This window comes from Octopus bimaculoides, chromosome 4 (genome assembly GCF_046866305.1).
Source record: "Octopus bimaculoides isolate indiv1 chromosome 4, ASM4686630v1, whole genome shotgun sequence".
In the NCBI taxonomy this organism is placed as follows: Eukaryota; Metazoa; Mollusca; class Cephalopoda; order Octopoda; family Octopodidae; genus Octopus; species Octopus bimaculoides.
The window spans coordinates 39994672-40066760 of record NC_142931.1 but is presented as its reverse complement, the minus strand read 5'-3'; the positions used below and the strand labels follow the sequence as shown (position 1 = coordinate 40066760).

Genomic DNA, 72089 nt, shown 5'->3' with positions numbered 1-72089 from the left:
AGCCTACGCTCTTCCACAGAAAGGAACACAGAAAGAAACAAGGAGAGAAAATAAAGAATGTGTAGTGGCTAGCGATCTACATCTAAAAACATACATACATGAATACACACATGAATACAGACAATAAACTACACCCTCACATACATATGAATAATAATTATATCCACCACAATAATTTAGATATATATGTAAATAATGCTAAACTGTACTTACATAATTAAAACCACTGCATTACTATGCTAATACATGTATATCACTAATAACAAAACTACACTCATCCATGTCACAACAAACAGGGATATGCATATATATCTATGTATCAATGCACTCAATAACCTCAGCAATTAACCATACCAGATGGATAGTAGTTCACTCACTACAGCTGTTTCAGAAACGATTTTTTAAAATTGGTGAAGAGAGTTATTACATCATGTAAAAAAAACTGTTTTATGCACGGATTAAACATTTAAAAAAGCAAAACATATCAACGAATCTTGAGTATGTGCCATTTCATGATTTCCTGAGGAACTTCCACCAGAGAATAATTTAATTTCACTAGTTTATAGTTCATAAAGGCGAATAATTTAGATGACTGGAACATCACTTTTCTTACAAGCAGTATCAAACATCCATAAACATCTTACATACTTAGAAACACACACACACACACACACACACACTATATATATATATATATATATATATATATATATATATATATATATATATATATATATAACAGCACTACCCTTTCAATATCCTTAAAGTCAGGAACTTTGAACACCCCCTCATTTATATATATATATATATGTATATATATATATATATATATATATATATATATATATATATATATATATATATATATATATATATATGTATATATATATATGTATATATATATATATATATATATATATATATATATATATGTATATATATATATATATGTATATATATATATATATATGTATATATATATATATATATATGTATATATATATATATATGTATATATATATATATATATATATGTATATATATATATATATATATGTATATATATATATATATATATATGTATATATATATATATATATATATGTATATATATATATATATATATATGTATATATATATATATATATATATATGTATATATATATATATATATATGTATATATATATATATATATATATATATGTATACATATATATATATATGTATATATATATATATATATATATATATATATATATGTATATATATATATGTATATATATATATATATATATATATATATATATATATATATATATATATATATATGACGCTAACGTTAACTTCAACTTACGATGGAAGTAAACAAAGTTTGTTTAGAAGCGTTGAGATGTATTGAAAGATTGAGAAATATTTTTGGGTCCGGCAACGTATTTTTCTGCAATGTATGAATAATTTATCCCGATCACGCTATTTATTGGCATTATCACGCGTTTGAGAATTAAAAAAAAGAATATTTCTGAATATATATATTAGATTAAAAATTAAGGAGAACAGAGGTTGATTTGATTAACTGCAGAATCAAACTGAATATATAAATATCTGTTTTTCTTAATTATTAATTTATTATTTCTTCTCTACGGACAACATGCAGTCTCTTTAGAGGCATATTGCTTTACTGATGGGAAGATCTTCTGAGGATAGTAAAATAAACTAACTGAAGATTTTCTATACTGACTGAGGTTAACCAGCATTATTGTCTGGTAAAAGCGAATACGTACCCGCTAGGATTGTATATCCCTATCAACCAAATTTGGAAATTTACCTTCTATAGCACTGATATTTATAATAGCCCTGACTGGCTATGTATAGTGGCATGCAAAAAGCACTATCCAAACATGGTCGATGCTAGTGCTCCCCGACTGACTCCTGTGCTGGTGGCATGTAAAAAGTACTCACTACACTCTCGGAGTGGTTGGCATTAGGAAGGGCATTCATCTGTAGAAACATTGCCACGCAGCTGCTGGCTTTCCAGACCTCAGTCAAACTGTCCAATCCATGCAAGCATGGAAAAACAGATGTTAAACGATGATCATCATGATGATGACAATGATGATGATGATATATTTCAAATTTACAGAAAACAAAAGATGAAAACATGTGTAGGAACAACAAGCAGGTGAATTAGTTTAATGCTCGAGAAGAATGGAAATGTCTTTTACATTTTGAGCCTACACTCATCGACAGAAAGAATTAAAAGGAAAATAACAGAGAGAGAATGAAAAAAAATGTGAGAGAAAAAATATGTAGAGATTAATAGTTCAACATATACACACACATGGTGGTTAATGTGGAAGATAGGGAGATAGGAATAGATGAGTGGTTGGTGAGAGCTGTACAAGCCATGTACAGGGACACAATCAGTAAGGTGAAGGTTAACAATGAATATAGTGATGAATTCAAGCTACAACTAGTTCACTGAGAATCAATCCTTTTTTCCCTCTTGTTCATCATAGTCCTCCAGGCAATAACAGAGAAATTTAAGATAGACTGTCCCTGTCCATATACATCACATGACAAGGGCAGCTGTGTGAAGAAGTGCCAATCTCTAACAGTGAAGACCTGAGGAAGAGATTGACCGAGAAAGATATAGGATGTGGTGGTGAAACATGATCTTTGAACGTAAGGCCTCACAGAGGCAATGACAAATGACTGAGACCTTTAGCGATATGCTATGCTTGAGAAAATCTGTCAAGCCATGTCAAATCATAGTCGTGGCCAATGCCAGTGTTACATAACTGGCACCCATGCTGGTTGCATGTAAAAAACACCCTCTACACTCCTGGAGTGATTGGCATTAGAAAGGGCATCCAGCTGTAGAAATCATGCCAAATCAGATTGAAACCTGATGCAGCTCCCCAGCTTAACAGTTTTCAGTCAAACAGTTTAACCGATGCCAGCATGGAAAACGGATGTTAAATGATAATGATGATGAAGTTTGCTTTCCAACCACATGGTTTTGGGTCCAGTGCCACTGCGAGGCACCTTGGACAAGTGTCTTCTACTATAGCCTCGGGCTGACCAAAGCTTTCTGAGTGGATTTGGTAGACGGAAACTGAAAAAAGCCTGTCGTATCTATCTATCTATCTATCTATCTATCTATCTATCTATCTATCTATCTATCTATCTATCTATATAAGAGTGATTCTGTCCATTTGTTTGTTTGTTCATTTGTTTGTCCTCCAAAATGAAAGTAAATGGTTCAAGGGAAACTATTATGCTTTTTCTTCTTATCTTGTATATATAATTTATATATATATATATAAGAGAGATTCCGTCCATTTGTGTGTTTGTTCATTTGTTTGTCCACCAAAATGAAAGTGTAAACGACCGTGCGAAAGGAGAAGTGACGAGAATGGCTCCTTTAGTATATCGCACTGTCGATACAAATAAAATAAGAAAAAGGATAAATGAGTATAAGTGCCAGAAGAAGAGAAAAAGAGAGACACAACCGGGGTAGAAGGTTTAAGAGAAGATTTTATTGATAGGTTAACATGTGTGTCTGTGTGTGCGTCATGTAAACATAATAATAGATAGGCCGTCATGTATACATAATGTGTATGTATGTGCAAACATGGATGTATGCATGTGCGATAATTAAAAAGCATAGAAAGAGTCTATAATATGACGTTAGAATAATGTTCAGCCACAAGGATGATAAATACCAGTTCGTAGTCAAGGTACACGATAGTTGAAATGCTGTATCAAGAAGTTGTGGGTGCAATGCAGAGCCGGTTGAGGTACTGTCGTATAAGAAGTTGTGATTACGATGCAGAGCCAGTCTCTTGTTACAGAAAGTTGTCGCAGGTTGCATTTGCTGTTAACCATGGTGAAGTTAATTCATAAACAGTGTGGAGATAGAACCTGTACGAGCGTTGCTGGTTGCTGTGTACGTAGCAAGAAGTTGTTGACGACGTTAAGAAGATGAAGGCGACGAAGATGGAGATTGCCGTATGCTGTTGGTTGAGTGTTGAGTCTCCATGTGCATGTTGTGTGTGTGTGTGTGTGTGTGTGTGTGTGTGTGTGTGTGTGTGTGTGTGTGTGTGTGTGTGTGTGTGTGTGTGTGTGTGTGTATGTGTGTGTGTGTGTGTTTATGTGTCTGTGTTTGTCAGCCCACCATCGCTTGACAACCGATATTGGTATGTTTACGTCCCCGTAACTAGCGGTTCGGCAAAATAGGTTGAAAGAATAAGTCCTGAGGTCGATTTGTTCGACTAAATGACTGAAGCAAGCAAAAGAATATCATATATATATATATATATATATATATATATATATATATATATATATAGTTCGACTTTATTATTACAACTTATATATAAGTGTGTAAGTATATTTAATCTTTAACTTGATTCAGACACAAAACTGCGGCCATTTTGGAGCTCGGCCTTGAAAACTTTTAGTCGAAAGAATCGATCCTAGTACTTATTTTTTAAATCCTGGTACTTATTCTATCAGTCCCTTGCAAAGTTGTGAAGACGAAGTTATGAAGACATAAATACGCTAACACCAGTTGTTAAGCGGCAATGGAGGATAAATACAGACTCAAAAACACACATATATAGACATATATGTATATATACAATAGGAGTCTTTCAGTTTCCAACGCCCACATCTCAGAAGGCTTTTGTCAATCTGAGTCCATAATAAGAGACACGTACCGAAGGCGTCATGCAGTGGGACTGAACTCAGAAGTATGTGGTTGGGAAGCAAACTTCTTACCACACAGCCACGCCAATGCCTAGGCACATTGTCCTGGTCGGCGAGACACTTAAAGAATACGAAGCGGTAACGGGAGCGAAAATTAACCCGGAAAAGTCAATGGGTTTGAGGCTCGGCACCTGGAGAAACAAGCCCATGCCGTCCAACAGTATCTCCATCATGGGACACTGGACCGACGGACCGCTCAAATTGCTCGGGGTCTGGTTCGGACCAGACCTCCAAATGGAGAAGATTTGGGATAAGATAATGAGTAGGGTGGCCACTCCCACCCAGCAATGGGCCGAGAGGAAGCTATCCCTAAAAGGTCGGGCTGAGGTGGCGAACGCGCACATCGTTTCCGTCATCTATTACCATCTGACCGTCGTGCCTTGTCCCGACCCTACCTTCACCAAGCTGGAACGCATACTCTTCCGGTTTTTTGTTGAAGGGAAGCGTTCTGATGGTTAGGCGATCTATTTGCTGTTAACACCAGCTAAATGGAGAGTTGGGTATGCCTTGGTTGATGATGCGCAGACATGTGCTGAGACTGCGACATCTCCAGCGCTTCATAGACGACGGTGAACAGGTGTGGTCGCCATTTGTGAGAAGCGCTTTCCCGTAACTCGTCTCTTTGGCCGAACTGCAGTCATGGATCAAACAAAATCAGAGACTAAGCGAATGGCACCGCGATTGTCGATATGCTCTCGAGCAACTCTGCCGTCTGGGACCAAACTTGTGTAACTCTACTTCCACAAAAACGTTCTATAGAAGATTAGTGGGGGTGGGGGATGACGACGTTCTTGGAGAGAATCTGGGCGTCGACGAGGAACACCTGACCCACCTCTTCAGGACCACTTTCGGGCCGGGACCTATGGACAATCACCAGAGATCCCTGGCAGTGCTATCGGGAAGCATTGCCCGTTCGAGATAAGCTCTACAGACACGGTTCAAGAAACACCGGACCGACCTGCCCGAGGTGTGGTCAGAGCGACGAAACCGTTCTGCACGCACTCGTGCAGTGTTCAACCATTTCAGACCTGTGGGCTTATGTCAAACAGCTGTTGTCACGTGTAGGGCGAATTCGGTTATCGGCCGAGTCTATCGTGAATATTGCCCCGCCACATTCCTTTAACCGAGAAGGCAAGGCAGTTTTCATTGTACTGGTGGCCATGGTGAAAGAATGTGCGAGGTGGACACGTGCGAAAGGTTTAGAGACAGACAGTTTCCTCTCTGGCCAACCTCTCATCAACTTCTTCAAGTATCACTTGAAGAAGAAGTTGAGAATAGAGAGGGAAGCTTTGTCTCATAAAAGTTTCAATAAAAGGTGGGTGAATGTAGCAAAGATGGTACACGTGAATGACGAAACCACTTTGAGCATAATCCTGTAAATCTAAAAGAGAGAGGGAGCACTTTGCTCTCATGTGCTTCTTTCCCTGCCTGAGGTTACTGTGGTCTTTTTCGTAGGCTTTTCTTTCCACGGATAAACCTAATCTGTATTACAGTTTTACTCCCCCTTTTGGGAACTCTATTATAAACGGAACGTTGTTATTTCGCTGTTTACACGTCCCAAATGCTTTCGATCCCTTTTGATCGTATTTTCTTTTCTCTTTCGAAAAGAAAAGTTCTACGTTGTATTATCCCCTCTATGTTCGACCCTGCGTGGCTAATACATAAATCAATCAATCAGTCAATCAATCAATCAATCAATCAATCTATCTATCTATCTATCTATCTATCTATCTATCTATCTCTCACTCTCTCTCTTTCTCTCTCTCTCTCTCTCTCTCTCTCTTTTTCTCTCTCTTTCTCTCTCTCTCTCTATGTATATATATATATATATATATATATATATATATATATATATATATATATATATATATATATATACATAGAGAGAGGGAGAAAGAGAGAGTCAACCTGTGAGACCCGGAGATGCTCAATATAGAACATATGTAGTTGAGCTCAAATGATTTGAACTTGCACCCCAAAGTCTTTATTGAGGACTTGACGAAGGAAGCTGGTTCTACGGTAATGTTTATACGCATCTTCCAATGGTAACATATACTTGGATAATATTACAAGTATTGTAAGAAACAGAAATAAATTTATTTCTGTTTCTTACAATACACCTCAACGCTTCTAAAAACAAACTTTGTTTACTTTCATTGTAAAGTTGAATTACAAGTATTATTTAATTCCGTGCCTCCAGAAAATACTGTCGGACTTTAAACACCATACTTCGTTTTCTGCATTTTTTGTACTCCATGTAAATTTATTTATTCTGTAAATATATAAATATCTCTATGCTTATACACGAGTGTTCTGAATATTTTCAGGTTTTGTTTATCTTTCTCCCCTCTCTCTTTTCCTCATAAATATGAATCACAAAAATAGACCTAAACATAGATCTAGGAAAATAATTTGATTCACTCCTCCTTTCCACCTTAATGTTAAGACTAACTTAGGCAAGAAATTCCTGTCTCTTTTAGATAAGCATTTTCCAATAAATCATAAATACAGGAAATTTTTAACAGACGCTCAGTAAAGATATATACATTCAATGAGATCTTGTGCAACTGAAAGTAGAGTGTCCTTTTGGTCAGCTGAAAGCAGTTTTGGCCCAAACTTGACCCACAAGCGTCTCCACACCCAAATCTTTAGTGATAATGGACAAAACTGAACCGTACCTAATCTGCACATCCTCTGATAACTCATGGATGGTGATTCGACAATCACACGTTACACACCTTCATTCCAAGCACTGCTATAAACAGTGGAAGTGAGCTAAAACATTAAAACCTTGTGCACATGCACAGCAAAGTTTAAGATCAATCTTTGCCAAGCAACTTTACTCTGCGTGCTTTAGCTTCGTTACTATGGCAAGAGAGAAGATGGAGATAAGATTAATAAAAGTTTATTAATACATTGACAAGATCAGACCTACAACTGTTTCAATCCATCACTTGCAGCATAAAATCAATCAAATTTAATTTTATTTAACTAAATCAATTTAGTTAATTATTGCAAGTGAGAATATCTTCAGGGAAGGATTACAAAGAAATTTAACATATTTAAAACATAATGAAAATATTCTGGAAACCGTCAAACTTTCCCTTGCTGGCTTAAAAATCTTCGAGCACCGGTGCTGTCAATGGGACTGGTTGCGGTTCTTTGGTACCTTCTGCTCCGTCTCCTCTGTCGAACTGCTGGTATAATTTCCGCGCTTTCTCGCGGATAATGCTATCGCCCAAAGGGATATCTATCTTTTTGCAGTCACTGATTCACAATGCCAAAGCAGATTCCATCCTGACGAAGTGCTTATTTCTTACTATTGTTATCTTTTCGGTACTTTCACAGAAACTTACTGCGACGGTAGTCCTGATCGCCACCTTGTTCTTTTTTATGTAGCATATGCTGCTTTCGTTGACAAGATAATAGCGACATAACTTTTATCTTCCCGGAATATATCCAGCATTTGTACCTTCTCATAGGGTGTCATAACCTTTTTCTGGCGCTTAGTTCACTTCCAGAAGCCTTAGAAGGTGTAGGGCGTTTGGGCGGCATCTTAGGGCTTTAACAACACGCTGCGAAAATCGCAGCACTCAACAAAATACTCGAGATAACTACTGGAAGTAGTTTTTCACAAAGAAACCTACACAATCTTCTTTCGCCTAATATGCGCATACCACTAATGGGAGATTGAGCAGAGATTAAAAATGATCATGGTTGCGAAAAATTTAGTTTGTATTACCACTAGATGCAGTAACCTATACTATGATAATAGTGTGACAGAGAGAGAGAGAGAGAGAGAGAGAGAGAGAGAGAGAGAAAGAGAGAGAGAGAAAAGGAGAGAGAGAAAGAGAGGAGAGAGAGAGAGAGCGGGGACCAGCAAGTAACCTTGTCTCTTTCTCTCTTTTTCTCTCTCTTCCTCTCTCTTCCTCTCTCTTCTCTCTCTCTCTCTCTCTCTCTCTCTCTCTCTCTCTCTCTCTCTCTCTCTCTCTCTCTCTCTCTCTCTCTCACACACACACACACATGTCCATTTCATATACACGTACATACATCTTTCACTTTCTCCTTTCTTTCACTTTAAGACAAAAGTAAATAAATAAAATTTTTTACGGAAATTAACGACTTGAAAATAATTTTTTAAAACCCATTAAATTTATTGTCTCTGTAAAGAAAGCTAAAATATAAATATTTACTGTACAAACAACTTACATTTTTGAAATCATGTTCAGTTAAAAATATTTCTAAAAGATTAAAATATTGTGTACGTCAAAAAGTCAACGTTTTTTTTTTCTTAGAGAGGGCGAAGACTATGCGTGTGTATATGTCACAGATAACAGACGTGTGTTTTTCTTGATTGACACTCCATAACATTCATTATATGCGTGTGTATTCTGTATGTGTGTTGACGTCAGGGAAGCAATGCTTTTCTTTTCGTCAAGAAATAAACAAAAATTGTGTTTACTCGTTTTCATTAATAAATAGAAGTCCAAATGTCACGAGAGTTTGTACTGCACTGTGTAAAAATAGGTGTGCAACAAAAAAAAAATAATAAGATAAAATATACTATTTCTGAGCTATTTCGGGTACAAACAAACATCCCTAGAGTTTTAGTATTACTGAGATAAATACACACACATACACACACACACTGGAAAGAAACTTCCAAAAAGGTTAGTAACGTTCTGATAAAAATGATTTTAAAAATATTTATACTTAATAAAACTGTATCAAGAAATTTTTACAAAGACATATATATATATATATATATATATATATATATATATATAAAGTTATATAGGTTGTTAGCTGTGTAGGTTGCTCATATTAAGTGGCAGAATGAGTTTTGTGTATGAATAGTTATTTGTGTATGTACTCTGTTAAAGTTAGTTAAGTCTTAGTTTGTACTTTTGTATGAAAGTACTTTGTTTATCTGTGCTTCATCTGTAGTATTCACTTAACATAAGTAGAGTGGGAAGACCTGGAATTTGGGGGACTTATTTTTTGCACATATGTCTGTATACTCAGTAGTATCTGTCTAGTACTGGGTTCTCGTATTTGTTGTCGGTGAATGGTCAGATTATTTCTTAGAGTAAGCTTTGCTTGACCTATATAATCTTCATTACAATCTTGACATTTGATAGCCTATATTAAATTCTTTGAAGAACATGTAAAATGATTTTTTATGGTAAAAATCTGTCCTGATTTGAATTTGTATGTTGTGTCTTCAATAGGGTTGATACAAGTCCCACAGTTAGGGCGGACACACTTTTTGACTGTTAGTGTGGGAATTGTGGAAAGTAATTTAGCATTGATGAGGAATTTTTTGATGGACTTTGTCTTTTATTTTTGATTATTTGATTATTTTTGATTATTTTGTGTATTTCGAATGCTTCTTTCAATCTTGGGTCTGTCTGGTGGATAATATTGTAAACCTCTATGTTTCTTGGGTTGTGTTTTGTAGAGTATTGGATGTATCTAGAACGTTTTTCGCTTGTCGTAGTTTATGGATATTTATTGCTTTGGCGCGTTCTATTCCATTTAAGACTTTCCCCGTGTTTTCAAAAACTTGGTGAAGGGTGTCTGCAAGAGGATTTCGAATCTGTATTCTAGCCAAGAAATTTCTGACGCAGCAGCCTCCTACTATAACGAGGCCCTAGATGCTTGCGGGTTTAGAGACTGCATCTCTTAGATGCCGGGCCCTAACACCCGCAGAAGGAAGCGCCACAGAAATATCGTTTTGTTTGCCCCCACCCCAACCTACTCCCTTAGCGTAAAAACATGTCTAGGTAGGATATTAATTAGGCTAATAGATAAGCACATAGGTATGGACGTCTATACAACAAATACAACCTAAGAGTCTCTTTTAGCTGCGCCCCTAATAGTAAGAGTATTTTTGTTAACACCCCTAGGCCGCGAACAGGACGGGATGCTCATGCAGGGACTACAGCAGATGCTCAGTGGGAGGCTAATGTGAAACCACGGGAGTCGTTTACGAGGCTGAAGTGGTATCTGACCCTAAAAGCAGCAGCAGCGTTTCCAGCAGCTACAGCGGTCGCAGGAATAGCTGTAATAATAGCAACGGCAGCAGCTTTAGTAGAAATAGCAGCAGCACCATCACGAATGATAATGTTGATGATGATAACAATAATAACAATGACAGCAACCACCACCACTATAACGCCATAACAGCTCCAACAACGACGATGTTTGTAGCAGCACCAACGGAGACACCGACAACGACAAAAGCAACAAGGCCAACAAAATATATGTCAAGATTTCATGCCAATAGAGGAAGAGCCTATTTCTAACCTAGATCCAAGGCTCCTTCATTGAAATTTCAACATCAACAACAGGTATTTTTGTTTGTATGTATGTATGTATGTATGTATGTGCAGATTTGTATGTTTTATGTACGTATTCTCATGCATATAGTTGCATATCTAGACATGCTCACATATATTTAAATGATAAGCTTCTGGAGAGTTTTACAGATTTTTACAGTTTCAGTGATGGATTAGATCTGTAGTCTTCGAATTAGCTTTCTCCTTTCTGGTTTTAGGAAGTCTAATTTCTCAAGATTGGCATTTAGGTAGTGTGTTACATCTCAGGGCCCCAATACTTACAGGTATCAACCTGAACTTGTAATCTTGAAAGAGTAACTACAGATTTCTCAATAGTTCAGCATAAGTGTTCTCTTTTTCACTGTATGTTAACATCCGCTGGGCAGCTAATTTCCACAACTGTGCACAGTTTCTTTTCTCTATCCCAAATCATTATATCAGGTCAGTTGTATGTATGTATGTATGTATGTATGTAGGTAGGTAGGTAGGTAGGTAGGTGTGTGTGTGTGTGTGTCTCTCTCTCTATATATATGTGTATATAGATCTATGTATATGTCTTTTTACCTCTATATCTATACGTATGACTAGGTGTGTACCTGTGTCTGCGTGGGTATATGTCTATGTGTACAATTGATAGAGTGAACCACAAAGTCCAAGCAATTAAAGTTTCATTCGTGATGAAGAATAAAGTTATTAGGTTTAATGATATTTATTGTCAAGGAAGATAGGACAGAAACTTTGGAAATTGAAATTGATTTACTTGAATGTGAGGCTTAAGCAATAAGGAGCCAATCTGATCTTTGAAATGTATAGAGACGACTTTGGTTATGCTTAAGCCATATGAGACCTTCACAGTTAAGTGTTATGTTATTCATAATTACAGACTGAAGGTGTAAAGATTTTCATAAAAAATAAATATTCATTAAATAACCAAATCAATAAATCAATATACATACATACATGCATGCATACATACATACATACATACATACATACATACATACATACATATATGTATATAGGGTGGGTAAAAAGTAATCAGGCATTAGAAATTGCTTATAGAATTTTTAGTATCACTGAAGCCATGACAAAAACACTTTTTAAACAGACAACGCTAATGGGGATTTCTTATTTTCTTATTGTCATATTTCTTATTTCTTATTTTCCAGATGGCCGGTCGCTTGACTGTTCAGGAGTCAGCTAAGATAGCAAGCACGCTATGAAGTGTGGAATTCCATTGTTTTGGGTCTGAGATGGTGGCGTGCATGGAAAGGTAAGCATGCAATACTACACCCGGAGACAATAAAAAGTTGTCAAGCAAAGCTGATGACCACAGACTCTGTGAACGATGCAACAAGTAGCCGTTCAACCACATCCCGATTAGCGGAGAACGTGGTATCTATGCAGGAAATGCCCGCAAAAATCAACACGTCAAGCAGCTTGTGAAAGTGGACTAACAAGACACACAATACGTGCGGTGTTGCTTAAAGAATTGAATTTTTGTCCGTGGAAACCCCATTGCATGCAGGAGCTAACACCTGAAGACTGTGACCACAGAAGTTCAGAAGTCCAGAAGTCCAGAACTCCAAGAAATCCAGATCTCACTCTATGTGATTGTGGGGTTACACAAAAGAGGTGTACAAGACAAAACCACGCACACTGGAGGACTTGGAGACACGGATTCAGGAGGTTCTCAATGATATCCCAGACGACGTCCTTCAGAAGGTTGTTCATTCCAGCCTTGGCTATTTGAGGAAATCGGTTGGTGCCATCGGTTCTTACGTTAAAATATGAAGATTTATTTTCATTTTCCCATGTAATAAAGAATATGTATAATTTGTTTCAATAAATTTGTAAAAGGAATATGGATTTTATTACCAATTTTTAATGCCTCTTTCGTTTTTCAACTTTACAAATATGCGTTCTGCGCTAATGCATATAGTGGAAGCTTTTTTTGTAAAGGTGTTGAATATTTCCGGTTTAATTTAGAATTTAGAAATTCAAAGAAAAGATCGTCACTGGAGACTATTCGGTGAGAAGTCGTGATTAGTCAAATTGTGTCGATCACGCGGCCAATATTTTAACGAATCAGGGCGGCGAGCTGGCAGAATCGTTAGCACGCCGGGCGAAATGCTTAGCGGTATTTTGTCTGTCGTTACGTTCTGAGTTCAAACTCCGCCGACATCGACTTTATCTTTCATTCTTTCGGGGTCAATTAAATAAGTACCAGTTACGCACTGGGGACGATGTCATCGACTTAAACCCTTTGTCTTCCCTCGTTTGTCCCCTCGATGTTTAACCCCCTTGTGGGCAATAAAGAAATAAATATTCTAACGAATCAGGACATCGGGCGATTGCTGAACATTCCGCTACACACCTCTTAAAAGTCGTTAGACACCACTTAAAAATGGTTTAAATCCCGCTGCACACCACTTAAAATTAATTTAAATATATGTACCCAGTACATATATTTTATCGATGTCTTTAAACTCTATGTGTGAGTGTGTGTGTGTGTGTGTGTGTGTGTGTGTGTGTGTGTGTGTGTGTGTGTGTGTGTGTGTGTCTATGCAAATTATATATTTTCCACATTTATGCACAAATCTGAAGAAATCTGAGATTCAATATTGTAAGTATTGATCATTATGGATGTTTAGCTGAAATAAACCGCCCTTGTCCATATGTTTATATTAAAGTAGGTTCCGATAAAGCTATGCAAGTATAAAGTGCTGTTGTTTTATTGAATATGTGTTTCCTCTGTCAGTATTTAAGAAATATTGAAATCTTTATAAGTCAAAATGTTGGCGAGTAACGCTCTAATAGTTGCATTACTGTGTGTCCTTTCTGCAACCAGCTGTTCAAACTATGCTATTGACCACCAAAAACAACCATTTATTTAGAATTCTGACAAAGGCAATCATTGTGTGTAGAACTCACAATACTTTAGACTCCTCTTTTTCTCCAGAAACTAGGTATGTATTGCACGTTTTATTGCTTAGTTTTGATTAATATAAAACTTAGAAAAGAATAATATTTGAAAAAAAAGTGGCTCAAAGAGTAAAGTGAAATTGTCCTGATGTTAGATTGTTTTACACGCAAATTAAATTCTACCAACTACACCTTATTCAGTATTATGTATGCAACACTAACGTATCTTCCTTACATACATCGTATGTATGTATGTATGTATGTATGTATGTATGCATGTATGTATGTATGCATGTATGTATGCATGCATGTATGCATCATGCATGTATGTGTATATGTGTGTATGTATGTATATTCTATTCTATTATTAATTATTTCAAGTCTTCCAGTAAGGAAAGAACTAGTTTGTTACAAAAAATACATATCTCCATCGTTGAAATTAGATAATTAAAATAAATTCACATTTTTAACTTGAGAATGGTCTTGCATATAAAAGTATGCAAGACCATTTTCAAGTTCAAAATGTTCTATTTATAGAATGTATTTGTAATATACGTATTAGCTGATAGATTTCATTTTCTGAAAACCCTTGCTTATCGAGATTGTCACTTAAGCATTTACTCAAAAAATCAGGTGCAGCAATTATTATTGATACAAATGTGAATTTATAGTATGGGCATAGAAGCTGCAGTTTTCGAAGCAGTTGTCCGTAATCATTCACTTTCTCTTTGATTCTCGAAGAGACATTCATATCATCAGAGCAGCTGACTTTAATGATGGTACATATTTTTTCTTGACTTTTTCAAACAGCAATATCCAGCCTGTTCTGTTTGTACTTAGTAGAAGTTTTGATGGGAATGTTTCGCCAGTATTCTTTGAGTGAATGTGTATGTATGTATTCAATAACGGGTGGGTTTTCTATATGCATGCTTTTCTGTATGTATGTATGTATGTATGTATGTATGTATGTATGTATGTATGCATGCATGTATGTATGTATGTATGTATGTATGTATGTATGTATGTATGTATTATGTATATTTTGTGTGCTGTGCGTGTGTGTGTGTGTGTTTGTGTGTGTATGTGTGTGCGTGCGTGCGTATGCATGCATAATCATACACATTCATTTCCAAGATCTTTTTTAAGATCTTTTTATTCGAACAGTCATTTTTCATGACAGTCCTTTGCAAGATATGCTCCATGATATATATATATATATATATATATATATATATATATATATATATATATATATATATATAGCTTTTGTAATTTCTTATTTGTATCAAATCTTTCGACCTTTTGTTCAATCTTGCATATTCGCTGCATCATTTCTCAAATTATACAGACAAGAAGAATCCAAAAATGAAAAACTTACCAAATTACTCGTAGCTTGGATTATTTCGAGATCACAGACGGAGAATTCCAAATCATGTTACAATTTCATTTTGATGTCTTTGGTTAGGTCAAACCTTGAATAAAGTCATTAAAAACCCTACTGGCTTCATATGAATTTCGAGTTCAGGGACATATTTTCTACTGCTTCCAAGTTTCATTTAAGTTGTGTGTAGATAGGTTTTTTGGAAATATATGTAAGAATGGTGATATCGTAAAACTTTTTTGCGATTCTAATCTTCATTGTATTTGAGTGTGCATCCGTGTATGTATGTCTGCGAATGTATTTGTGATTATTTAAAAGCAGTTTTGAGAATGGCAACGGAACGTTTACTGATTGGCTGACTCAAAGAGTAAAGTGAGATTGTCATGGTTTTCGATTGTTTCACGCGCAAGTTAAATTCTACCAACTATACCTTATTCGGTTTTATGTATACAACACTCACGTATCTCCCTTACGGGGTAAAACATGCATTTATGTATGTATGTATGTATGTATGTATGTATGTATGTATGTATGTATGTATGTATGTATGCATGTTTGTATGTATGTATATATGCATGTATGTATGTGCAAATTTGTATGTTTTATGTATGTATTCTCATGCATATAGCTGCATATATATCTAGACATGCTCATATATATTTAAATGATAAACTTCTGGAAAGTTTTACAGATTTTTATAGTTCCAGTGATGGATTGGATCTGTAGACTTCGAATTAGCTTTCTCCTTTCTGGTTCTGAGAAGCCTAATTTCCCAAAATTGCTATTTAGGCAGTGTGTTACATATCCCAGGGCCCCAATAATTACAGATATAAACCTGAACTTGTAATCTGGATAGAGTAACTACAAATTTCTCAATACTTCAGCGTAGATGTTCTCATTTTCACAGATCCTCAGCTTTATGTTAACATCCAGTGGGCAGCTAATTTCCACAACTGTGCCCAGTTTCTTTTCTCTATCCCAAATCATTATATCAGGTCTGTTGTGCTTACATTTTATTGAGATCTTCACTGGTACATTACATCAGCATTCCTTTTTATTATGAGTGGCTATGGCTTCTACCGTATTATGGGTTTATATTTCTTTGTCCTCGGGATTATCCTTCCGACGGATATCATTATAGAGTATCCTAGCTACAACGTCATGTCTCCTCGGTAGATAACTGCTTATGATGTGTGTGATATCTTCAGTGTGAACTCTTCAAAGTCTGGATCTGTTGTCACATTTTACGGCTTTTTCTGCATCTCCATCCCTTTTGTGCATCAGGTACTTGGTTGATATTTCCTGTTCCTGGATTGCAAACTCGTACCATTTAAAGTGGGATGTAGTAATGCGTCTATTCGTCCATGATAAACTGCTTTGATGATCGATGTTATTATTATCACATAGCTTTCTACTAACATATCCATGCATAGTCTTCTGGTGATATAGGCTCATCCTTCCATCTGATGATATGTTGCGGTAGAGTCGTGCGACTTCTATGTATGTATGTATGTATGTATGTATGTATGTATGTATGTATGTATGTATGTATGTATGAATGTATGTATGTATGTATGTATGTATGTATGTATGTGTGTGTATGCATGTGAGTATGTATGTATATATGTATATATGTATGTATGTGTGTATGTGTGTATGTATGTATGTATATTCTGTTCTATTTTTAATTATTTCAACTCTTCCAGTAAGGAAGGAACTAGGTTCTAACAAAAATACATATCCTCATTGTTGAAATTAGATATAGAATGTATTTGTAATGTACGTGTTAGCTGATTGATTTCGTTTTCTGAAAACCCTTGCTTATCGAGATTGTCACTGAGGCACTTACTCAAAAAATCAAGTGTATCAATTATTATTAAATGGGAAAATGCGAGTAAGAGAAATAATATTCTTAAGATTATAAACCTGGAGAATTACAGGACAAGTTATTACACTTGAAAAAGTTCTGGACAGCTTATTACATCTGGTAAAGTACAGAAGAAAAAGATCTTGTCACCGGGGCATGTTATGTCGATAATCATACAATGTTCGGTTTCCTATGTTTGGTGGGGTGATCGCACTGGATCATTACATTACACAGGTCATAGAGCGGCTAGGATCCCATATCAACGTGAGCGGACGCTGCAAGCAATGTTTAGCTGAGCGAGCAAAGATCCTCAAACATTCCCTGAAACCAGGATTATTAAATTCCCGACGTGAGATTTATGGTTACTGCCTCCATTTATGGTTCCTGCCTCCATTTCAAACACTACTTGCTATTTCCTCTATTTCTGAAGAAGAGCTTGGCTCGAAACGTTAAATCCTCTTTCCTTCCTTTCCTGAGCGTCTGATAATTCAGTACTTGTACCACGTCCACGCGTTATTCTCACTTCTTGTTTGTTCTTCTTTGTTTGGATTCACTGTATATATATATATATATATATATATATATATATATATATATATAATTATATAGATATAATTATAATTAAGGGTACTGAGAAACAGTACCTACATGCTAGAGATAGATGCTAAATGACTCTAAAACCACTTCAATTTACACTCCATTAGCACAGGCTGAAAGCGAGGAAAATGAATAAAAAGATTTAAAGGTTTTAGAGTCATATGTATGCATGTGCAATGTATTTATTCACTCCGATCATTATATTTACTGCAGTATTAGTTTGATCAAATACGCACGTGGTTGAGATTAATAATCGGACTTGCCTCGTATATACGTGTAAACATATGTATTATTCGTATATATACGCATGTATTTGTATGAGTATGTATATACATTTGCATTTATGTACTTTTGGTATTTTTTACTGGTGACGGTAAAGTAATTGTATTACTAAACCAGAAATCGGACGATCTAGAATTAACGTCAAATATAGAGTCATTTGACGTCTATCTCTGGCATAGAAGTGCTGTTTCTCAGTAGCCTTAATTATATTTATATCTACATATATATATAATTATATCTACACACACACACACACACACACACACACACACACACACACACACACACACACACACACACACACACATAGTAGCTGCTTTCTCGTATGCAAGCAAACCCATTGCTAGAAAGGATCACCGAAATGAGTCATTAATGATACAATGTGGGACCTTGTATGACTCTTGAGACCAGTGAAAGATTTGCACATTCTATTACATAACCCACAGCTGCGCTTGCTGGCAGAAGGAACAGGTGCCACAGTATGAACTTTTTTGACATGCCTTTTCAATACTCCTACTGAAAGGCACACCCTTCCACTGGTTGCACATGTTCTGCTGTGAACAATAGCCATATCACAATTTACAATGGATCTAATCCCGAGAGTTCTCTGATAGCTGACCAGGTTTGCACGACTCAAGCATTTCCTCCCACAAATCATACACATAAAAAATAGTGGCTAGCTAAGGGGACAGATATATAAGAGAGAGCGAGGGGGGGAGACAGACAGAAAGAGAGAGAGAAAGAGAGAAAGAAAGAGAGAAAGAGAAAGAAGTGTGGGTGTGTAAGGGTGTGGGGAGGGTGCGCGCGGGGGTGAGAGAGAGCGAGTGAGAGAGAGAGAGAGAGAGAGAGAGAAAGAAAGAGAGCGAGAGAGAGAGAAAGAAAGAGAGCGAGAGAGAGAGAAAGAAAGAGAGCGAGAGAGAGAGAGCGAGTGAGAGAGAGAAATTGATTATCAATAAGTGCGCGTGTGTAGCACGATCCTCTAAATCCCATTCCTTTGCCCATCACTTCAGCTTTGTCTTTTCTATATTTCAGCTCAAACATTTGTCGGATCATTTAAAATGCTGGTAGTAGTGTCATTGTGACAAATAAATGATATTGATTGCCCAAAGCCAATACCAGAAATAAAAAAAAACTGTATATACAACTTTTTAAAGAAAAAAAATGCTAGCCGTTGAAGAGGAGGACTGAATTATCATAACTTTCTCATTTTCTGTCATGTAAACACTAATCGTTAAACAAAAATGAATAATGAACCATTTCTCTCATAGAAAGAAAAATAAGGACTACTGTAATGCAAGCTCTCTGTATTATAACATAAACTGAAGCCACTTCGGAAAAGAAAACTTTCCATCAGATGAAATTGAATATTTATACCTTTCCCACTGTTTACTTTGTTTTACTCTTATTACCTTACAAAATACCAGACAATATCTTGGACAAAGTTAAACGAACAACTTCATGCTGAGATTCAATAACTTTCGCCGTGAGTAATTTTATTTCAACGAAATTTAATTTGTCTTATTTTAACCTCTAAAAAAATACAGTAGATATTTTCATATTTTGCAGAACAAAATATACATGAATTAATTATTCTATTTTACAAAAAAAAAAAAAGAGAAAAAAAAACATAATAATAACCCTTTCTACTATAGGCACAAGGTCTGAAATTTGGTGGGAGGGGGGGCCAGTCGATTACATCGACCCCAGTACACAAGTGATACTTAATTTATCGACCCCAAAGGATGAAAGCAAAGTCGACCTCGGCGGAATTTGAACTCAGAACGTAGCGACGGGAGAAATACCGTTAAGTATTTCGCTCAGCGCGTAAACAATTCTGCTAGCTCACCGTCTTCATAATAATAATATTAATTGTTGTATCCTTTTACTTGTTTCAGTCATTTGACTGCGGCCATGCTGGAGCATCACCTTTAGTCGAGCAAATCGACCCCAGTACTTATTCTTTGTAAGCCTAGAACTTATTCTATCGTTCTCTTTTGCCGAATCGCTAACTTACGGAGACGTAAACACATCAGCATCGGTTTTCAAGCAATGTTGGGGGAACAAACACACACACACACACACACACACACACACACACACACACACACATATATATATACGACGGGCTTCTTTCAGTTTCCATCTATTAAATCCACTCACAAAGCTTTGGTCGGCCCGAGGCTACAGTAGAAGACACTTGCCCAAGGTGCCACACAGTGTGACTGAACCCGGAACCATGTGGTTGGTAAGCTACTAACCACACAGCTACTCCTGCGCCTAAATAATAATAATAATAATAATAATAATAATAATAATCTTTTCTACTTTAGGCACCAGGTCCGAAATTTTTTTTTTTTTTTGTGGGGCAGTCGATTAGATCGATCCCAGTACGCAACTGGTTCTTAATTTATCGACCCCGAAAGAATGAAAGGCAAAGTCGACCTCGGCGGAATTTGAACCTCAGAACGTAACGACGGACGAAATACCGCTGGCGTGCAAACAATTCTGCCAGTTCACCGCCTTAATAATAATAATAATAATAATAATAATAATAATAATAATAATAATAATAACATACAGAAAATTGCACTACTGGGCACAGCACACATCCTACGCAAAACACTTTCAATACAGTAACCATAAGAGCACCACAGCAAACCACAGCACATACCCAAGGCGCACAGAGCTGCGCTCGGTAGTGAAGTGAAAGCACGTTATAAAAATAAAACTACTGAACAATAATAATAACGATAATAAGGAATGCGAAGCCCCATAGTTGATTTCCTTCTCACCATCTGCCGAACCTATTGACAGACCTGTGTAATTTGGTCTATTCACCAAGCTGCTTCTCCTTCTCATTCTTTCTCCTCCAGCCCTGACATATTTATGATTATCTCAAGTACAAAACAAAAGTGGAAACTAAGACAACATTTAATTATACCACATAGTAGTAGTCTCGAGACGGTTACAATACCAATGATTGTAGGAGCACTTGGAATGATAAAAAAGGAACTGAAAAATTATTTAAGAATGATCCCTGGATTACCATCCATGTAGGGAGTGCAAAAGAATGTATTAATTGGTACGTCACACGTATTGCAAAGAGCATTGTCGCTATGAATTTTCTTTCCTTTCTTACCCTTTATTTTCTTTGTTTACTTTTATATTTTATATTTTTTCCTATTTCTCTTCCGCCTTTTCCTGTCACATAACTTTGTAAATGAACAATCTGGTGTGATTATTTTAATGGCCTACAAATGTATGCAGTGCGTTTCTCTGTCCTAGGTGTTAGGGAGGTAATCGGCAACAAAAAGGAAAAGGAACTGAAAGAAGACGATAATAATAATAATAATAATAATAATAATAATAATAATAATAATAATAATAATAATAATGATAATAATAATAATAATAATGATAATAATTAACGGAACCCTTAACAAAACCAAGTAAAAGAACGACAGATGGATAATCATAAATACTACAAAATAGTTAATTTAGGAGTTACACACACACACACACACACACTACTATGCAGCACCTCTCCAAAAACATACAAGAATAAACTCATACTGTAAATACCCAACAAAATGAACAAAACCCATGTGCCATAGAAGGCCGATATCCGACAGAAAAACACAACCTGCACTACAAAAACAACACCCATTATAAAATCTTAAACAACAGAAAACTTAAACAAAACCTCATAACAAAACGTACTGATACAATACAATATCCCCGTCCCACATAAAATGCAGCACACACCACTCCACCAGCACAAAGGTGTAATAAATGGTGCAATAGAAAGTTGCTTGAAACTTTCAGATGTCGAGAAATGATAGCGCTGATGACGATGGTGACGAACGTTACCTTACCCCAGTTTATGGGGGATTGGAGTTTCCGAAGAATTCTGATTGTAACTGCGAAAATGAAGCTGGACCTTTAAGGGGTGGCCTCTCGCTCGGCAGTGGTTCAGTAAAGATGCAGACTGACCACAGCTGTCATCCCAATACACCAGTAGCAGTTAATAGAGCAAGAAGGAGGAGGAAGTGAACCGGCGAAGAAAACAAGATAGTGATACAGTTCTACTTAGAAAATGAACCTAAAAGAAAGGGCTATGGAAAACGGATGTTAACACTTTGGATAGAGAAGGGTATGTTTAAAGTGACTGAGCAGAGATTAGTTGATTAAGCAAATGCTATTAGGAGAAGAAAGTGGATGACAGAATTGGAGGCAGAAGAGATCATAAGAGAACAAAAAGGAAACACCAGGTAGCGAGAAAGAAAAACAACCACATAGGAGCTACAGCTCAAACCAAAGAAGAACCTAAAGGAAAAGATAATAATAGCGCTACCAGTAAGGAAGGGGAAACTGGCACCAGCGACTCTAGTGATTTAAGATACATACATACATACATACATACATACATACATACATACATACATACATACATCATTTATCACTCATTTATTAATTGTTTTACATACATACATACATATATGTATGTGAACAGACACAGAAGTAAACTTCTTACACACGCAAGATAAAGATCAGTCAATACTTCTGTCGTTGAGTGAGTGTCTCTCATGTTTGGTAGCTATAGTGACAGCTATAATTTCTAAGAGAAATTAGTTTTAGAATGAAGAAAATTCACTCATTCGGAAATTCAAAATAATGATTTAGAATATATTCTAAGTGTGCTTTCCTGGTGAATAATTTTATAATTATTATAAATAGTTTTGAATTAATTAAAATTACAACCTTAATCAAAAAGATATTTATTAACAACAATGAAAATTGATTCTCAAAAGGGGTAAGTGAGAGAATTCATAGTTTCAATCGACCAAAACCAAAATTTAATTACACACTGACTAATAAATGCTATTTTGTGATTACATTCCTAATTAAAATGAGTAAAATATAACTACTTAATCATCAGTGGAATAGCTAAAGCTTATGTTGCCTGGAGAAGCTCTTCAGTTTTCCCTTACACCTAGCCCGGAGCAATACAGCCTATGCAGGTTTATACAGCAGGCCAAACAGTACCGCCTACATAAAAGCGTCACCGAGGCGGATCACAGCCCCCGCACCTTACCCCTAGCTATGTTACTGACAATCATAACAAATGTTATTAGAAAGAATCCAGAACGTTTAACAGCCATAAGAAGGAAAAGAGAAACTACCTTTGCGAACAGACTCAACATTATAAGTAAGTTCCACCCGTGGTAAAACATCAAAATGGGTTGTTCAAATAATTTTACAGATGATATTTCATCATCAAATAATATCAACAGCAAGCTTAATCTCCCTCTTTTAAACACTCATAGGCGACCCATCCTCTATGTGGTTGTTTAGTATTCTAGAAATAGCAGGGATCACGTGGGCCTAAAAAGTATGTTTTGAACATAATTGTAATTAAATCATCAAAGTGTATGAGGAAACAAAGCTAACATATATGAAATATTCCCCACCCATATTTTTCACATTGAATTTCAATATAACTGTAATCTACACCATCTGAAAAGTATTTATAGAAAATTTAAAATGTAGGAAAATACTAATTTTTCTGAAAGTTATGAGAAAACAAAATCACGGCGCGTGAATTATCCGAAACTCCTCTCCTCTCCCTTCCCCCAAATTATTCACAACAAATTTCGATATAATCATAATCAACAACTATCTGAAATGTATTTGTAGAAAATTTCATTAACAAAAATCCATTTCTATGAGCAATGTCCACAGAGCACTGTAGTTGCGCCTTAAATTTATTTACTGAGCGAGTAAGTACAATTAGGTAAATAAGGGATACAAAGGAAAGTAATACGTAATATCGAATAGTTACACAAATTGGAAAGCAATTGTGTAAATGTAATACGACGAGGAAACCGCCCGGAGGCGGCGTAGATAAGAATAAAGTAATATATTAGTATGGTATGTATTCACCACAAATTATGGTGATTATTGTATGATAGGTGGTTGTGCAATATGAGTTACTTGAAGGAAGAATGGTGTTATCTTCTGTCTTATGGATTAACAGTAGCAGCATTTGCTGCAGGTATGAAGATCTTCAAAGTCATTTGGCGTTTACAGCGCACCATCTTTTTATACAGTTCATTATAGGAACTGAGAACTCCTCTTGTAATTTCTGTTGCAGTCACGAAATGGATCGCTATCTACAAAGTGATGTGCAGATCTTCCTTTATAAATGTCAAACCTGTAGCTGCACTCCTTACAATCAACAGTAACGGAGTGGATATAGCTTTTCAATTCTGTTCTTGCCCTGCAACTTTTCTTGTTCTAACATTCAATATTTTATCACTTGACAGGCTTTCTCTAAGAAACCCCAGCAACTTAACCACATCATCTTCTGGTTTCTTCAAAACCTACATAATTTGCCGATATCACAATACCTTGTTCAACTTTATGCAGAATTTCTGCGGATAGAAAGCATGTAAAGTCACGAAAATATTTAAAACAAATGTTTCATTAACACCTTCTATAAGTGAGGATTTCACTTTATCCCATGACTTGACAACATATCCATTGCATCTATAATGTCGAACTATTTCCAGGAGTCGCTAAGTGTAAATGTATCCTCCCAATCAATTGTTCTTATATGAGTTATTTCAAAGTTCTCAGATAATGTACCTTGCAGATAGCTATCACACCTTGATTCATTGGTTGGAGCAAAGAAATTGTATTGTTGAGTCATATTCTACACTCACATTTTCAGAAAAATCGCTTTAAGTACGCTGGATCGCTTGGTACATTGTCTGAAAGGAGTAAAGAAATATTATACCTGGTACTGCACCTTCCAACAGCAGGACAAAGAAGAAAAATATGAGAAAATTCTGCTTGGTTAAAAACCTTTTCTAACCAGGTTCAAAGTTATCTAAGCATTCTTATTTGAGCGTCAAATCATAGATTAATTAAACTTAGCATATCACTTGAAAGCTCTTGGATTTAGGGAATATTTGACAAAAAGGAGTTTTAATTTGATATCACCTGTAGTATTTTCTCCGACAAGAAACGTCAGACGATTTTTGGAAAACTGATGCTGATTTTTCTTCGCTAGGAATGTAACTATTATTGTGTACGCGCTTCCAAAACAAGCTGGTTTATCAGCATTGCACATTTATTCTGGTATATTATGTCCTCATTCAGCAATAATTTTCTTCAGTTCCTCAGAATAATTGTAACCACTCCTGTATCAGTACTGACAGCTTTATGAACCATTTCAATTTTGTGCCTATTAAGAAACTGCTTAAACTTTTCAAGTTAATCTTTACTAGCAAGAAAAGTTTTTGCATCAGAAGTTGCACTTTCCGCAAATTATCAAACAAAAATTAAGTAAAATCTTAATGTTTGAATAATGACTGAACCCGGAACCACATGGTTCCGGGTTCAGTCCCACTGCGTGGCATCTTGGGCAAGTGTCTTCTACTATAACCTCGGGGCGACCAAAGCCTTGTGAGTGGATTTGGTAGACGGAAACTGAAAGAAGCCCGTCGTATATATATATATATATATATATATATATATATATATATATATATATATATATATATATGTGTGTGTGTGTGTGTGTGTGTGTGTGTGTGTTTGTCCTCTAGCATTGCTTGACAACCGATGCTGATGTGTTTATGTCCCCGTCACTTAGCAGTTCGGCAAAAGAGACAGATAGAATAAGTCCCGGGGTCGATTTGCTCGACTAAAGGTGGTGCTCCAACATGACCGCAGTCAAATGATTGAAACAAGTAAAAGAGTAGCAATTTGAGTGTCTTCTTTCAGTTGTGATTAAGACTCTTGAAAAATATTGTGCAATATAGCTGTCTTGTGCAAGTATTCCTGGTATAGCCTTTTCACTGGCATCAATTGTTAAGATAATCTTTTCTGACGTCATAAACCTGGAGCACTGGTTTTGATACTAACATAAGTTTTATATCTTCAAATGACTTGTTTTGTTGGATACCTCACAAAATGGGACTCAACGTGGTGTTAGTGTTGACATGTGATATCAATAATGATCAATCTATCTCCCATAGAAATTAGCAAGTCCAGTAAATGGTTCTATTTATTTTTAGCTTATAATAATTTTAGATTCATAATCCTCATTACTAATCGATAATCTACTATACTCTCCTTTGTCAATTTATATCCTCAAAAAGACACTTCATCAGTCACTTTGTTCGATTGATCATCCTGTCTTTGTTCGATTGATTATCCTGTCTGATAAATCCAATATTTTTTATGATAACTCCTACTCTCAACTGTCAAACGTTTTAGCACCACTACACCATACTATAAATAATATTATTAAAGTAATTTTCACTATGTCTGATTACTCCTTGTAATATAGCGCTAAATTTATTTCCTTTGGAAGAATGTCCTTCTTAAAAGACTCATTTAATGTATTAATTGTTGTTATACTTCTCTTGCTTTAGAATATATTTCTAGTTAATGATATACTTCCCTTAAAAACAATTTAACAAAATAATTTATCTCAGAAAGAGAATGTTGCATAAGAATCTGAATGTTTTTTTTTATCTATACGTTAGCATTTATCTCCACTAAGGGGAATCTTTTCTAAAAGACAATCATTAATTAGTTTTTAAGTTTTATGACAAATGGTTTTAAGAACAATAAACTTGCTTCAAAATAACTTGACCTGGTATTTCCTTTGAGAAGAATGCTAATTTTAAATTGTTCTGAGATTTCAGTCTTCAAAGTAAACCATTGATAGTCATAAGGAAGAGCTCAGGATTACTTTGGTGCTCAGAATAAGGAGTCGTGTGCCAGCAGATACAGTTGTTAACCATACCTATGGCAGCATCATCTCACTCAACGCAGCATTCCTTTAAGTTTCAGTTTGCAGTTAAAGCAGAATGCCTAAAGTGGGGTTTCATATCAACCAAAAAAGGTTCAACGTCTTTTTTTTTTTTTTAGGGTGAGCCATGACACAGTTGTAAGTACTATCAGTGTGGTGGATGATTTCTGGAACCCTAATGTCTGGATCTTATTTCGTTGAAAGAATCAATGCTTAGGAAGGGTAATTACCGTGGAAGGCGTTGCATGACTTGAAAAATATATGGCGAATTGAGTACAAGCAAGAATATTAAGCGCAACCTCGTCGTGGAAACTATCTTACTGCATGGGGAGAGGAGTGACTATTAACTACTGGACACGAGAAATAACTGGACGGGTGCTATAGCCTGGATGCTTCGGGGGTAGAAAGCACGAGCAGTACTGACCTCTAAGCTGGTCTTCTGATTGTGACAACAACATTTCGATGAAAGAGAATGACGCTTGCCAGCTATAACGTGCAGTATCTTGATCTCAACGTTTCAAGATTTGTCCTCTGAGATCCCATACATGTTAAAATTACGGTACTTGGAAGCTAACATTTGTGGATGTGTTAAAGAAAGACAATGGCTATCCCACTTCTGGAGAGCTTCTCTTTGGTATGTTGGAGCTAGACATGATTTCGAGAGTCTGACTTGAAAAGTAGATCAACAGCCATTGTATCCGTACCAAGCAATTCATTGTGTTAATTACATTCATCAACAATAACACATCTATCAGTTTCCATTTATGTATCAGACTTAACCAAAATTTCAACGAGCGGTTCATGAAGCTGTTTTAGTTTGAGATCACACCAATTAAAAGTTGTTTTATTCATATCTATCTAGATATTCTGAGTTATCACAGTAAAATGACTGGCAGTGTAAGCTTACATCTTAATATAAAGGGTATTAAGTTTTACATTGATTATTGCAGATTCTCAATGTCAATTTTATAAGCACTTGCACAATATTCATTTTCAATTCCATCAAACAATTTTGTTGTTTGACGTGGTGCCTGAAATTGATTCATTTCTCCCATTTGATAGAAATCAACCAAATGCAGGACTGTATATGATTATATTCTCAAAAGAAACATTTAGAATCAGACATATTTGATTATACTGATATATAACACAGTGACATTAAATTCAGCTGTTTTTTCAGCTTAGCTATCTGAAATTTAGAAATCATTTTAAGCTCTTGAATGAATTCAGTACTATGCTTTAGATCAATTGATTGAAGGATATTCTAATCGTGATATCAATGTGTCTCGTTTAAATCCTATCATCTGCACTCTGTCCTTTCGTTCCAGTCTTTTAAAATTCTTACGTAATTTCTGAGAAGATTATTGAGTTGATAGACTGATTTTGAAATAATTATCTGCCCCTTTCAACAAATATCAATTTTTCTATGGAACGAATTTATGATTTTTGCAAATGTTATTATTAAAATTTATTTAAGTTCCAGAGACATTTTAGAGAAGCTTTTGTATAATTCTTGATTAAAAAAAAAACTGTTCTTGATTTTTCACCATTATTGCCTAGTTTTTATTTTTTACATAATTGTTGTAGCGACAAAGAAATAACAGCCATGTATCCATCATATCTGGATAATCAAGTGACAGTTCATTGATAGTGGTCCGCAGCATCATAGCCGTGTCGTTGTAATTAAGAAAAAAGCTGATTTAACAGCTGCTAAACCATCAAGAAGGAAGCTGTAATAAGTCCAGTAAGTAACTGTTCAAATTTAGTGACGTAGTCTCACAACAAAGTATTCATCCGACACATGTGTTGGACGGATATTTTGTCCTTTACTTCTAAAATAATTCAACTTATTATTTAAGATCTTTGACATCTAATTGTTGTCCTTTACTATTATTTAACTTATTATCCAAGCTCTTTGACATCTGGTAGCCATGTTAAATTGTGTTCATCATCATGTTGAGTCACATGATATAATGTGTTAAACATATAAAATACGCAAAAACTATTGGGTGCAAGAAATAAATGAAGATATATCATATCCACTTAAAACAACTAATCTAACCAAAAAAACAAATGTTTTTAATTAAAAAAATTTATACATGTTCTCGATAAGCTTTCTTATGAAATTATTATATACGAGTCTGCTTTCGTTTTGATGAGTGTTTCATTGCAGGGACAGAATCATTGATATGACTTCACTAAATGGTCCTTATTCATTTCGGATATCACCTGGACAGTGGTGGCCTTCTGTGAAGCTACGATATTGCGAAGATGTTAATTGGTCTCTCAATCAACAAATCCAGTAGCCCATAGAACTTAAATCTGATGAGTTTGGAGGTCACAGGTTTGGTATGTTCACTATTTGACATTCATTCTTGGATTAGGTGGGATTTCTGAGAAGGTAATAAATATTGTTGAAACATACATGGCCTTCCACGGCATATTTCATCCAATCGGGGCCCAGCAACTGCCACCTTCATCTCAACGTATTTAAAACACTGCAGTAAGATGCGTTATGGTATGATATGACCTTTGTTACTCAACACTCCTAAACAATTAATGTTGCTGGAAACTTAGTGTGCATCACTTTTGGGACATGAAAAACTTCTGCACTTGCTCATCTGTCAGTTCTCCTATCTTGGTCAAAGTTTTTCTTATCAGAGAAGAACCAATGCATGCATTATTCGTGGAGTTTTTAAACCTTAAGTAATCACTTGACACATCCAAACGGTTTCCCTGACGTTTATAGACACAAATTGGTCTATCCTTATTGCATACGACTTGTGTCCAATGTCCTCATGAACCACAATTCTGATAATCTACACTTTGGTGATTGCCCTCATTAATTTTCCGGGGTCATCATCGATAACAGTTTTAACCAGTCGGATGAATTGAGATGCCTTTATAGTTCCTTAACATTGAAAATGTTTTGTTTTTTCTTTTCTCTTTGATATAGTTGAAGCATTCCCGCCAGAGGTTTCCAATTCCATCTGAACTCTGTACAAAATATCTTTCAATATTTAGAAAGTTGTCAATTTTTAAATCGCTGTGTTCCGCACATAGAATAACAATGACGGCGTGTCTTTTCATTTCTTGTGTTCGAATTTTATCTACCATGAGGATCTGAAAGAAATAGAACTTTTTTACTAGGTTTGAAGTGAGTAATATACAGCTAATTAAGTGTTCATTAGTACCCCGTTCATATAAACCTGTGTTATAAGATTAGTAACAAAGATAATATAACAATGTTATCAGATCGTATATGTACTATCTTTGATAGGTGAATCAACGAATTGTCGAAAAAAAGAAATACATCTAGATACTTTATGAATATATATATAATATATCGTATTTGTGTAAGCATTATTAAAATATATATTTTACACCTATATGTGACATAAAATAAATTTTGCATGTACTCTATATTTTCTTTTTTTTCTGTATTCAATCGCTGAACTGCAGTTATGCTGGAACATCGCCTTTGAGGTCTTTAGTTGATTATGTAGGCTTCAGCACTTATTTGAGTGGCACATTTTATCAGTAACTGTTTATCTAACACTTGAGTTACGGGTCATAACGGAAGACAACATACACAGTGACACGGATATATGTCTCCATATATGCGTGTATGCGTATGAGTACATACGTGTATGTATGTCCGCGCTCGTGCGTGTACACTACATTTACAGTCATACATTTATATTCCGGAATGAAAAAATGATATACTTATTTTAATATACACTTCGAAATCTCTTTATTCATATAAATCTACGTAGTGCACTTCAGCAAACTTTTGCTTTCCTGATCTATTTTGACAAATAATTATGTAATACTTCACATACAATTAAAATTATATCTCTATAGCAAAACTTCGATGTAATTTAAGAAATATTATTTTACGAGAGATCACCGTCTCTTTACAGCGACTGAGTTTACTGAGATGAGTGTGTGTGTGTATGTGTATGTGTGTGTATCTGTGTGTGTGTGGGGGGGGGTGTATTTTTGTGTATATGTGCGTGTGTGTATCTGTGTGTATTTGTGTATCTGTGTGTGTGTGCATGCATACACACATGTATGTATGTATGTATGTATGTGTGTGTGTGTATATGTATGTATGTATGTATGTATGTATGTATGTATGTATGTATGTATGTATGTGTGTATGTACAGTAGAACCACGCAGTACGAGTGCACCATTGTACGAGTAATTTGCTGTACGAGCCGAGGCTCGTGCGAATTTTGTCTTGAAGTATGAGCGGAAATCCGCAATACGAACGAGTTTCATCTAAGCGACCGCTAGTCAGCGTTGAGCTCGCATACGCTCTCCCAACAAGTGCAGTCTCCGCTCGCTCAGTTCACGTGTTTATCTCGTTGTGGTGGTATCCCTGTTAAGTTTTTTCCAGTGTTTTTGGTTAGTTTTGTGCATTTTTTGCTATCATTTTATAATAATTAGTTGTGTTAGCCATGGGTCCTAAGAGGATTAGTGCAAAGGACAGTGCTGAGTAAAAGAAAAAGTTGATTACGATAGAATTGAAGAAGGAAATCATTAATAAACATGTGAGAGGAGTGCGTGTAGTGGACATAGGAGGTCAATACCACCGAAACACACCGACGATCTGCACCATTCTGAAGAAAAAGGATGAGATCAAGGCCGTTACAAAAGCAAAGAATGTCTCCAGGCTCTCTAAGTAACGCACATCTGTGTATGTGTGTGTGTGTGCATGTGTGTAGCCATATACTCAGAGTGTTACTGAATTAATTGCCTAAATCATAAAGATCCCTACTACTTGGATCATCTTGTTCCTCTACGGCATAAGGCCTTTTTAGGTTATTAACTTCTTGAATAGACAAATTGATAAATTTGACAAATCAATTGATAAATTGATAGGTAAATAGATAAATTACTGAAAGATATCCCAATACCTAAGAGCATTGAGTATCAATGACTTCATTAGAAAATTGCATTGGAGATGCACTACTACGAAAATGTAGCTACTATAGATAGATCTGGTAATGTTCTAAATTTTAAATAAAATTTCCAATTCATGAGGAATCCACCTCATAATTCATACCTTCATGCTTTTGAAAAGAACTTTATGAGCATGGTTTAAAAAGTTAGGTTTGAAAGAAATTCAACGGGACAAAGGTAAACTTAAGGGAGTTAAGTAACTTGATCGAGGACTTTAAAGCAATCCATAGGCATACTTGTCCATACGGACAAAACTGAAAATTTATATAATGGAGCACTATATGAATATCATCCTAAAAGACGATAACAAAATAGCAACATACTGCTTATCAATCTGATAAAGAAAGCTAGAAAATTGATTGTAAGCTTAAACTAGAGAATTGGATCAAACCTTTCTTACCTAGACTTCCTAGGATAAATCTAAAGGACCACAAGCCTAATTTTATTTGCAAACCTCCAGTTAGACTTATCTTTCCTTCAAAATCTGATATAGTTATAATATGCAAGAAAATATCGGATAATATTTTGCTCAGTCTTTAGTCTAATATTAAACTGGATCTACGGACAAATACCGTCGAAGTTATTTGGTGGTTTAAAAATATTCAAAATAGGAAACATTGCAAATTTATCTAGAGAGATAATTATAGCTATTATTCTTGTATTACACCTATCCTTCTAAATGAATCGTCAATCTTTGCCATGGAAACTCCTAATTTAACTAACAAGGGTGGTAATATTATTTTTACTGCTAGAAGAACGGTTATAGATTTTGATGGTAACACGCAGAGTTGGCTACGTAATAAGAAGCTTGTCTCCCACCCAGATGGTTCCGCTTTCAGACCTACTGCGTGGCACCGTGGGAAAGTGTTTTCTACTATAGCCTCGGGCTGACCAAAGCTTTGTGAGTGCATTTGGTAGGCGGAAACTAAAAGCCCGTAGTGTGTGTGTGTGTGTGTGTGTGTGTGTGTGTGTGTGTGTGTGTGTGAGTGTGTGTGTGTGTGTGTGTGTGTGCGCGTGCGTGCGTGTGTTTATTCCTCATCACCGCTTGACACCGATGTTGACGTGTTTATCTCGTAAATTAGCGATTAGGTAAAAAAAAATAATAGACCGATAGAATAAATACCAGGCTTAGAAAATAATAAGTACTAGGGTAGATTCGTTCGACTAAAATTCTGCAGCGCGGTGGCCCAGCATGGTCGCTGTCTAATGACTGAAACAACTAAAAGATAGTAGATAACTTTGATATTACGGTAGGATCTAGCTACTCAGCGCAGATAACAGATTTAATAGGTATTTCTATATTATATAACTTAAATAATGATTTTCGGTTATTATTATTTATAGGAATGATGCTCTATTCTCTTTCCGTAACTGTACTAATGTATATAAAGAAAAATTATGTAAAAAGCTTAGGAAATTCTTCAAACACATAAATCTCTCTATTACAATTAGAAATGATCATGATGTAAATAACTTTCTGAATGTTACACTAGAGTTGAACACAGAAATGCTTCATCCGTAACCATAAACCAGATGAACATCTTCATTATGAAAAAGAAAAAACTTAGGTCGTCCAAGAGTTGTAATTAAATTAATCATTGATAGTGTTCCCTATAAAATTTCTAAATTATCCACTAATGAAGTAATTTTCAATCAGTACGCTAATTACTATAATAAGGTCCTTAGTAGAGTTGAGTGTAACTAGAAAATTCAGTATATCCCTCAGGAAATATCCTTTCCACAAAAACCTGTATAGGTGATGATTCACACTTAACTAAATCTCATTATTGCTATAATAAAGTTAGAAATATACTTGACACTAAAATTACTTCTAAAATTCTTCTGATATAACTTCTAATATTATGAAAATGTACAGTGATAACAGTAACAAACTAGAATCCAACAAAAATATTAATCATACAGCCTTAAGCCGGCTGATTCTGCTAAAATAGATCGTAAGAACAAACATAAAATACGTACGTTCGATAGATTTAATATAATAATAACGCATATAACATGGCATCTTCACACAATAAGCCACCGATATCACCAAATGACTATACAATTTTGGCCTTAATACAAATAATTCTAAACCTATCAGATTTAGGAGAAATAAGAATAGATTGCATAATAGAAAAATTACATGGTATAATCCACCTTCTGCATCAAATTTAATAAATAATAACCCTAAGTTTTTTCAATGCATTAGAAAGAATTTCCCTTCTCGAAGATACAAGAAAATTTTTCATTAACACACCGTTAAACTTTCTTATTCATCTACTTCGAATCGAGCTAATAATATCGTTGCTATTAGCTATAAGTAACAAAGGAAAATATTTCGACAAAATATTAATCTAATCCCCCTCGTATTAAACTTAAGCCCCAGATAATCGTAATAAAGCTCTAATTCTTTTAAAAACTACATTAGAGCTTCTAAATGCTGTACCCCAAAAAATAACCGCAAGAAAGGTAAGCTCTGTTCGTTGTACAACAACATGAGTCAAATAAACTCCAAATTATAACAGAAATGTTATAATTTATACAGAAGGTGGGACTGTAAGGATCCCGATTCCATGTACACATCGGAATGCACCAAATAAAACTTGATTTATGTTGGCTGCACCACAAAAAAAAAGAAAGAAAGAATTCAATGGGCATAGGTATAACGTCGGATACAATAGCAATACTTCGAGGGAAGTTGCCGAACAGTTTACATCAAACAGTAGTAAATTTGAGGAACATCTGAAAGTGCACATCTTTAGAAAGTATTCTGACTCCACTCCACTTCCAGACCTTAAAATACATGAGGATAAATATATCTGTGAATTACTAACGTCACGCCCTGGAGGAATGAGCAGAATAACAGAAGAATTACACATATTTGCACATAACTTCTTGACTAAGTGTTCTCTTGCCTTTTTTCTATTTTCTTCGTGTGTTCTTTTACCTTGTTACCAGTTATGAAAATTAATAGTATCTTGCGAACGCATTTCTGCGTTATTTTTTATTTTTCATTTTTCATTTTGAAACCATGGACGACAGACATACGGCCGAAATATTGTTCAATTCAATAAACAGAATCAAACTCTAATTATCACAAATCGTATCGCACTCTTAAGCAGAAGAAAACAGCTTAGAGTGGTATGTAAAAAAATGCCGTGGAACCATTGTTGAAACGTGAAGAAGTCCGGCGTCATCAAAATTGATAGTTGCGTAAAGAAAGAAAAACTCAGAGAGAGGAGAAAAAATGTATGGTCAGTTTGCAAGAGATACGAAAGCCAAAATAGATACAGGGGACCGGTGGCCATGGATGAGGAGGAGTAACCTGAAGATAGAGATAGAAGCAGTTATACGCGCAGCTCAAGAACAAGAGTTAAAGACCAACTATGTGAAGTGCAGAATCGACAGCACTACCAACAGTGACAAATGCAGAATGTGTGGTGAGAGGGGTGAAACGGTATGGCACATCGTTAGCGAATGCCCGAAATTGGCACATCGTTAGCGAATGCAAAAAACAACATGACAATGTGGCAAGAACGATCCATTGGGAGCTCTGTGTAAATCACGGCCTACAAAGAGCAAAGACGTAGTAAGAGCAAAGCTCAGAAGGTGTCATCGAGAATGAAGATTGCAAAATCCTGTGTGATACAATGATTCAGCGGGATCACCTGATCAGACATCGGAAATCAGATATTGTTGTGGTGAATAAACAAGAACGAACATACATGATAATCGACATAGCATGCCCTGGTGACAACAGGATCAATGTGAAAGAAGAAGAAAAAAATAAACAACTATGACAATTTCAAGTGAGAAACACGAAGGTTGTGGTCAATGAAGCGAGTAGGCGTGATACCAATAGTAACTAGTGCAATTGGAAGTGTCAGAACTAATTACCAACATGGCTAAAAAAGACTGGTACAAATGTAAAGACAGAACACCTACAAAAATCAACATTGCTTGTAAGTTCAAGAATTCTTCGCGGAGTTCTTGAAACATTACCAGTAAACAAGTGTCACCGTATGATGACTGTGGACAGCTGACACATTCCATCATACCCAACAACATCAGCTGTGAGTTTTCATCAAATACTACTACTACTGCTACTATTAATACTACTACTACTACTACTACTACTACTACTACTACTACTACTACTACTACTACTACTACTACTAATAATAATAATAATAATAATAATAATAATAATAATGTGACTCCCTCTCCCCATTATTCTTTTGCATGGCACTGATCCTACTCTCAAACGAAGTGAGTAATGCTACATATGGTTTCAAAATGTATAAAAGTATAGTAAATCATGTTTTATTTATACGATTTGAAGCTGTTTGCTAGAAATGACGAAGAGCTAGTTGGGCTATTAACAACTGTTAAAGAACTGAAAGCGAAACTGAAGATTTCATATTGATGGTACAAAATCAAAGCATGCTAACCAAAAACTACCAAGCTAAAGTTCTTCAAAACGGTTCTGACCCTAAATGAAGATTCTGTGATAAATTTGATGAAACAATAGACCATCTGGTCTCGGGAAGTCTTGCACTGGCACCAAACGAATACAAAAATCATCACGACAAGGTAGGACAGTATTTACGTTGGAAAATATGTAAACACAACAAAATCAGTGCTCCGACTTACTGGTATGAACATCATCCTGAGTCAGTCGTTGAAGGTAAAGTTGTCATTAACCTCTGGGATTTTCCATTCAACACCGACAGAACGACCCGGGCTTATCGATCAGACATAGTCATTAAAGATTAGGAAGAAAATACTTGTAGACTAATAGATGTAAGTGTTCCTACTGATAAAAATATATTTGTAAATGAATTTGACAAATTAAGTAAATATAAGCACATGGAAATTGAAAACCAAAGGACGTAGCATTTTAAAGCGAGAACTGTTCCTGTTAATATGGGTGCCCTCGATATGATAAAAAAGGGATGTCATAAACATCTAGATGATATCCCAGGAGAACCACGTCCCAGCGAAATCCAAAAGATTGTGTTGACAAGTACTGCCCACATCCTTAGAGAAACCCTATCAATTTAAATGTATGTGTTGTATTACATGAAGATATTTTGCTATTGCCCTTGCCACTTCCCTTCCTCAAGCTTTCAGTCAAACTGTTGCATCTCTTATCCTTCACTCGCCCTAGTATCAGAAGAGAGATTTTCCAGGGTAATAGCCTATCTTCGTTGCTTTTTGTTTTCTGCATTATAGCTCTGACCTTAGGAAAATTAACTTGGGGTGCCAACTAAAGGAAAAATCCCAAACATTTAACTACCTCCTCTTCATGGATGATTTGAAACTGTATGGCAAGGATGAGACTCAAGTGAGTTCCTTGGTGAACACGGTCCACTGTTTTAGTACTGATGTTAGAATAGAATTTGGACTCAAGAAAGCGGAATAATCTACCAAAAAAGAGGCAAGGTACAGTCCATAGCAGGGATAGAATTACCGAACAGATACTTGATTAAACAAATTCTAACGAAAGGAATCAAATACTTTGGTGTACTAGAGTTCAACGAGATAATGGAAAAGGAAATGACAGCAACTGAGGATGGAGTATTTTCAAACACTGGGGTTGGTGTTGCGCTCAAAACTGACTGAACGGAATAACATCAAAGCAGTTAATACGTGGGCGATATCATCACTTCGGTATGGAGCGGGAGTTATTAAATGGCAAAAGAGAGAAAGGAAGAAAATGGAGACCAAGACCAGAAAAATGTTGACAGTACACGGAGCCTTCCACCCTAACAGTAACACCGATAGGCTGTACTTGTCTAGAAGAAAGGATAGAAGAGGTTGATCAGTTGCCAGGACTGTATCGAAGCAGAGGAAAACAGCCTAGGGTGATATATAAAAATGCCATGGAGTCACTGTTGAAATATACGAAGAAGGCCGGCGTCTTCAAAACTGAAAATTGTGTAACGAAAGAAAAATTTAAACAAGAAATGAACAAAAAAAGAAAAGAAAAAGCGCGGAAGGAAAAGCACATGTACGGTCAGTTTGCAAGAGACGTGATCGCGAAGACAGATACAGAGGACCGGTAGCTATGGATGAAGAGGAGTGACCTGAAGATAGTAACAGAAGCACTCGTGCTCAGCTCAAGAACAAGTATTAAGGGCCAACTATATGAAGTGCAGAATTTTTATCAAAGATTTTATAGCTGTATTGTACATCATCGAGCAATTTCGAAAGAGGCATTAAGGCTAGACAAAAGAGGAGTGGTGATAGAGAGTCACCTTGGAAAATGCGATATGAAATTCTTACCTCTCCAGCACTGTGAGATTCATTGTCACTGTTCGAAGTCAGTGTGGTTATCCATGATCTCATACTTACTGACAAGAAGTTTTGCAGAGCAGGTGCTATTTTATACATTTCCAGACATTTCTTAATCCAGCTATGTGGTAGACTATCAAAAGCTTTTTTATAGTCTATCCAGGCTATCGACAAGTTTTGTGTCATTTGTGACAATTTTCCAAATTCATCTTATTGATGAGTAGCTGATCTTTACAACCATAGGACCCGCGTTTACATCCATTTTGCTCATTAGGAATATCCCCCTTTCTATTAAAAACTATAGGTATATTCAGTCAAGACAGATGTTAGTATTTTATACATTGTTGTTAAGCAGGTTATGGGTTTATAATTTTTTGGTTAATTTGTTTCTTCATTTTTTTTTGAAGTAGGAATGTTACACCATTAACTAGCCAAGTGAGAATCATACTAGGTTGTTGCAAAAACATTATTGTAAAGTTTTTTTTAGCAGTTCATGGCTCTCTAGGAAGGCATTCATTCAACCAGAAGTTAGGAATTTTATCCTTTCCTGGAGACTTCCATTTGCTTGACTTCTGAGAGCAGATCTTACATCCTCTACCTTGATGCCCTCCCACTTTTGCTCTTCTAAGGAGTCTAAATCTGTAGATATTCTATCAATCCAAGGGGCCTTTTCACTGTGTGTTGTTTTTCTGCTCAAATTTTATTCCAAAATTCCTGCATTTCTTCTTTTGATAGGACAGACATTACTGTAACTGGTATTTTCCCTATCTTCGTGTAAAAAATTTTTGGGTTATTTTTTAACATGTTCTTGAAGAGTCTAACGCGCTTTTCATACCAAGCTACGTGCGCAGCTTTAGCACATACCTTTTGATTGATAGTTTCTATGGTGGTATCGATGTCAAGTATGGTTTTCACATTATATATTTTTCTTTAAGTTTCGGATTTTTGTTGGTTTGATAGTCTTGTCAAACTTATGGTTTTTTTAAACAATCTATGTCAGACTTAAGTAGCTTAATTTGGTGTTGAATGCGCGTAGAATCGTTGAGATTTTCGCGGATGCATAGTACAGGTGGTTGAGATCTTTAATATCAACATCATTAGCTGAAATTATATCCTTAAGCGCAAGGCGGATTTTACCAATTACTTTCATGTTTTGGTTAGAATTGCGAATTTTTGGGAGAATGTCGCGTTCATTCATACTGGTTTCTTTAGTTTTCAGGCATTCAATCATGATTTGATGTTTTAGATCAATTTCTGTGTGGCTTTCTTCATCTATTTGATTTTCATCTGCCTTAGTGTTTCTGTTTGGTTCAGAGAGTATTTCACTTTGCTTATCAGTTACATTAACTCTTTCAATCATTATTGCGTTTTCATCAAACTTGGGTTGGTCTATAATGATTTCCTCTGTAGTATCTTCTTTAGCTACAACTTCGTTCCCTTTATCTTTAACTGATTGTTTAATTTGGTCAATCTCTGATTCAGTTAGTAATTTCTTTTTCATAATGTTTGTTTCTGTCTCCAATTTAAGTAAGTTTGTCCAGTATTTGATTTATTTGTGGAAAAATACATGACATGTTAGAATGGCTTATGAACTTTTTTATTATCTCCCCTAGACCATTTTCATTTTTTTTTCTTTTGGCTATTTGATCACGACCATGGATGGCCATCTGTTGGAATATTCTGGTTGTGGGCTACTTTCAGCTGCTGTGTTTCGGGAAAATTTGAACCAGTAGCTGATTTTTTCATACCCAACATGGTTCATCATTCGAGTACGCGGTCCTTGGTGTTCCAGTTGACGGCTAATCTGGTTTGTATTTGTTTTGTTATCATTGAGGCATGACGAGCTTAGACGTTGACATTAGGGGACGGATCTGTCTGTTTAGGGTTAACCCTTCACTATTACCTACATGGGAGTCTATATCTACTCTAGATAACTCCACGCAGTCTTCTACTGATATTAACCCTCTTCCACCTTCCTTTCTAGGTAAGTATAATCTTGCTACTCCTGCCTTTGAGTGGAGTCCTCCATTCATATCAAATTGCTTCCTAGTTCTTCTGTCTAGCTTTGCTAATTCAGTTTTTGTCCAACCTACAAAAGCTACTGAGTAATGATACCGACCAAGTATTTACAGCCTTCACTAGACTCGGACCATTTATCTTTGACTTCGTTAGCTTCCTCACCCTTCTGATGTACTCTTTCTCAATTTTCGTTTCCATTTCTATAGTTAGTACTCTGTCACATTCTAATACTCCTTGATAGTTATAACTTTCTCCTCTTTTCAATGATATTAATGTCAGGCCATATGGTAATTGGATGCCTTCGCTGTTGACTACCTGTCCCCGTCTCATGACTAATATTGCACACTTAACTATGCCAAACTCCATACCTACATCTTTGCTCTAAATTGTCTTACTGCTTGTATTAAGGAATATATCTCTTTTCATTCTTACTAAAAAGCTTCAGATTATCCATGTAGAGCAAATGTTTAATTTTTCCATTACTATTTCTGAGCTGACATCCTACATTTTCTTTCCTTAATACTAAACTGAGGGGGATCAAACTAAAGACAAATATTAAAGGGTACAACGAGTCCCCCTGAATAATTCCTCGTTTGATATTAATTTCCCTAAGAGTGTCATCTGAGCAGAGACCTACTTTCCATTTCTTCATGCTAAAGCTAATTAATTATTTTATGCAGTCTACGATACTGTATGTACTAAAACATTCACTTATCCATGAGTGTGGGATCATGTCATAGACCTTCCTATAGTTTGTTCATGCTATTGGTGGATTTTTCTTTCTAGCTTTTACTTCATTTAAAAATGCTTTGTCGATGTATAATAGATCATGCGTTCCTCTAGCCTTCCTGCAACCATTCTGTTCTGGCAGTGAATTCTGGTTGTCAAGTTGCTCGTAAATGCTTTCTCAAAGCATTCCTCTTAACAGCTTCCACGCTAATGGTAAGCAAGTGATTGGTCTACAGTTGCTAGCTGTGTTACGCTTGCTCTTATCTTTCATATGTAATAATCTAATAATCTAATCTGGTATTATTCTCCCATTATGGCAATCCTGAAGTTGTTCCCTCACCCTCCAATGTAAACTACTGGATTTCTTTAGCCAGTGCCCTTGAACTATATCTGGTCCTGGGCCCTTCTAATTCGGCATTTTTCTTAACACTTTACTTATTAATGCACTAGTTAATCTTAGACCTGGCTGCTCCTTACTCACTTTCTTTAACCATACTGCATCCCCATTATGATTGACTAGCTTATCCCAAATATTACTCCAGATCTTTCTAGCTTCTTCTGCATTAGGTTTCTCATCTTCAGTACTTCGTTCTCCACTATTTATTTGGTTATAAAATCTACTCTGGTCTGTCTCCAATCTATTTTGTTGATACTGATCTATTTTATTTCTGTCCCAAATCCTTTCTCTTTGCCTAACTATCTTTTATGAAGGGAAGATTTGTAACTTGTGTTTCCTAACTTGTTCAGATTCCAGGCTTCAATTCTGCTCAGATCTTGTCTTAAAATCTTCACTTTATTTTGTAGTCTTTTTCCCACATTTGCTCTTTTTTAATCTTTTCCCGTGAGATATCTAATCTTCTAGCGACTATTACGCCTCCTGCAGAGATCAATAAGCTAGTTTCTCCTATATTTTTAGTATCTATCCTATTGATAACAAAATCTACTTTACTAGTCAGTTCTTATAGCTTTCTACTGATGATGCATTTTGGTGTTGGCAATCTTTTTCATACTTGTTTACTCATTACGTTATGCAACTCATCTAAAAATCTTCTGATCTTCCTCACTTAAATCACTAAAGTCGCTGGTGCCAGTTTCCCCTTTCTTATTGGTAGCGCTACTATTTTTTCCTTCAGATTCTGCTTTGGTTTGAGCTGTATCTCTGATATTGTTGTTTGTCTTTCCTACTGCCTGGCCTTTCCTTTCCAGTTCTATTGTGATCTCTTCTACCTCTAATTCTGTCATCCACTTTCTTCAAATAGCAATAGCTTGATCTACTAATCTCTGTTCAGTCACTTTAAACATGTCCTTCTCTACCCAAAGTGTTAACATCCGTTTTTTATAGCCCTTTCTTTTATGTTCATTTTACAAGTAGCACTGTATCACTATCTTGTTTTCTTCGCTGGTCCACTTCCCCCTCTTTACTCTGTTAACTGCTGATGCTGCATTAGGATAACAGTTGTGGTCAGTCTGCATCTTTACTGAACCACTGCTGAGTGAGAAGCATTCTTTTAATGGTCCAGCTTCATTTTCGCAGTTACTATCAGAGTTTCTTCGGAAACTCCTGTCTCTCATAAACTGAGGTAAGGTAAAGTTCGTTGCCGATGTCATCATCTCTATTACTTTCCGACATCTGAAAATTTCAAGCGACTTTCATTTTGCATCATTTGTTGAACCTTTGCGCTGGGATATGCAGCATTTATTTTTTGATGGGGTCATGTTTTATTGTATCAGTATGCTTTGTTATGGGCTTTTTTAGTCTTCTGTTGTATTGGTTTTTGTACTGCATGTTGTTTCTGCAGCGCAGGTTGTGCCTTTTATGGCACATGTGGGCTTTGTTTATTTTGTTGGGTATTTACGGTACGAGTTTATTTTTGTATGTTTTTGGAAGAGTGTTGCATAGTAGTGTGTGTAAATCATAAATCATCTATTTCATAGTATTTAAGATTATCTGGCCACCGTTCTTTCTCTTTCTCTTCGTTTTTACAGCGATTACTTTTTTAACTGAATTTGTTTACTGGCCATACTTCAAGCATCCTGCGAAGAATTCTTGCAGTTCTAAGCAAGAATTTGCACCAATCTTTTTTAGCCATGCTGGTAGTTGAGTGCTGATACTTCCCAGTGCACCAATTACTATAGATATCACGTTTATTCTCTTCATTGACCACAACTTTCCTATTTCCCACTTCAAATCGTCATAGTTATTTATTTTTTCTTCTATCACATTGATCCTGTTGTCACCGGGGCATGGTATGTCGATTATCATACATGTTCTTTCTTTTTTTATCCACCACAATAATATCCGGTTTCCGATGTCTGGTCGGGTGATCGCACTGGATCATTGCATCCCACAAGATTTAGCAATTCTCATTTTCGGTAACTCCTTCAGGGGTTTGCTCATAACATGTCTTTGTTCTTTGTAGGCCGTGATTTCCACACAGCTCCCAATGGATCATTCTTGTTACATTGTCATGCGTCTTTTTTATTCGCGTTGTGCAAATTTCGGGCATTTCCTCACGATGCGCCATAACGTTTTACCTTTCTCACCACACATTCTGCGTTTGTCGCTATCGGTAATGTTGTCTATTCTGCGCTTCATATAGTTGGTTCCTGAGCTGCGCATATGAATGCTCCAGTCTCTATCTTCAGGTCACTTCTCATCCATAGACATTCGTCCTCTGTATCTATCTTAGCATTCACATCTCTTGCAAACTGACCGTACAATTCTTTTCCTTCCATTTATTATTATTATTATTATTATTATTATTATTATTATTATTATTATTACTACTACTATTTTATTGTCTTTGCACAGCTTCTAACACTGGAGATGTATTACGGTGTCAGCTGCTCGCTACCAGTGAACTAAGGTAACACCTCTTATTTTTCGAGTATTCAAGCAGTTCCAAGCATTGCTGCTTTCTGCAAGTGCTCCACCCTTATTGCAGCCCTATTTGTTGCGAGTACTTCTCAAGATTTTTACTCACTGTTCCCAGAGCTCCGACAGTTATTGGTGCCACTACCACCTTTTTCATTGTCCACAACTGCGTAACCTCCCAAGCTAACCTGTCATCTATAGAGTTTTCTTTCTTCCTTATCGAATATCTTGTTGTCAGCTGGACATGCTATGTCTATGATCCAGCATGCTATGTCTATGAGTATATATATTAACTACCTATGGTAAATAAGAGTAATTTAGACAGAAATATAGGTAACTAGCAGTATATCCCGGTGTTGCCCGGGATTAAGCTAGGATTATTAAGTGATCAAGTGCTTTATTTCAAACCAAAATAAGTAACATCGACATCAGATTTTAGCGAAATCCGTTGAAATTGGTTTGGCTGAAAATGGTTTGCTGGCAATTTGATTGGGAAATCCCATAAGGAATTAGTTTATCGGTTATTTCCACTCATTGACTGTTTTTTTAAAAGTTGCATTAGAGATCTGCATAGGAGAAGGTTGATCTGAAGGTTTGCATTGGGGATCTGGATTGGAGTAACTTAGGAAAACTTACCAACAGCCTTAACCAAAAAATAAGGAGCCTGTCTCTTCTAGGTTAACTCTATGAGCAACTTAGCCAATCACTGATATCAGCCGAGTGGGCATTGTTGTTGGAGAAGTCAGCATTGTCCAATAAAAAAGAGGAAGAGTCCATAAGTCATGTTGCAATGGTTTGAGAATATGTCCGGCCAATGCTTCCGGATCACTGTTTATAACCACATCGGCTGCAATGAAAACTTGTCTATAAAACTTCGCTATAGACAACATTGCGTGTTCTGATCTGAGTAGCATACACAAAAAGAGCGTTTCTACTACCCACACGGGAGCAGGCCACATAAAGTTGCCCATGTGAAAAGCATGGCTCCCCCGAATGGATGCCTGCCACCGGTGTGCTGAAATCCTCGGAATTTCACTCCCCCCACACATTGATCTTTTCACCACATATTTTTCAATGTACGGGAAAAATAGGGGATCTTTCTGATTTGGCGGATACCATTTTTTATCTAGTTTTTATTTAGTGTATTTTCTACCGAAACTCTTTAAAACTTCGTATACTTGTATATTTTGTCTTATAGAACAGAGAAAAAATTTTATATTCGAAGTTATTTCATGTCAAAAGTTTCGTATTTCGGTAATTTCAACCAATCACTGACGTCTATTGAGGTGAAAACAATTACTGCTGTGGTTTGTCAACAACACGTTGTGGCCGTGTAATGGGATCTTTTCCCTTGAATGAAATTACTCCCGTTGTTTGTCAACAACAACTATCGGCGGTACTGTTATTTATGACATCATTCGTGCGTTTGTACTGGTTTTAGCTTTAGGGTTCTAGGGTTAGGGTTCGGGTTTTAGAGTTAGGGTTAAGGTTAGGGTGAAAATCTGTTCAATACACCACTACATATTTTTCACCAAATTTGGCAAAAATACCCATAACCCAATCAACTGAGGAGACTGGTGGTAGAGTTTGGAAGAGTGTGTGAGAGGGGGAAACTGAAAGTGAATGTAGCTAAGTGTAAGGTGATGAGATGTTCGAGAGATGGAAGGGCTGGTAGGATGGATGTGAGTATAAATGGTGAGATGTCAGAGGAGGTGAGTATTTTTAAGTATACTCCTCCACCTCCACCTCTCATTACATGCACATCCACCAACCTTCCTACCACTCTCTTATCAATTAATATATAGTCCATCAAGGCCCTATCCACTACTGTTCCTCCCTCCACCCTCAACCACGTGAACTTTTGAAAAGACTATTCCCCACCACCAACTCCTGCTCCATACACATTTCCAACAACCTCCTTCCACACTCATTCTAACCAGGAATTCCATATTTTCCTACTACTTTTTCTACTTCCTCATTTCCCATCCGTGCATTCAAACCACCAAACACTATCACATAACCACTAGTTTGACTAATAAAAGCAAAGGTATATAAATAAAAGCATCTTCCATAATAATATCACACCGACATGGAACTTGAACATGTGTAAGTGTAGACAATCGACAGAATCTCCTGGATACTATAGGAGGGCAATTTTACCACAAGATTCGTATCAGATGCAGTCAAAAGCTCTGCTGATGTTAAAGGTCCAATCACTGATTTCATCGAATTTCTCGATGGTAACTACGTATTGGTGAGTGACATAGGATATAGGTCTCTCCAGTAGCTCTAGCGTTATGAAACTTGTAATGGAGGTCATTAAGAAGAAATTCAAAGCTCTGAAGGAGATTTTGTTGTCTCCATCACCTTTGAGATGTTGGAAGTGAGTGCGACAGGATGGAAGTAGGCGAAGTCGAAAGGGTTATGCTTCTAGAAAATGGAATATACTGTGGTTATCCCCCAAATCAGCAGACATTCTTATAGAGAAAGTGATGTTGAACAGTTTGGTGAGACTAGAGGCTAGTTTTGGTGCAGATTGGTTGAAGGTGTTATTGTCAGAACCAGTAGAGTTATTGGTTTCAAATGAACGGAAGTAGTGTATTTTCTCACTTGGCATGCATAGTGATGAACCCTGTGCTGCGGAAAGAAATTATTTAGAGGAGTTGCACATAGTGTGTGCAGTGTGCAGTTGGTTGCGAAGTGGGGAGTAAATGTGGATACTTTCTTCGAGTGCTGATCTGTCATGGTTGAAAAGTAGATGAAAGAAAGATTCCACAAGTTAGTAGAGTATTTGTTAAACTCAAAACTAAAAGTAGGATTAACTGGAGCTTGAAAGACATGTGTGTGTGCGTACTGAGTAATGCACAAAGAGCACTGTGCGGTTTAGATGTAGATGTTGCAGAAATTGTAGTGCTGTGTTAGAGTCGTTCTGTGTTCAGGAATTGATGGTTTCCTCTAAGCGTAATAGTCTATATTCTTAGCCTGAATCGCTGCAGTGTAGCTATGAGAGAACCTCTTTAGAAATTTGGAGATGGCTGCTTTGGTTGTGCATGGCCGTTTGTCAAAAAAGAAAACGGGCGGTTTCAATTATCTACCTAACTGTTTCTTGTGCTGCCAGGATTAGTAGAAAACTGGTAGAGCTTCAAGCAATCAGTTGACTTAAAGTGCCAGAGTGTATGGGTGGAAGATTGCATAATATATGGGTATGCAGTTGGGTAGACGTAATAGAGTAGTGAGACGACCTTATTGATGTAGAGATGGTGTCTGTTTGGTCGAGTTTACATTTAGAGTCAAAATAAAGATCAATGATGTTCGAAGTGTATGTGTGTAACTCAGAAATCTGTGTAGAAATCAATTGTCCCATCTCCCAAGGAAGAGGTGACGATTGTGAATCCAATGGCCTTTTCACAAGCAATTGTATGTCAGCAGTAAAGTGCAGGCAAACTGTGTCTGACTGTAATTCAATCTTGCGTTGGACTCACATCACTTCCATTATTGATATCCTTAGGAAAAGAGCATAATTGTCACAATTTCTCCTTTTCTCTTTTCTCAAATATCAAAATCCTCCTGTCTGTGGGCTGCATATGACTTCTTATTAATTATGCATTATAAATTCAACATGAGAATACTGTGGCTCACAAGCCATAACACTAAATCTCCCATCAATACTAGGAACTGGGTGTAAATTAAAGTTTATATAGACTACTGGAGCTCTACATATATGCTTTATATATTCATATGTCACTTTATTAACTCAGCCATTTGTGACTTACTTCATGCATACGAAGCAATTTTTATACTGATAAAAATATCTGAGATTTTATTCCACATTTTAAGATTCATCCAGAGTAAAAGAGACCTTTAAACTACTGTCCAATGAGATCATACAACTTTTGCCTTCATATTACAAAGAAACAATTTCTTCATACATCAGTGTAAATAGTTCTTGCACTGCACTAACTTATGTATGAGCACAACGCAATGATGTTAGTACTCACAATTTCCAATGGCCTCTCATAGCCATCTCACTAGACTTGCTTTCCAGAGCTAGAAAATATTTCCTCTCAAAGCGGATGCTGACCCTCTAAAATGCTCAAGTGCAATACACATTGAGTACCGGTTTTATATTAGTGATATCCAATATAGACCACACTGATGATGATTTGAAAAGACTAACTCAACATGCTGTACCCACTGGACACACATACAATGTTTTACCTCTCTACCTCTTCCCCTCCTACTGTAGCAGCCTCCTAATGTCTGGATTAGAAGGCTGCTTACACTCTCTATATTACATGTCCTTTTATCATTATTCTTAATAAGTCAAACACTTCCTCCCACAAAAGTCATGCTAAAGATGCTGCATATTCATTTCTTTCCCTGAGATCAGATTCTCTTGAAAATTCCCTCCCTACTCATGTTTGAATTTGTTGATAATGATTTTATTGTTGATCCAGCAGACCTATTATTAGACGTGTTCCAGCCATGATCATTCTGTAGTTTTAGGCTGTAAGACTGCATAGTCTTCTACTGTCCTTCCCTTTTAAAGGTGATAGAATACAACTTGAAGATTTGACTCCTATTTCAAGTTAAATAATTAAAAAATAATAATCATTCTTAAATATTATCATGATTAACATTCAAAATTTTCACGTTATTTCTTCTTTTTTAGATAAATAAAATGGTCTCAATTAAGAAGCTGCATATGACTTTTGCTATAATTGTTATAATAGGGTTTATTGCAAAACTACTGTTACATTTTCAAAGTGAGTTATTTCATATCCTTTAATATACTTTATAATTTTATGCTTATGTTTATTTCTATTTCATCCTTGTTTTATCATATACGATTAGCCGTTTCTGTAAATCCAAGCATCTTATTGTGTATATGTATGCGCGTGTGAGCATATGTGTGTATGTATATATATATATATATATATATATATATACGTGTGTGTGTGTGTGTGTGCATGTATGCTGAATGTCAATCCCCTTCTCCTTGTTTCCACTCGCCGCTTCCCCTTTCATTTCATTACAATTGACACTGTCAGTGTAGATATATTGAAAGGTAGGACTGATGAGATTGTTGAGATGTTTGAATAGAGGAATGTCGATGTATGTTGCATTCAAAAAGTAAGGCAGAGAGGAGCTTCAGCCAGGTTCCTCACAGGCAAGAAACATTCTGGGAACGCCACAATGATGGAGTACGTGGTGTGGGCATTTTTCTAGCTGAGAAATGGGTAGATAAGGTGACTGCGGTTGACAGAATGAGCAATAAAATACTTAAGCTTAGACTAGTTTTTCAAAGTAGTACAGCAACAATTTTTTCTGTCCATGCCCCGCAACCGAGTCTGCCAAATGAACAGAAGGATCAATTTTATGATATTCTTTTGCAGAGTACCTCAAGACAAATGAAAGTGACCTTGTGGTTGGTGACTACAATGAACATGGACAGCATCCTGATGGTGTACGAGATGGCCATGAAGTTGGTTCCTGTACTGGGGAGAGAAGGCTACTGGAGTTTTGTGATGCAAATAACTTAATGATCTGCAACGCCAATTTCAGGAAGCCAACCAATTGCCTGATAACCTATCGATCTGGTGACCAGCCTAACCAGATTGTCTACATTATCACCAGAAAGCGAATTACACGGTTGCTCATAAATGCAAAGGTGTTCTCGGGTGAAGAATGTACCCCTCAACACAGGTTCGTCATTAGTGACTTCAGACCTCAGTCTAGAAGGATTTCAAAGCGCAGACGAGTCTGGAAAAGAAGGGTTTGGAAGCTTAAGGATCCTTTGAATATTCAGATATACAGAGACGTCCTAATTGAACATTTGACGAGAAGGAGGAGTTACAGAAATGTAACATAGAACACAACTTGAAATTCCTAGGAACAATTTACTGAGGGCCACAGACCAAATTTGTGGCTCATTGTAGTTGACAAGGGCCATCAGAGGGAATATACAGGCCTGAAAGGACAGGAAGAGTGGTGGTAGTATTGAGATTTTCACTTGGACATACCACCAGTATTCCTTTTTATTATAAGTGGCTATGACTTCCACCATATTGTGGGGTCTTATTTCTTTGTCCTCGGGGTTATCCTTTCTCAATATAGTGTCCTAGCTACAACATCATGTCTCATCAGTAGATATTTTCGGATAATTGCTTACGATGTGGGTGATATCTTCGGTATTAACTCCACAAAGTCTGCATCGGTTGTCACATTTTACTGCTTTCCTGCATCTCTGCCCCATGTATGTATGTATGTATGTATGTATGTATGTATGTATGTGTATTCTGTATATCAAGCCCAAAACAAAGAGGGTGTTTATCTACATCACTGTCTCCATATCAGCTCACCCGGATTTCTCTCATAGCCACTCTTTACGCCGCAGACTCAGTCTTCGATAAAGGCTTCGGAGTGTAAGTTCAAATTATTTGAGTATCATTTAAGCATTACTACGTGTGTTCTATACTGAACATCTTTGGATCTTATCTGATGACTCTATATATACATATAGGAGTACAAATCTGCTATACAAAAACTGATGTGAAATTATCTGCAATTATAATGTAAATTCTTTTTAAATTTTAAATATTTCAGCACATCGTTAACATTAAATGTTTTACTTCAATAACTATCTTAATATGATTCCAGGTACTCTAATTAAATTCAATGGAACCAGGGTAAGGCTTTCTCAGATTTTTTCTCAACATATGTAAGTAGAAAATAAGCACTTAAAGCTATATTATACATAACATTTTTAAGTACATATTATTTGCAATGATAATGACGACGCCGACAGCGACGCCGACGCCGACGACGAATACGATGTCATCGTCGTGATGATGATATATAACAGATACAGGAACAGGAATTACGAGAGAAATATAATGGATTATATATCAACCTAGAATTTCATTGGACCTATGTTATCAACACTGAAAAAGATCAAAAGCAAAGTCCTAATTCAGTGATTCCCAAAGTTAGCGGTACTGCTCTCTAGGACAGTGGAAAGATCCAAGGTGGAGGGGGGCTGAAAAAGTAGAGGGCGTTGAAGAAGTATGGGACGATAATAGGGTGGCCAAAGCGGGGTGATGAATAGCAATGCCTGCCTCTATGTTTCAATGGTACACTCAAGGTTAGAAGTGTTTAAAAATCCATCTGGAAAATATTCTAACAGAACTAACTTCAACGAATAACATAGAAGAAAAATGAGTTTAACGAACCCCTACAAACACAAAAACATGACACTGAAGAAAAGCAATGTCAACAACAACAATAATGACGATAATAACAACAGCAACGACAAAATGAAAAGAAGATATGCATATATTATATTTCTTTTATTCTGCGGCCATGCTGGGGCACCACCATGCTAGGGTACCACCTTGAAGGGCTTTAGTTGAACAATTCGACCCTAGGGTTTATTTTTTTAAAGCTTATCCGCCTGTTTTGCTGAACCGCTCAGTTGCTGGAACGCAAGCACAGCAATACCGGTTGTCAAGCGGTGGTGGGAGGCGAAAAATAACCGCACATACATGAATGTGTGTGTGTGTGTGTGTGTGTGTGTGTGTGTGTGTGTGTGTGTGTGTGTGTGTGTGTGTGTGTGTGTGTGTGTGTGTGTGTGTATTAAGGCTACCATTGGTTTTATAATAAGAAAAATATCTTAATATCATAACAAGTTGTCAAGCCGATCACATGGAGGAATAGGATTCGTCTCCATTTTAGATAAAAACACTAACTCTGGTTGCTTTCGAGAGACTCTCTTAAAGGCATCAATAAATCAAGAGGCATCACTCTTCAATGACATATTTTGAGTGGTTATCTCCCTTGGCTTTGACTTTTGGGCAAACAGTCATGTTGGATGGTAAATTTGCTTGCATTATCTTATATTACATTCTAGGTGTGTATGTTTGTGTGCTGAGGTAGTTCATTATGGGGCCATATTTATTCTGTGAGTGGAGTTCGTGTGTTACGTATATTCAAATTCCGCATTCAGGAAAGGAGCTATCCTGGTGGAATTAGCGACGTAGGTAGTGGTTCCTCTTTGAAATGTTTTAGTGTGAAATATTGCTTGTGTATGGAAGGAGAGAAGATTTCATCCATAATATTTAGGATATTATCTGTTGACTATGATATTTAATTTTTCAATGATACAGAGATCACATTTGGCATCCCATCCTCAATATTTTCTAGCTTTACCAATGATATTCCACTTTATCTAGGAAATACTTATTCTACCTTCTTTCAATGTTCATATCATACAGGATAGGGATGTTGCGTGTTTTTCTTTTCGTCCCTGAATGACGCCGAGTGTTGTGTATGCCTTTCTCTGAGCGAGTTGCCCGTCATTCCGTCTTTGCTACTCCCTTGGGATTCGTGACTTTGGCCTTGTATACAAGTTCTTTTCCGAGACAGTTGTTGTTTAGAGGGCAGCGGTTTGGAGATCTGAAGTTACATTGTCTTTCAGGGGTGTTTCTAGTGTACTTATTTCTGTTGTGGTTGAGTATTATTGACCCTGTATATTCTCTTTATTTAATCTTTGTTGTATAGAGATTGTTTCCTGGCACTGGTAGATGGAGAAAACCTTGAAGTTTGTTTGGAAACTCTCCGCACATTTCTTTGTGTTCGCTCAATGCTATCTGTCTATCTTGGGAAACGAATCTGTTCCTTACGCAGTGTAGTTCTCTAAGTGACATCCTTAGTTGTGCTCATATATATATGTATATATATATATATGCACACACACACACACACAAACTCATATACGCACGTGTGTGTGTGTGTGTGTGTGTGTGTGTGTGTGTGTGTGTGTGTGTGTGTGTGTGTGTGTGTGTGTGTGTGTGTGTGTGTGTGTACGTACGTCCGTATGCATGTACCAAATTCCTTGTACTAGACTGGAGTCTCCAGTTAAGCTGCTCTGCATACCACTTACTACTGACCACCTTTGCAAGATTCCTTATGTGCGTTATATTTCGATATTGTTATATTTCGGGAATGTATTTTTGTTTTTGGCCTTATAAACGTTTGCACTACGTATTCGTTCTTCACTTCAGCATTATTATTGTTCTTATCTTTGTCTTAGATCTTTCGTCACACATCCTGTAACCTCTTCAGCGACTCTCCATCCTACGTGTGTCCCCAGTCTGTTCTTTTTAGTCTATTCTGTGTCTCCTTTTGTTCTGTTTAGTCCATACAAAGACAGAATAGACTAAACAGAACTGGAGGAAACACGTAGAATGGAGAGTCGCTGAAGAGGTCATAGGATGTGGAGTGAAAGATTTAAGACAAAAGACTCAAAAATAGGAATAATAGTATGAAATAAAGAATGAATATATAGTGCGTGTGTTTATTTGGCAAAAAAAAAATGATACTCCGAAATATAACAACGTGTGTGTGTGTGTGTGTGTGTGTATACAGAGAGGGAGAGAGAGAAAGAGAGACGGTGAGAGAGAAAGAGAGACGGTGAGAGAGAGAGAGAGATTACTTTCACTAAACAAAACATTTTTTAAAATAAAAGCAATTTTGACTTCCATGAATGAAATTCTTCAGATTTTCTATAATTTGGTATTCTGACTTTTATTCTATTTTATTTAACCTCATTTTATGAATGTAACATTAATCTTTCTTGGCACATTTGATTTAATAATAGGCCTGTCACAATAGACTCGTACATTGATTAAAATAACAGTTAGGCTCTTTTCTGTTTGGCTGCCGCTTTTCAATTTCTTCAATTTCCAATTGATTTCATATTTGGTGTATTGAAGCAATTTTGTATGGTAATTATTCGTTTCTAATCTAAGTACAAAACCCGAAATTTTGGGGGAAGGGGCCAGTCGATTGGATCGACCCCAGTACGCAACTGGTACTTAGTTTATCGATCCTGAAAGGGTGAAAGGCAAAGTCGGCCTCGGCGGAATTTGAACTCAGAACGTAAAGACAGACGAAATACTGCTAAGCATTTCGCCCGGCGTGCTAATGTTTATGCCAGCTCACCGCCTAATTCTGACAGTATACTGGAATAAAGCTCGCCGCCTTTGTATGGTAATTATTGACATGAAATTCATTTTTGTTATAAATCAATAAATAAAGGATTATAACTTTTAAAGTTTGCAAATTTTGGATAATTTTAGCCAATCGAAAGTCAGACATACAGGTGCCTGTTTCCATAGTAACAAACCAAGCTGTTAACGAGCTGCTTCCCCCTCTGGTGCTGTCCTGTCAAGCCAAGTGGTCATTTTTCCCTTATTAAATGCTTAAGACACGTGATCGTGAGATGTGCTAAAAATATCTGGTAAATAGGCCTTAAATCACGCACCAAATTTTTTTGCATTATCGTATGAATTCCTGCGTAGAATACAAATTCGCAAAAAATTTCTGAAAATTCCCAAAACTAAAAAAAAGCTATAAAGGGTTATATGATGGATATAAAGCAGAATTCCGCCAATATTTCATTTGTTTGTTTACAGTTTAACATTATTTTCTACTCTAGGCACAAGGCCCCAAACTTTGGGGGAGGGGGCCAGTCGATTAGACTGACGCTAGTACGCAACTGGTACTTAATTTATCGCCCCTGAAAGGATGAAAGGCAAAGTCGACCTCGGCGGAATTTGAACTCAGACGAAATACCGCTAAGCATTTCGCCCAGCGTGCTAACGTTTCTGCCAGCTCGCCGCCTTGTTTACAGTTTGATTTTAGAACACGTACAGTTGACAACAGGCATATCAAAACAACTGACGAACTCAGAAATTTAGAGCACACTCAGATTATTTCCTCTCTATTATTCATATCGAGTATGCTTTAATTTCCGACTTACGGACGACTAACTGATTAAGTTATGTATCACCTTTGATACGGGAGTATCGCAATAGGCAACTGTATAGCTTGTATTTTTATAGATGCATTTTTAGCTGTGCTGCTCTTAAACAGCCATGAAAAGCAAGTCCGAAGGGTATCTGTATAGTCTCAGCTCAGTTCAACTCATGCTCTTCTTCGATAGAGTCATCCCAGGTTAGAGGCTCCAGCAGTGTCAACGTGCATAGTGCCGACCAGGTCTACCAGTGCCTTCCATTTCAGGTGGTCCCATGCTTGTCCCTCTGCATCCGCCAAGATGACTTTAAGCCTCAGATCTTTTTTAATCGCGTCCAGCAATATTTGGTGTGAAACTTATAACATTCTGACTAGTTATATGCCATTACGAGTAATATATTATTTGATGATATAAAAAATATATCTACTATAGCACTTACTTTGAGTGAGCTTTTATTTCTGACTTAAGGACAACTATCTGACTTTATATATACATTTGTATGTGTGTATGTGTATGTACACAAACATATTTAACATAATCATATACACTCGGATGCGGGAAGCCCTTTCACTGCAGAAACTAAAATGTAAAAAGTAAAAAAGGTAAAAGAGCTGTTCTCCTTAGACCTTAAATGATAAGGCTGGAAAGATATCAAGTCAGTCAGGAATAGACGGAATTTTCCAATTATTCATATTATATTTTTGTATATGCATGCAACCACTGAAAATTTCTGACCTGGAGTTCAATAGAGAGTTAGGAATCTTAGATCTGAACAAGATCTGCACTCTTTCAGCCAAACAAAGTCTACACTTATTCAATTCAGTCATATAAGGTATGAATTTCTCAATTACTTTCCATTTAATCACATGTGGTGCTTCGTTATCTTTCAAAGTCCATACGTATCTAGCCAACTTAGTAGCTTTACATTTGCCCCTATGTCGGAAGGAGGTTGTGATTGACATAAAGATTTTTGAATTCACCTTCACATAATCCAATGTAGGTCTTCTTATCAGTTGTATTATTATTTAAGGTTGCAGTAACTTCTGCCCCATGTATGATCCTGTCCACTTGGTTAGCTATGTATGACTAAATCTATCATATATGATTGTGTTTCCGTTTTCGATTTTTGTTTTCCGTTGTTTACTATGTGCTGCCTTCTCAGTTTTTTGGCGTTTCTTCTATTATTCAATGTTTTTAGTTCGTTATGAAATGTGGTTTGCGCCTGAAGAATATGTTTGAGTTTTCTCAACACATGAAACTATTGGTAGCGTTTTAATGAATGTATTGTCACTTTTAAATAAATAATATTTATCTCTCACCAGATGGAGTACTTTTTTGTTGAATTTTCTATGACGGAAGATGGAAGATACGAGAATTTTTATAAATCACTCCAGTTGTTTCGACATATCTAGCATCAGTCCCTCACGGGTGGTATACTTGACAACTGGTTCAGGAGTATTCGACGGTGCAGATGTGTCCCTTCGGCTCATAAATAGACATAACTCGTTAAAATAACAGTTCCGCAATATATCTTCTTATTTCGTGTAAAGAAAAGCAGCAAACTAAAGGATATATCTTCATTTATAAAGAAGATCAATCATAAAATAGCAGATGCAAAAAAAGAAACGAACACCCAATGCAGGGAAAAAAGTATTTAAAATAACCGTTAACGGATATGGATGTATAAATGCCCTCGTACAAGCTGTATGGCGCATGTACATTCGTTCATAGAAGCATCCACGAAGATGTAAGCATATGCACACGTGTGGTTTGGTGCACACACGTTCACATGGCGACTTAAATAGCTACTTGGTGTTTATAAGAATGAGAAGGTTAAAGTTAAACGTAATTCATCCATACCCTTAAAGTAAATTATGTGAACAGTTACTAAAATTCATTCCCGCTGCAATGTGCGAAAGTACATTTTCATACATGTAGGCCTCTTGAAAGTCTTTTCAGAGATGCTATCAACGATCTTCTCGGAGCAGAGTCGGCATCTCCTGGAAATAATACTATATGGTTTTGCGTGCCTTACTATGGACCAGGTTATGTTATACTTAATCTCATCTTCCTTCAGTCGCCACACAAAATCGGCCAAAGATGTTGAATGTCTCTTATTGATTCTCTTGAAGCTGGCGGCATGGTTGCGATAACGATTCTTGAATGCATCAGCTGTTTTCCCAATATATGCACGGTACATTTATGTACAAGATTTGTACTCATACAGAAGTTCTTCAATGGGTATTTTAATTTTTCTTTGCATGAGCATTTATTATATTTATTTGTATATATGGCAGTTCTGACTTCATTTTCCGACGTTATATATATATGTTTTGCAAACAACTTGCACATGCAAGCGCTACTAGTCGAGAACTCCGAGTACCGGAAGCCAGCAAGTGTATGAGGTCAGCAGGAGAGAATGCGCGCCGTTTCAGGGCCTACCTCGCGACGGCATCAGTGCGCACTGGCCCCCTCACTGATATGAGGCCCCTCTTGCTAGATCAACTGGTTATCAAATAGAGCTCAATATTCTTCGAACTATCGCTCATCGTCTCTTTTTAACCAAATCCAGTAGCGAGCTTTTTCACTGTCGTTTGGATATCGGTCATGGTGGTATTTACTTTACGATGAGTTAGGCCTAACGATAACAACAGTCGTCTCACACTGTGTATAATTACTTTCCTGTATCATATATTGAGCTTGTTAACTTTCCCAGTTTCCCCACTGTAGAACCTGTCATTTTATAAAGAGCTCGACATACCTTGTTTTCAAACTCTTTATATTTTCCTTTCTCATTAGCGGCAGGCCACAGAACCCTCGGTTTCCTTTGAGTACTATCTGATGCAGCTGTTTTATAACCTGCAGTTTCCTGTCGAGAAGAGGTCTTTGCTGTAGCATTTATCGATCCGCTGTGGTTTGAGTCCGGGGATGATTTTCCACGTGTTTTACGATCAAATGATCCACACTGCTCTGCTCTCTTCTTACAAGTCTTTCTCTGAGATGTATCTTCAAGCCTCTCTCGGTTGCAAAGGTCCTACAGCACAACTCGCATCCAAAGTTGTTTGCACTTCGTTCGCTGTTCGTGTCCAAGGTCATATCCGTGTTAACTGGGTTTGATTGATTCTCGACTCACCACGCTTGGTCAATCATGGGGCTGTCATTCTCATTGGTATCTGTTACAACATGTTTCAAGGCGAGGATTGTAAGTTCGCAGCCTCCGCCAGTCTTTCCTGGTGTCAATAGTCTTTCCCATTGTCCGCTCGTCTTTCCAAGCAGTCCTCTTGTCTCTTGTATTTCCGGTCTGTCAGTGGTTACCTACCATAAGGTCTTAGATGTTTTGCAAGTGCTACTAGTCGAGAACTCCGCCAGCAAGTGTATGGGGTCACCAAGAGAGAATGCACGCCGTTTCGGGTGCCCTACCTCGCGACGGCATCAATGCGCACCGCACCCCGCCTCACTGATATAAAACTCCAACTGAGTCTGATTTTCACGTTCTATCATTTGCAATTTTTGCAATTTAACAATTTTACAACATAACAATTTTACAATATTGAAATAAACTAATACTTTCATGCGACACGCAGTCATCAAGTTTATGTAGTGACAGTCGTGTTCGACATTTGACAGTTGTCAATTGTGGAACACGACTGTCACGACATAAACTTGATGACTGGGTGACGCATGAAAGTATTAGTTAATTTCAATATTGTAAAATTGTTAAATTGTAAAAATTGCTAATAATAAAACGGGAAAATCAGACTAAGATGGAATTTCATTAATTAATATATTCTTCTAAGCACAATCATACAAACTTTCATCATATATATATATATATATATATATATATATATATATATGTATGTATGTATGTATGTATGTATGTATGTATGTATGTATGTATGTATGTATGTATGTATGTATGTATATATAATTATGTGGAGAATGGAGAAACAAACACAAGAAGCAAGTCAATTGGACTAGTTAGCCATTGATTTAATTATGTGGAGATTATATAATGAGTCATTTACGATCGTTTCGATGTGCCAAATGGTTTGGCAGATCTCTTCAGAATGTTGAGAAGTATGTTAAAGTTCATGGTGTGAGAGATGCAGGAGAAACAGTTAGTGGATATAGTAATGCATATAGTGGTATTAGAATAGAGTTAGGTAAAGTTAGTCTTACATTTTAGTTGAAGTTGTGTTAATAGTCTTTCTGCGAAGGAGAGGTAGGGTGGGTGCTGTTCAAGCTCGTAGTCAAACGCATTTCGCACGTAGTTGTTTTCAGAATTCAGGCGTGTGTCTTTTACTTTTAGCACCGGCGGCGTTAGTAAAGGGGAGTAACTCTAAGTTTTGGTGAAAAGGGAGCTAACTCTGACCTTATTAATATTTATTTATAATTAATTATACTTAGAGGGTGGTGGGCCAAAGTATGAGAAAGTGGAGCCAGAGCAGATTTTTGTTGTAGAGGACCCATGGTTTTTCACATTTAGAAGAGAGTGCGAGAATGATCAGTGGGAGGTGCAATGAGATAAATAGTGGTGATAAGGTGTCCAGGTGGCCCTTCAAAGTATGATGTGAGTAAAAAGAAGTGGGAACAGAGGAACTAGGAGCAAGAGTAGGTGGAGGTTTGCTAGAACAAGAGAAAGAGGACAGGGGATGGGAGGTAGGCAACAACTGTAAAGGTTGGGTAAGATTGAAGGGTAGATGTAGGGAGTGATGGACCTGTGGATAGAAATGGCCTGGTCTGGCCAATGATGCATGAATCAGAGAAAGTAGAGAGATGCAGAAGAGAGCAGTGGTGAGTAAGCAACAGGATAGTAATAATGAAATAGTTGACAGAGGGAGGACAAGAGAGAGATGACATATGGTTGGGTTGCCTGTGTGTCTAGACTCTGCGTAGATGTATGATATGACATCCACTAAGACAAAATACAAAAACAAAAAAATTATAGAATGAAAAAGTTAAGTTGATTTAGAGAGAACCCTCCGGGATTAGGGGCCCTGAAGCTCAAGCTTCATTAGTTTTGTGGTAGATCTGCCACTGATTACACCCACTTGTTGCAGCTACCTTTTTTTTTTTTTACTCACAACTCCAGTTATAGTTCCTATTAGAGACCCTGCATATTAAACATGTTGCTGATATTTCTTTCTGAGTTACTTTCTTCTAGAAGTCTCCACAAATATTCTTTCCTTCCATCTACAAATTTTAAGCTCATGTGCCGAGAGAAAGACAGGGTATAACAAAAAAGTAGCCCAGCACAAAAATGTTTAAAAATGGATGAATAATGCTTTGATTCAATTTCTAAATGGTATAATTTTCTTCTATTTTGAATATGTGTAATTAATTAAACTTAAATGAAAGTTCTCAATAAAAAGAAGCTAATTCTGGAGACCACATCAAAATTGATGCAGTACAAAAATGTAATGAGACAAAACTGGAATAAGAGTAATACCTGGTGCCATCTTTAAACATCTATATCTTAAAAAAAAAATAATATAAAGATCTCAAATGAGCAAATCTAATTCTCAAAAATTAGTGAATTATAAAATTTTATGAGGCAAATAACAACCAAATTTGAGGATGATCATTGAGATACCAAACATTCTCTCTCCCCAACCTTATTTTGGAAACTTCAGCTCTGCCCCTCCATCATCAAATATGTCTACTACTACATCAGCATGGTAGAGATAAGAATTCTTATTTTCACACTATTACTTAATGTCCAAGGAAAGGGTTTGCCTCCTAATTTTGGACTTACAATCTGTTCAGTAACAAAGCATTTTTTCTTCTTTAAAAATTGTTTGAATATCATCTTGTACAAAATGAACAATTCTTCATTTGCGACTATATATTAAGTTGTGGACCCTTATCTTGATCTATCTCTGTCTTGCTGCGGCTAATGAAAATATTAACCCAATTTTCTTTTAGCAGAGGTCTAGGCCCCAAGAGGAATAAGCAATGTCTTTAAGAAAGTACTTCAGCAGATACCAGAAACGCCAACTCAAGGAAAAGCAATCTAATGAAATTTCTAAATGTCAAAAACTATCAAACTATTTCACAATGTCAAGTAAAAGTTTGTCATCACCTGCAACTGAAACAAGCCATGCAAGCACCAGTGAAGTCGATGATAGTGCACAAATCATGAGTGCTCTGTTTAGCAATAAGCAACCTACTGTTGATACTTGAGGTGCAGATGATGATCACAGTGATCAAGAACTTCAAGAAAAGAGAGCAGAAACAAGAAACAGGAAGCAAATTTAGTGATTTCAAAGAATACAGTAACCTGGCAAACTGGCCTGTAACAATTGATAATGATTTCATACAAAACTGTTCAATGCAAGACATCAGTTTTTTTCAAAATAAAAAAACGGATAATGTATCCAATACTGAATCCAATAAGATTTAAAAACAGCAAAATCAAAGTTTCTCAAAAAAGTACTTTGAAAAAAAAGATTGAAAAATGGTCAGACTGTGATGAGATCCTGGTTAGTTTACTCAAAGAATAAACTCTTTTCTAAGTGCCAAATATCACTTACAACAGGTGGGTTTTCTGATAGGATGAATATACTCAGATCTCTAGAAAATCATGAAGACAGCATGGAACATTACAGGGTGATGTTGAGCTGGCTAACTCAAAAGTCAAATAAAAACACTGTGGATCAGCAACTTGAGGAACAGTTGAAAAAAAACATGCAGTACTGTTTTGAAATACTAAAAAGAGATGTAGCAGTTATAAAGTTTTTAAGTGAAAGAGGTTTTAACATTTAGAAGTCATGAGGAAAAGTGGGGCTCCCCAAACAATGGAAATTTTACGGGGGTCATTTAGCTTATTGTGGAGTTTTGCCCATTTTTACATGAACATTTAGAGAAATGTAAAAATGAAAAAAGTACACATTACTAACCTATCCAAATCTGTGTACGAAGAATTGATACAAATCATGGGAAAACGTATGAAAGATGAAGTGGGGAATCAGATCAACAATCTAGACACCAAATACTACTCAATTATAGTTGACTCCACACCTGACGTGATACATGTTGACCAGCTAATAATTGTGGTTTGATATTATAATGATGGAAAACCCTATGAGAGATTTTGAGCTTTTTTTCCAGTAGAAAACCATTCATTCACGACCTTGCTCAACAAAATAACACAATTTCTGGGGGAGCATAAGCTTTCACTTGAAAATATCAGAGGTCAGTTGTACAATAATGCTTCCAACATGAAAGGCTCGGATAAAGGGCTGCAAGTACTTCTTAAAATCATTAACAGATATGCAGACTATGTACCATGTGGAAACCATTCACTCAACCTTGTTTGGTAAAAGACAGTGTCTACTGCACCTGAAGTTGTTGACTATTTTGTCACCTTACAGCAGCTGTGTATTTTCTTTTCTGAATCTCCTCGAAGAAGTGGGATTCTGGACACACAGGGCAATCTAGCCTTTTCTCTAAAGAGCTTAAGTGTAACTAGATGGTCTGAACACTATGAAGTAGTCCGGACAATTAAAAATGGATCTAGGGATATTTTACAAACTCTTAAACATATGTTTGAAGACTCAGAAGAGAAGCCTGAATGTAAGCAAGATGCAAAGTTGGTAAAATTGGAATATGCTGTTTTAACAGTCGTTTGGGAAGACGTTACGGAGCGTTTTAACAAAACAAGCAAGAAACTCCAAACCCTTGGTTCTGATGTATTTGAATCAATAGCAAAAGGTTTATGTGAATATATCACACCTCAAATTATTCTGATGTTTCCAAACGCATTGTTACAAAGAAATTTGCAAGTGACAGGGCTTCTTTGAAAGGTGGCTGAAAAATTTAGGATAGAAGTTCTAAATCAAGTCTATGATTGCTTGATAATCCAGTTAAGCAAGAGGATGGGCCCATATGAGCAAACTGCGTAAAGGTTCAAGTTTCTCTCAGAATTGATGAACAATTCAGAATTTGATGAGAACAGTATCAAACTTATAATATCGCATTACAAAGACGATATTGACCACAAATTAATAAATGAGTGTTATCAGTTAGGAAATCCTGGAACACAGAAGAAAACTCACCATCTAAAATGCAACACACAGAAGATTTTCAGCTTATTTATAAGCAACAATTAATTGAAGTGTCCCCAAATATTACTACTGCACATAAGCTGTACTTGACATTGCCCATTCACAAGCTGTGAAACAAAAAGGAGTTCTTCAAAGCTTTTCTTTGTAAAGAATAAATTTCGGTCTACCATGACTGAAGAGTGCTTAAATTCCTTAAGCATATTGTCTCTAGAAAATGACATTGCAAAGAAGCTGTCATATGACAAAACTGTTATTACAAAAAAAAACCAGAAAAAAAGAGTATTTTGTAATTTTCATATGTATTTTAATGATGCATCATGCATGTATATAACACTTCCCTAATTTTCAATCCCCATAACTCTAAAAGTATAAGGTATAGCCTGGAAAATATTTGTAGTGATCTGCCATGGAACAACGACATCGACAAAGATATCGGTGATTACCCACACCTCGTTTCTGGTGGAAAGAGGCTCACTTTCAGACTCATTTTTAAGGACTCCACATCACAACTCCACCATTTAGGCTATCAGGGCCTGAATCTGGAGTTCCTTGCAAGGGAACGAAAATTCTTTGACCCTTGTTGGATGTTACCCTACTGTTGCTGGATGTAAAGCCCCACCCCCATAGCATTTTAAGGTTCAGGGCCCCAATATTGTAGATCCGCCACTGGATGTAATAGAGTATGACATTGAGGTGACACATATGTAGGGAAAAATCTATTACAGTAGCGGTGGATAAAACATACAGAGAGAGAGAGAGAGAGAGAGAGAGAAAGGGAGAGAGAGAGAGAGAGAGAGAGAGAGAGAGAGAGAGAGAGAGAGAGAGAGAATATAACTTGGAGAAGACACTATGTTTGGAGGATATTATTGATAGTAATATCAATATTACGAAAGTCATCAAAATAAAAGCCATCAGAGGTAAATAATATTCTTAACTTCAACTTTTACCCAGTCATGAATGGGTAAAAGTTGATCTAAAGTATGATTAAGTTCTATGAAAAAGGCAAGTGCTAGGCTATAGTTTGAGCTCCCCCACCTCCTTGTCATTGTCATCGTTACTGTCATCATCATTGTCGTTGTTAGCGTCATCATCATCATCATCAGCATCATTTAACATCCATATTCCATGCTAGTGAGATCACCATGCACTTTGCAAGACCAGAAACCACAATAGAGGTAGCTTTATGAAAGGAAATGAAGGATTAAAGCATGAAAGAAGGGACCAGAATATAACAGGTTTCTTGCTGTAGAGAGACCACATGGTTGTCCACATTTTGAAAGAGAGGTGGGATTATTGGGGTGGGGCTGTGAAGAGATAAAAAGTGATGATGAGGTGACTGAGTCAACCCTCAAAGTACAAGGCATGTAAAAGTGAATGAGAGCAAAAGAAGTAGGTGTATGGGTGGATAGAGATTGTAAGAATGTATGGGTGGTGGTGGTGGGGCTATAATGACTGGAAAATAAGTGTTGTGCAGACGTCAAGTAGGAGAGGTGGGAAGAGTAGATAACAACTTTAGAGATTGATTAGATAGAGTTGAGAAGTATAGCTGGTGGATAAGGGGTGGTCAGTGTTGCATGAAGAAGAGTAAAGTATCATCCTCACCACCATCGTCGTCGTCGTCATCATCATCATTATCATCATCGTCATCACCATCATCTTCATCACCATCATTTAACATCTGTTTTTCATGCTGGTATGGGTTGGAGAATTTGACAGAAGTTGGCCAGCTGGGGAACTGTCCAGACTCCAAATTGTCTGTTGGGGCATGGTTTCTACAGCTGGATGCCTTTCCTAATGCCAACCACCTTACAGAGTGTACTGCGTGCTTTTTACATGCCACCAGAATAATAGTGATAAATCAGTAAACAGGGAAAGTATAAGACTAAGAGAGAGAGAGAGAAAGAGAGAAAGAAAGAGATACAATGTATGTTTGGGTAGGTTGTGAAAGTGTAGAGGGAGATGAAGGTGGTGTAGTGCATGGGGAGAGTGAGAGATGTAAAGTTGTAAAGGAGGAGAGTTAATTTGATGGTTCAGGATGAGGGCGCAATGTAAAATGTTGGTGGAGAGGACAAGGATGAGGGATGTATATCAAGTGAAATGGTTCCAGTTAATGAGAAAGATTAGTGATATCAAGGAAAAGCTGCTGTTAGAGAACCTCATTTTGCTTGTCATTTAGTCCCCTGTTAACCCTTTGAATGGAGACGACTTGGGGAGGCTGGAAAGAAATGAAGCACACATGATCCATCTGATGTGCAACAGAAAAAATATATTGATTTGAGATACATGTAGTTATATACCGACTGTTTAGAAAATAAAACTTTTCTATTAATCTTCCTCTAACTTCATTTTGCACCTTATACATGAATCAATATTATTACTATATCATTCATTAACATCTATTACATCTTGGTGTTTACATACTATCATCACTTAATTGTTATTATTGTTTTTCTGTGTTGATTGTGTTTAGATTGATCTAAATAATTTCAAAGTTGATTATCTATTGTTGTTATTGAGGTCACTGAAGGGTGATAGTATTTTATACTAACTGAAATTTTCTTAGATATAAATATTTCCTTATGATATTAATTATGATAATGCCTGTATATATTTGTTAAAAAGATTTCCCTCTTTCATTTAGGCCAAATGATTCACTCAATCTTATAATTTTATTTGTAGTCATTTGCTTTATAATATATTGTGATTTTCAATGATGAGAATATGACACTATAAAGATATGACCTATTTTGAATTGTTTTTCTTGAATACCCTATCTTAATATAGTTTTATCTATTATTTATTCAACAGGATCCTCAGACAAAATTGATTAATGACTTGAATATAACATTCACAACACCAAACATCATTCAAAATTCTACAGAAATATCTTCAATTCAGGAAGACATTTTCTCTTTTAAAAAGGAACTTCCAAAGAATTCCATGAACCTTTCCAATGAAATCTCAGTATTGACTGCATATTTCAATTTAGGATCCTTTGCAAAAGGAAATCCTGGACATAAGTATACTCCAAATGTCTATTACAAATGGATGTCTGTATTTGGCAGCATGACTAATAATCTAATTGTTTATACAGATGATAAAACTGCATACAAATATTTCCAAAAATTAAGGAGAAATTTTCCTAAAGAACGAACAAAGTTATTTCTGATAGACAAGAAAGAATTGTGGTCATTTAAGATAGAAAAAAAAATTTCTGATATATTCAAACAGCCTGGTTATCCAAGGCATCTTCCCAACACTGTTGTGCCTGGATATTCTTGTGCCATGCATGCAAAATTTGAACTTCTTAACCGAGTTATAAGAAAGAACTATTATCATACTAAATACTTTATGTGGTTAGATATTGGAATATTCAGAGAACACTTGAGTAATATTACATTTAAAATGGTAATACCTAAAAATTTTGATGATACTAAAGTTGCTTACAGCAATGTTTTTACATTTAATCAGTATGTAACCTATAGAGACATTATTTATAATAATATGGTATGGTTAGCAGGTGGCTGCAATCTTGGTAAATATGATGTTTTGTACAAATTTACTCAAGAGTATTTTAACTTTCTTAACAAGTCTTTATCCATAAAGCTAATAAGTACAGATCAACAGATGATATATGGAATGTATGTGGACAAACATAAACCAGAAACAAAGCTTCAACTTTATTATTCAGGTTGGTTTAAATTATCTGATCTATGTTATACAGCTGGAAAGAACTGATTTGTTTAAATATATATAAATATGAATGGTGGTAGTAAAGATTTGTATGTTGAAGCATCAGCATTTTATTGATCCACAATTCATCTTCTCATGATTGCATAAAACATCATAAATCATGAACAAATTGTTTTGTTCATCAATAAAGAACACATCTGAAACAGCTGTAATGAATCTCAGCCCATCTGTGAGATATATATATATATATATATACAAACACACACACACACACATATGTAGAGAGAGATAGAGAGTGAAAGATATTGCATTTACATATATATGCCTATATATATGTGTGTGTATGTATGGATGGATAAATAGATTCTTTTATTCTATTACTTGCTTCAGCCATTAAACTGTGGCCATGCTGGGGCACTGCTCTGAAGATTTTAGTCAAACAAATCAACCCCAATACTTTTTAAGCTTGGTGCTTATTCTATCAATCTCTTTTTGGTGAACCACTAAGGTACAGAGATGTAAAGAAACCAACACCAGTTGAGAAGTAGTGGTGGGACAAACACAGACACACACATATTGGGGTCTGGACAGTCCCCTGTTAGCCAGCTCCATATCAAACCATCCAACCCATGCCAGCATGGAAAGCTGACGTTAAACGGTGATGATGATGATATGATAGGCTTTCAATTTCTATCCTCATACAAGGCTTTGGTCATCTCAGGACAAGGCTTTTGGTCAGCCCCAAACTTGAGTAACTATCTTCTGATATAGCCCTAAGCCAACAGAAGGCTTCTAAATGGATTTGGTAGACAAAAACTACAAGAAGTCTGTGGTGTGTGTGTGTGTGTGTGTTTTATACTTGTTTCAGTCATTGGACAGTACCCATGCAAGGGCACCACCTTGAAAAAGTTTTAGTCAAATGAATCAACCTCAGAAGAAATTTTTAAGCATGGTAATTTTTTTATTGATATCTTTTGCCAAACTGCTATGTTACAGGGACGTACATACACTAACACCAGGTGTCAAGTGGTGGCAGGAGACAGGCACAAACACAAAGACACACACATATATGATGGTCTTCTTCAGTCTCTGTCTACCAAATCCACTTACAAGGCTTTGATCACTATCTGTGTCTATAGCAGAAGACACTTGTTTAAGGTACGGAGCAGTGAGACTGAACCCAGAACCATGTGGTTGGGAAGCAAGCCTATATATATATATATATATATAATATATTTATATAATATATAGGCGCAGGAGTGGCTGTGTGGTAAGTAGCTTGCTTACTAACCACATGGTTCCGGGTTCATTCCCACTGCATGGCACCTTGGGCAAGTGTCTTCTACTATAGCCTCGAGCCGACCAAAGCCTTGTGAGTGGATTTGGTAGACAGAAACTGAAAGAAGCCCGTCATATATATATATATATATATATATATATATATATGTGTGTGTGTGTGTGTGTGTGTGTGTGTGTGTGTGTGTGTGTGTGTGTGTGTGTGTGTGTGTATGTATGTATGTATGTGTGTCTGTGTTTGTCCCCCCACCATCGCTTAGCGGTTCGGCAAAAGAGACCGATAGAATAAGTACTAGGCTTCCAAAGAATAAGTCCTGGGGTCGATTTGCTCGACTAAAGGCGGTGCTCCAGCATGGGCGCAGTCAAATGACTGAAACAAGTAAAAGAGTAAAGAGTAAATGTATATAAAATTATAATTAAGGGTATCTAAAAGATACCACCATGCTAGATATAGCAGCCAAAACTTGACTCTAAAACCACATTAAATGTTCATACAGCACCAGGAGAGAAGACAAAGAGACAAAATAAACTAGCAAAAAATTATTAGATAATTCCAGATCCCAGATTTCTGGCCTTGCATAAGAAATGCTTTGCCTCATCAGTGGAATACACTCAAAATAGTACATAAATACAAATACAAATATATATATATATATATGTGTGTGTGTGTGTGTGTGTGTGTGTGTGTGTGTGTGTGTGTGTGTGTGTGTGTGTGTGTGTGTGTAGTGAAACTACCTATCGCCATTATACACAAAGAAGCCATCTTCCCCGCGGTTAAATATAAACAAGCGCGGGCGTAGTGGAAAACACATTTCCCTGTCATCACGTGACTGATTATTATTTGAAGCGGCAACTGCTTCATACCGTTCCCGCCAGAACGCAAACTGACCAATCACAGCTCCTAATAAGGTCACGTGATAGAGTATTTTTCTGTTCCCTTCGGGAGCCTACCATCAACTATAAATAGCCCAGATTATACCCGGCAAATTCGTCTTGGTTCAGATCTCTTAGAGACTGTTCCGTGTACCACTCAAAGCAGCAGCAGCAGTTCCAGCGACTACATCAACAGCTTCGGCCAGCTACGACTACCACCGACGTCGCCATCAGCAACACGACTCTTCGACTACTAACCAGCATCAGCGTCAACACGACTTTAACTACGAACTACAAGATTCGCCAATATCATCAACACGACTTTCTATGTACACCAATAACCAAACTACAGCGGCACATCTCTCTCTCTCTCTCTTCGATTCTGTTAGGTGTTTCATATTCACCACGATAAATAATAGACAAGAGTTCAGCCAGCGACGAACATCTGTATAACAAGAACCCGGCCCGGCATGGAAGCCACAACATCACAACTGGTGATCGCTCTGCCACACACATACGCCTCAACTTCTTTCACATACAGACTCTTCCTATTGTGTACTCTAAGAACTGGTATAAATGCTCACACGTGTTCTGACTCTTTTTATCTGCTGTATATAACGCATACACATATATGTATCACTTACACACACTCTTTTCTTTATACGACGGCCTGTCTTTTATTATGTTTTTATATGTTGCATTCACACTCACACACAGACATACATTTTAATGTCACAATAAATATTTCTGTTATTCATCTCATGCGGTTGTCTTCTATCGTCTTAATTACTGGCCATTTATGTTATCGAAGTATAACATATTTGTATATCATCTTTGATATATATTTTGTGTTCGACCGTGTGACGCGTTTAAAGTAAAAGGAGTCCTGTTTTTCCATTCGTCACCATTTCTCCTTTTTGAGTTCGCACGGTCGTTCTTACATATATATATATAACATACGAATACTTACATATATGCACGTATACACACATATATATGCACGTATGCACATGACCAGTTTAAATTGCCCACCTAAACTCCTCGTATGATATGGTCAAAATACTACTGCGGTGAATATAATGACGAAGTAAATATATGTCTTTTCATGAGGATAAGCTAGAAATCCTCTTACAGACACCTTTTATGAGGTTCTAAAAGCTATAGGCAGATGGTACGAGGTTATGTTGATATACCACTGGGCATGATATACCATTGGGCATGTGGTAGGTTCTGTATGAACCAGTGCCCAAAACGAATGTTATCTCTTCAGGAATTTATTGTGGTAAGGCTAGTCTTAATGGTAGGACCCCTTCTAGATCTAGTTTGGAGCGTTATTTCTAAAAAAAGAGAGGTGCAGTAAATCTAGGCACAGCATGAGTAAGAAACTGATTCGTGGGAATCTGTACTGGCGGTGCACTGGCAATGGTTGCAACGAATGCCTGTTAGTAAGGACAGAGACATGGCTGGAAGGCAGCACCCTTCCTTTTGATGTCTCTTCAGAAACATTTTGCTGAAAGACTTTCTCCGTACTCTCCCATCTAAACACAACACACTACGCTGGTTCTAAATTACCCTCTTTCTCCCTATATCTTTCTCTTTTTCTCTCTCTTTCTCTCTCTTCCTCTCTGTAAGTACACAAAGCAGCTGCTGCCATTAAATATTGTTATTTACCTTAGAGCCATCCTCTCTCTCTCTCTCTCTCTCTGATCCCATTGACTTTTCACTTGTTTGCTGACCAGAGAAGAAAATCGCAAGAAGATTCGCTCTTACTAACATTGCCATACATCCATATATAAAATGTCTTTGTTTCTGTTTCTCTTTTTCCTTATATTTATTTAAAATCTCTTCTGAAACATTTTCCTGAAAAAACTTTCCCATCCTCCTCTCTCCGTACCCTAGATCCCAGCCACCCGACCCCTTTCCGCCACTAATATCTTCGTTTCGAGCAATGAAACAACAGCCTGTTTTAGATGAATGAATCAGCTTGTTAGCTCATCGGAATAACGTGCCAGTGCACATATATAACTAGTCTGACAAGTGAGCTCCCAACGCTCCAGACACAGCAAACCAAAGCCAATACAGATCCCCACCCTTACCTCATAGAATTTCTCTCCCATATAGATAACAGCAGCAAAACTAGCAGGCTGAACACTGCAGTCCATTTTACATGGCCGTAGATTGTACTTTAAACAATAACAATAGCTACGTCACCATGACTACACAGCGCAGACACTGCAAGGACAAAAACAACAGTAATAAAGATCATAAAAAGAACAACAATGGTAACAAAGCCACCGTGACTACGGGAAATACAAAAATAGCCAGAATAGCGAAAATAAGACAATAACAACGCCAAAAGCAACAATACAGTTTACAGTAACAATACTAGCAAATAATATTAGTACTAACAATATGCTCTAGGTATGGCATGAAACTGTATCCGATTGTGGTGTCTCGACGTGGGAAGAATAGGGTTACCGTTAACCAGAACTACCTTCAGATCAACGTTGGGCAAGGTATAGTACCTGTAAGCCCATCTTGAGACCTTGAAATACCAGGTTGGCGTCTGGCGTGGTTAAGTCTGTCTCACAGGGTGAGAGTGTCCCTTTAGCCTTAGTTGAGAATCCCTCTAGAGATGGTCTCGCAATAAAAATGTTGATAGTTGTGTCAACTCATCACCAGAATCCTTATGAATGAACATGTCAAATACAAATGTATTAAACAACGGCGTGAATGAGGTTGGAACTGATAACAGTGTATACGAGGATAGGTGTGAACTCTCTGACCCTTGGTTAGCAACCCACCTAGTGATTGCGTCACGATAAAAGTACTGGTGGTTGCACAGCCTTATAAATGCTACCTCTAAATGAGTGATATCAAAATCAAATAATAATCACAACTGCACTAACGGGACAGCTAACTGTTAACAGTGAAGGTGGCGCATACGGCAGGCAAGAAGTGTCTGATCAAGCTCCGGCAGGTCGTTAACAAGCTATTGATCAGGACCAGATTCTAAGTCAAAAGTGCAAAAGGAAAAAATGAAATGGAAAAAAGAAATAAACAAGATTGTAGTTGAATACTGGCTGAGAAGTGAGCCAAATAAAAGAGGTTTCACAAAATGAATGAAGAGAATATGGGACGAAAAAAAAAGTTTCTGAAGCATCTGTCCAGTGATTGATAGAATGAACGACTGGATAACAAGATTAGAGATTGAAAAGATTCAGAGAAAAAAAAAAAGAACAGGAAGAAAATGAAACAGCAGTAGCAGAAAGTGATAATGAAGGGTTAAGAGATGAAGAAAATTAAAAAGGAGGAAATCACTAAGTGCCTGAGATTGCTGATGAAGTAAATAATGAAGATGATCTAGTTGGACAAGTGACAGTAAATGCTGCCCAAGACTTGACAAAGAGAAGGAGATTCTAGAAATGCTGCGAAGTAAGATGTATGGTGGTAACAATGAAA

At 36.6% G+C, this 72089-nt stretch overlaps 1 protein-coding gene across 2 annotated transcripts; it reads left to right on the top strand.

The window, feature by feature from the left end:
• Positions 1–14061: 14061 nt before the first annotated feature.
• Positions 14062–66662, top strand: LOC149136025 (uncharacterized). 2 transcript variants are annotated; one of them, XM_089350622.1, is made up of 8 exons: positions 14062–14081; positions 19197–19647; positions 28579–29340; positions 29948–30148; positions 43818–43872; positions 48553–48646; positions 50541–50569; positions 65574–66662. In XM_089350622.1, exons 6-8 carry the CDS (start codon positions 48562–48564, stop codon positions 66501–66503), a joined length of 1044 nt encoding a protein of 347 aa, XP_089206748.1. In that variant the 5' UTR covers positions 14062–14081; positions 19197–19647; positions 28579–29340; positions 29948–30148; positions 43818–43872; positions 48553–48561; the 3' UTR covers positions 66504–66662. The 2 variants fall into 2 exon arrangements, with proteins under 2 accessions (XP_089206748.1, XP_089206749.1); XM_089350623.1 differs by lacking the exon at positions 14062–14081 and having other exon boundaries at positions 19168–19647; positions 28579–28735; positions 29165–29340.
• The last annotated feature ends 5427 nt before the right edge of the window (positions 66663–72089 follow it).

Bases quoted from the DNA above. Each gene is read 5' to 3' on its own strand.
- LOC149136025 (XM_089350622.1), top strand. From the start codon at position 48,562: ATGGTCTCAATTAAGAAGCTGCATATGACTTTTGCTATAATTGTTATA. The intron at 48,647-50,540 runs GTGAGTTATTTC...ATATGATTCCAG, and splicing joins ACTACTGTTACATTTTCAAA to GTACTCTAATTAAATTCAAT. The intron at 50,570-65,573 runs GTAAGGCTTTCT...TTTATTCAACAG, and splicing joins TTAAATTCAATGGAACCAGG to GATCCTCAGACAAAATTGAT.